Source organism: Microcaecilia unicolor, chromosome 2 (genome assembly GCF_901765095.1).
Source record: "Microcaecilia unicolor chromosome 2, aMicUni1.1, whole genome shotgun sequence".
In the NCBI taxonomy this organism is placed as follows: domain Eukaryota; kingdom Metazoa; phylum Chordata; class Amphibia; order Gymnophiona; family Siphonopidae; genus Microcaecilia; species Microcaecilia unicolor.
Genome location: NC_044032.1, coordinates 601,232,646 through 601,304,734, shown reverse-complemented (window position 1 = coordinate 601,304,734; position 72,089 = coordinate 601,232,646).

The following is a 72,089-nucleotide window of genomic DNA, read 5'->3' as shown; positions in this document are numbered from 1 at the left end:
GTGAAAAGAAACAAAGGCACTGTCAAATATAGTCAAAATTGGTTGTTTTATTAACAGTGTTGAATAAATTAATTTTAAAAGTATAACATCTGCTTAACTAAATTATTTACTTTAGATTTAATTCCCTTCTTGTTTTAGAAACAAGTAAGAGAAGTTAGTGAAAATAATTGCACCTCACCTCTGTCACTTCTACAAGAGTTCACCTGAGGTATTCCCAGGGTATTCGTAGGGTGAGCAATTGTATCAAGAGGTGGGGTCACACTTATAATAGTAGGGATAAATCGACAGAAATCTGTACAACCATATGTATTTCATAAAGAATATGCATACTTAACTCTGCACCCATGCTCTGCTCAAACTCCAGCTCATCTAGATGTATGTGCAGTCTTGTCACTATGAGGTGTATTTTCAAAGTTACTCTGTAACTTAGTGTAAGTGCTTTGAAAATACTCTTCATAGCAATCTATAGAACTTTATAAGTCTAAGTGCTTTGAAAATGAGCCCCCATGTGTACTTGTACACGTATACCCAGTGGGGTAAATTTCCACGCACAGGGCCTAAGAGACAGGCAGAGCTTCGAAGTCTCAATATATAGATGAGACGATGGTGTAGGGAGGAGGGTTTTAGATTTGTTAGGAACTGGGCAACATTGTGGGGAAGGGGGACCTATTCCAAAAGGATGGGTTTCACCTTAACCAGGGTGGGACCAGGCTGCTAGCATCCGCATTTAAAAAGGAGATAGAGCAGCTTTTAAACTAGAAACGGGGGGGGGGGGGGGGGGGGGGGCAACAGATGCTTAAAAGCGCATGGTTCGGGATAAGGTATCTTTCAAAGATATCAACATAACAGGGAAGATAGGGTATCCTGATAGTGAGGTTGCAAAAGAGACCGTAGTAGATCAGGTGTCCTTAAATAAAAATCAGACAAAAGATTGCAAATTAATACTGTCAAGTACTAAGCATCATGTAAATAGGAACAACAAACATAGTTTGAAATGTCTGTATGCGAATGCCAGGAGCCTAAGATATAGGGAGAGTTAGAATATATTGCACTAAATGAAAAATTAGATATAATAGGCATCTCTGAGACCTGGTGGAAGGAGGATAACCAGTGGGACACTGACATACCTGGGTACAAATTATATCATAGTGATAGGGTGGATCGAATTGGTGGAGGGGTAGCATTGTATATTAACGAGAGCCTTGAATCAAATAGATTAAAAATTCTGCAGGAAACAAAACACTTCTTGGAATAACTATGGATTGAAATTCCATGTGTAAAGGGGAAAAGGATAGTGATAGGAGTGTACTACCGTCCGCCTGGCCAGGATGAACAGACGGATGCAGAAATGTTAAAGGAAATTAGGGACGCAAACAAACTGGCCAACACAATAATAATGGGTGATTTCAATTACCCCGATATTGACTGGGTAAATGTAACATTGGGGCACGCTAGGGAGGTAAAATTCCTTGATGAAAATCAAAGACAGCTTTATGGAGCAGCTGGTACAGGAGCCGACGAGAGAAGGAAAAATTCTAGACCTAGTCCTTAGTGGAGCACATGATCTGGTGCGGGAGGTAATGGTGCTGGGGCCACTTGATAACAGTGATCATAATATGATCAGATTTGATATTAGCTTTGAAGTATACATAGGAAATCAAATACATTAGCATTTAACTTTAAAAAAAGGAGACTATGATAAAATGAGAAGAACGGTGGGAAAAAAAAACTTAGAGGAGCGGCTTCGAAGTTCAAAAATTTACATCAGGCGTGGATGCTGTTCAAAAACACAACCCTGGAAGCCCAGGTCAAATATATTCTGCGTATTAAAAAAGGACGGAAGACCAAACAACAGCCGGCGTGGTTAAAAAGTGAGGTGAAGGAAGCTATTAGAGCTAAAAGAAAATCCTTCAGAAAATGGAACAGCAAGTCAAATGCAAAGCGCTGATAAGGAAGGCTAAGAGGGACTTCGAAAAAAGATTGCATTGGAGGCAAAAACACATAGAGGGGCATAATTGAACAAAAATGTCTATCTCCATGGGCGTTTATCTCCGAGAACGGGTCCGTGAAGGGGCGGACCGAACCGTATTTTCGAAAAAAATCGACGTCCATGTTTTATTCGACAATTTGTGAGCTGGGCGTTTTTGTTTTTCAGTGATAATGGAAAATGAAAGCGCCCAGCTCAAAAACGAATAAATCCAAGGCATTTGTTCGTGGGAGGGGCCAGGAGTCGTAGTGCACTGGTCCCCCTTACATGCCAGGACACCAACCGGGCACCCTAGGGGGCACTTTTACAAAAACAAAAAAAAAGGTAAAAGAGCTCCCAGGTGCATAGCACCCTTCCCTTGGGTGTTGAGCCCCCCAAATCCCCCTCAAAACCCACTGCCCACAAGTCTACACCATTACTATAGCCCTAAGGGGTGAAGGGGGGCACCTACATGTGGGTACAGTGGGTTTGGGGGGGGGGGGTTGGAGGGCTCCCATTTACCAGCACAAGTGTAACAGGTGGAGGGGGGATGGGCCTGGGTCCACCTGCCTGAAGTCCACTGCACCCCCTAATAACTGCTCCAGTGACCTGCATACTGGTGCCAGGGAGGTAGGTATGACATTTGAGGGTGAAAATAAAAAGTTGTGAAACGGCATATTTTGTGGTGGGAGGGGGTTTGTGACCACTGGGGGAGTCAGGGGAGGTCATCCCCGATTCCCTCCAGTGGTCATCTGGTCATTTAGGGCACTTTTTGGGGCCTTATTCGTGGAAAAACAGGGTCCAGGAAAAGTGCCCTAAATTCTTGCTAAAAACGCATATTTTTCTTCCATTATCGGCGAAAGGCGCCCATCTCTGATCGCCTGATAACCACGCCCCAGTTCCGCCTTCACCACGCCTTTGACACGCCCCCATCAACTTTGTCCGCATCCGCGACAGAGTGCAGTTGAAAACGTCCAAAATTGGCTTTCGATTATACCGATTTATTCATTTTTGTGAGATAAACGTCTATCTCCCGATTTGGGTCGAAATCTAGGCGTTTTTCTCTTTCGATTATAAGGTGGATAGTGGAATTAGAAAAGGTGCAGAGAAGGGTGACAAAAATGATAAAGGGGATGGGACGACTTCCCTGTGAGGAAAGGCTAAAGCGGCTAGGGCTCTTCAGCTTAGAGAAAAGGCGGCTGAGGGGAGATATGATAGAGGTCTATAAAATAATGAGTGGAGTTGAACGGGTAGATGTGAAGCGTCTGTTTACGCTTTCCAAAATACTAGGACTAGGGGGCATGCGATGAAGCTATAATGTAGTAAATTTAAAACGAATAGGAGAAAGTCTTTCTTCCTCAACATGTAATTAAACTCTGGAATTCATTGCCAGAGAATGTGGTAAAGGTGGTTAGCTTAGCGGAGTTTAAAAAAAGTTTGGATGGCTTCCTAAAGAAAAAGTCCATAGACCATTACTAAATCGACTTGGGGAAAATCCACTATTTCTGGGATAAGCAGTATAAAATGTTTTGCACTTTCTAGGATCTTGCCAGGTATTTGTGACCTGGATTGGCCACTTTTGGAAACAGGATGCTGGGCTTGATGGACCTTTGGTCTTTCCCAGTATAGCAATACTTATGTACCAGTAGTAGAGGAGTAGCCTAATGGTTAGTACAGTGTCCTAACACCCAGGAGAACCAACTTCAATTTCCACTGCAGCTTCTTGTGACTCTGGGTAAGTCACTTAACCCTCTATTGCCCCAGTTACAAAAAAATATGTACCTGTATATAATATGTAAATTGCTTTAATTGCAATCACTGAAAGGTGATATATCAAAAGAATGAGCTTATAAAACTATTCCACCACATAAGAAATGCATAATTAGAAAAGTCCATAAAAGATTTGTATTATTTCCATATCTAATAATACATTTAGAAAAAATTCTTAATAGAAATCTGCACCTCCATGGACAAGCCTAGAGGAAATACTTCCTCCTGTTTAGGGTTCTTCAATGAATATCAGGAAAAATTAGAACCCACTTACCGATAAACACAGCATTCCACTGCCCCAATATGATTGTTTTATAGAGTTCATGTCTTATGCAAAAACAAAAAACACCAACAATAACCCCCTCTTGATAATCTCTTCTCCAGACTTACCCAGTAACTCCATCAGTTCCAAACTGTCACTGGAAAAATTGCCCCCAAAGTCTTCTCGTTTTCTCCCAGTTGGTAAATATTTTATGAAGAGAAGGAAATGCAAAGTCTGGAATGGTCAACAGCTCTCTGTGAAATCTCTAAAACAATTTTCTAGGAGGAGGTGTTAAAACCTCAAATTCTGCTCTATCAATTTGTTCTGGATTAACACTGCTTCCACATCTTTACCTTGAATAGTTATTGATCAGTTCTTCTACATTTTGAACCTGAGAAGCCACCCGGTGCTCAAGAAGTAAACACTTGTGTGTGATCTTAATGGAAAATTTAACAAATGTTGAGCAAACCCAATAAAGGAAGGCAAAGGTTATCCAGAGGGTGACCAAAGTTATTTCAGATGGTCTTAGCATGTGTTGCAACTCTTACAGTGAGACCACACTCTTCATACTGACTCAAGCATCCAACATTCCCACCCCACTGGTACCAACTGTTGCTCACCTCTCCTCATTCTTGAAGCTCCTCTGTGTTCTCCGTTTTCCAAGGAATTTTAGCACTCACAGTGCATCTGGAGCATGTGTCACAGGATTGTCTGAGGAAACCCAGCTTGCCAATATTTCACCACCAAGGCACATCTTCTTTGGAGATGCACAGCAGGAGGAACAGCTGGCCCCAGTGAGCTTAACAATTCATTGATCTGTTAACAGGAACTTTCCCCAGGTCCTGCACAGCAAAAATGAGTGAGGTAAGGGCTGAATAAAGTTGATGATGGACACTTCTCTAGCTGACACAACAGCCTAGATCAGAAGCAATGTACTTCTAATTTCACTTAGGCAACAGATATAAAAAAAAAAAAAAAAAGAAAACTTTACTAAACAAAAAAAGGCAGCACCTAGAGCAGGGGAGGGCAACCTTTATACACAGAAGGCTGCATGAATGTTTGTACTATCCCAAGTGGACTACAACACTATGTAATGTCAGAACCAGAACTGCACAGAACTCCATAGATCAACTGTTTAGTAAACATTTAACTTAAAATGATGGAAACAAACTGCTAGAGTGGCTATTCTGAAAATATCTATGAAATACAGTATTTAAAATAATAAAAAACACTGGTTAATGACATTTTCTGTGCATACGTCCAATGGTCTTGGGGCTGCATAAAATTCGGTGGTGGGCTGCATGTAGCCTACCCCTGACTTAGAGGAACTTTCTTGCAACCAGCCTATGTCAGTATCATCTTGGCTTATTGAATCATGTTTTGCGTGGGTAATTTTATTCACAGAGGGGTGGGGGAAATTTTAGGCTGAATGTTTCCTGCAGGTAAACACAGCTGTTTAATCATCGATAAATCTTTACAAGTAATATTTTTGCAAGACTTCTTTCTACTATTCCAAGGTCTACTGTGGGCCTGCTTCATTGAAATTTTTCTTCTGTGTCTATAGCAAGAAAACATAGTAAGTCTGGTCCTGTGTTTTAAGATCTCTGGTCAATGTTCTCCTACAATATAATTTTCATGCTATAAAATGATATTGGTCTTTTCGGGGGAATGTTGCTTTACTCTTGTGTGTAATTGTTTATATACCTCAGACTTTTATAGCCTAAGGAACCTAACAACTATTCATTTTTACAATAGTTAGTTGCAGTCTTGCAACTGCTTTGAAATAGTGAAACACCGTTACAAATTCTTAAGCATTACTCTATAGTTTCTACTCAGAGTTACAAGGTATAAAACATTTTTTATGATGACAAGAATGATGAAGCAAGAAGATTACAATTAAAAAACATTCTTTTTATTTCTTCCTTTAAATTGACTGTGTATGGACGGGAGCTATAAGGGATTATTTTTCATAAAAGGAAACAATTCCATGAGTTTACTGCTGCGTTGGAAGAAGGTTTCTTGAGCGACCTGGAGTCTATGCTTAAGTTATCTTGTAAAAACAACCCCCCCCCCCCCTCGATATTCCAAAACATTTAACCAGCTAAGATCAGCACCTGGCCAGATAAATGCCCCATAACCAGCTATCTGTGAATTTTCAGCGGGATATGGCCGGCTATGACCCGCTGAAAATTTGTAGTTAGCAGATAGTAGATAGCCGTTTGGCGGCTATATTTGGCCATGTGAATACCAGGCCTATCTTTAGCCAGTTTAAACTTAACTGGCCAGTGCTGAATATTGGCTTGGCCCGTTAAGATTGAACCGGCCAAAAATAAACTGGATATTCAATGTCGGTCACTGGACATGGACCAGCACTGAATATCCAGTCTCAGCTTCGACCGTGGGAGTTAGCCAGGGTAACTCCTGTGGGATGAATATTGGGCCCAAAGTGTCACAATAATTGGAACAAAGCTGGAAAGATCAAAAATTTGACAGCACATCACTGCTTGATTTCTGAGTTCTGCAATTCATTCACCTTAGTTTAGGAACCTAGAGGCCCTTTTACTAAACCACTGCAAAATCTGGATTTAGCGAATGCCAATGTGGGAATTTCTCATGCACTAAGCCAAGATTTACCATGGCAGTGTATTAAGGTTTTTTTGTTTGCAGGTCCCGCACTAACTTTTAAATTAGTGCATAGAACTTGCATAAAACAAATGGCACTTACTCCTAAGGCCCTATTTTGGGGTGTTTTAGTCATTTACACACAGATGTGGCCATACATATGCCTAAATGATTTCTTATCACAGAGCAACTACTGGAAAAGTATGCACCATGATGATATGGCTTGTACACAGGGGTGAAGTACGGGCAGAGTGTGCAAGTACATGCATAGCTTGGAAAAATAAAGGAGTAGTTTAATCGTTAGAGCATCAAGCTGACAACCAGAGATATCCAGATCAAATACCACTGTAGCTCTTTTTGACCTTGAGCAAGTCACTTAACCCTGCATTGCTTCAGTTACAAACTTAGATTGTAAATGTATACATGTAATCTATTCATTTACACATGTATATGGCAACTCTGCCTCTGCTGCAATCATATTGCACCTTTGAGGATCTATGCACAGATCATGTAAACTAAAAGTAGACACAGATGAAGGGCAGTGCTATAACTAGGCATGGAATCCTGTTCAGAAGGAAGGGATCCTCAGAAGCTTAGCCGAGATTGGGTGGCGGAACCGGTGGTGGGAGGCGGGGCTGGTGGTTGGAAGGCGGGGCTAGTGCTGGGCAGACTTCTACGGTCTGTACCCTGAAAATGACAGATACAAATCAAGGTAAGGTATACACAAAAAATAGCACATATGAGTTTATCTTGTTGGGCAGACTGGATGGACCGTGCAGGTCTTTTTCGGCTGTCATCTACTATGTTACTATGTTACATGCCCCTTGTGTGCATAAATTCACAGAATACTACCACTTATGGTTGTATCTGAAAAAGGAATGAGCCAAATAAATTAAGGGCCTGTGAGGGAGTGAGTGACAGAGGCAGAAAACACTCCCTCTCTGGTGCATTTCAGCCCCCTTTCGGCAGATGGCACTAGTCTGCTGAGACAAAGGCTGAGGCTGATACAGTTCAGCCAACTTGCAGCAGGTGGCATTAGGCTGCTGAGGCTGAGCCTGAGTCAGAGGGGCAGGACTCAGGCCAGATGGAAGTTAAAAGGCCTGACGCTGAACAGATTGGGGAGGCCCCAAGACAGGGGCACAGGGAAGAGGTTAAGGAGATCCCCAATAGGAGAGAAGTCGCCTGTGAGTGAGCGTCCCCACAACTTGTAGGAGCTACCCAACCTAATACAAGGTAGGCTAAGCATTTAGCCTTGTAAGACTACTGTTCTTGGGGTCTGGCTGAAAGAAGTCCTGCAAGTGAAGTACTTGGGACTTAGAGCTAGTGCCTCTGAACCTAAGTGAGGTTTTGAGAGTGAAAAGCATGTGAGGGAACAGACCTGTTATTTCCTCATTTTTGTTTTGTACAGAATAAAGTTTTCACCTTTTTTTGATAGTACACTGCCTCTGTCTGTATTTCATGAGGACTCCATGCCTGGCTACAGCCCACATTATTCAGCCGGAAGCAATCAGCATTTTGTTGACCGCCGCTAGCATTAAACCCAGAAATTGAATGCCGGGTCATGTTCAGGGATTGCGAACTGACTTTTATGAGGTCCTATGTAGGCGTTTAATCTGAATATCAGCACTTAACCTGGTCAAATGCTGAATCCGTCCCCCCAGAATCCCCCCAAAATAGTCAGTTTTGAGTTATGCGCTAACCAGTTAAATGACTGGTTAGCACTGAACAAGTGATTTAACCATAACCGGAGGGATATGGGGGATTGTTGGAAAACTGAAACATATATAGAAAATATAATTAAGGCTTCTGGCTAATTAAATCATGTTGAATATGAACCCCTACATAGGATAATTTATGCTTGTGCTTGACAAATTGGTACAGATATTTACACTAGAGATATGGTAAAGGGTAAAGTGTCATGGATTTGATATACCAGCCATAGAACTGGCTCAGCTGCAGTCATGTACATATAGCAAGGATGTGTGTACATTATGGTAGTCTGCAATTAACATGCTTAAGTGTGAGCTCCACCCATTCCCACCCATGTGTACCTCCCTTGCATCTACTTGCTATTTCACTAATGTGCTGTTATAGAATAGTGCTTAGAGCCCTGCTAGCACTTTCTTAGATAAGTGTACACTTACCCACATAAGTGGTAGTATCCTATAAATTTATGCACACAAGGGGCATGTAAATGCAGGTGTCTAGTTATAGCACTGCGCTTTACTTGTGTTCAGGGGCGGACAGACAGTGGTTGTGGCCACCGGGCAATAAAGGTGATTGTGGCTCCCCCTGGCCACTGCCCACTGCCCCCTCCCACACTGCTGCCGCCGCCGCCCTCCACAGTCCTACTTTGAAGGGCCTGGTGGTCTAGTGGCTTCTTTGGGGGTGTGAAAGGACCACACTCTTTACTGCCCACTATTGCTATTGTGCTTGGCTGCCATGTTTTTCAAAATGGCTGCCAGGACTTACTGCAGTAGTCTTATGGGTCTCGGCAGCCATTTTTAAAACACGGTGGTGATGGCACCGCCATGCAGAATAGCAGCAGTAGCGGGGCAGGAAAGAGTGGGATTCTTTCCTGCCCTCGTAGAGGCCACTATACCACCAGGCCCTTCAAGGTAGGACTGAGGAGGGCTGCAATTTGTTGTGGGAATGGCAGGCAACTGGACAGAGCCTCTGGGCTCCCTAGAGCCTATGGGCAGTCAGGCACTGCCCGGTTGCCCGAAAGGCAGTGTCTATGCATAGATCCTCAGTGGTACAGTATGGTTGCAGTAGCAGAGCTGTCAAGTTACCCATTCCAGGAGGGAGACTTTTTGGTCAGTCCTGGCTTTAAACTTACATCCCAAACTAGGGTAGTATTTGTAGTCCATGATTCTATGCTTAGAAATCAGTTATTCAGGTCCCATAATGCACCAGGATGAGGTAAACAGAAATCCAGAACTGGTCAAAATGTCTCCCTCCTGGAATGGGTAACTTGGCAGCTCTGCAGTAGAGGCAGAGTTGCTGTATACATGTGTAAATGAATAGAGTACATATACAAATGTATACCTTCTTTGTAGCAGGTGTACTTTGTTTGGTAGGATTTCTGCGCTAGTTAAGCTGGATCTGCATGCGAATTTTATTAAAAATCCACGTGTAAGCTAGGCCGGTGTGAGGGAGTGTATAAGAGAACTCTTGTCTCCCTTTAAAACATTCCCCACCAGATCACCTTAACAAGGTCAGAGTAGAGAATCCTAGCCATCAGGGTGGTGCCCCAAACCAGGAAGTAAAGGAGCTCCAGGTTGGGTTGATCTTGCCACTGCTAAGGATTGTTGATGAAGGGTTTTGATGCTTTACTGCCTGCAAGGTAGGACCTGCTTCCTTACATGATTACAGGAGACTGATGTGGAGAAGTTGAATGCTTTATAGCCTGCAGTACAGAACAGGCCTTTCTTATGTTTGGACTAAAAGCTTTTTTTGGCTCAATGTGAACTACACGAATAAAGATTTTTGCTGCCTTTAAACTGTAGTCTGGCTGTTTAAAGGCATGGGGCACTGATGCCTGCTCATGCTATCACCATTGCCTTTAGAAAATATTTATTTCTTTATTTGAAACATTTCTAAACCACACTATCTGTAGCTAGAAGAATGGTCTAAGGTTTGGCAATTAAAATTCAATGCGAAGAAATGCAAAGTGATGCATTTAGGGAGTAGAAACCCACGAAAGACTTATGTGTTAGGCGGAGAGAGTCTGATAGGTACTGAGGGGGAGAGGGATCTTGGGGTGATAGTATCCGAGGATCTGAAGGCGACGAAACAGTGTGACAAGGCAGTGGCCGTAGCGAGAAGGTTGCTAGGCTGTATAGAGAGAGGTGTGATCAGCAGAAGAAAGGAAGTGTTGATGCCCCTGTACAAGTCGTTGGTGAAGCCCCAGCTGGAGTATTGTGTTCAGTTTTGGAGGCCGTACCTTGCGAAGGATGTTAAAAAAATGGAAGCGGTGCAAAGAAAAGCTACGAGAATGGTACGGGATTTGCGTTCCAAGACGTATGAAGAGAGACTTGCTGACCTGAACATGTATACCCTGGAGGAAAGGAGGAACAGGGGTGATATGATACAGACGTTCAAATATTTGAAAAGTATTAATCCGCAAACAAATCGTTTCCGGAAATGGGAAGGCGGTAGAACGAGAGGACATGAAATGAGATTGAAGGGGGGCAGACTCAGGAAAGATGTCAGGAAGTATTTTTTCACAGAGAGGGTGGTGGACGCTTGGAATGCCCTCCCGCGGGAGGTGGTGGAGATGAAAACGGTAACGGAATTCAAACATGCGTGGGATATGCATAAAGGAATCCTGTGCAGTAGGATTGGATCCTCAGCAGCTTAGCCGAAATTGGGTGGTGGAGCAGGTGGGGGAAGAGGGGTTGGTGGTTGGGAGGTGAGGATAGAGGAGGGCAGACTTATACGGTCTGTGCCAGAGCCAGTGATGGGAGGCGGGACTGGTGGTTGGGAGGCGGGAAATACTGCTGGGCAGACTTGTACGGTCTATGCCCTGAAAAAGGCAGTTACAAATCAAGGTAAGGATACACATATGAGTTTATCTTGTTGGGCAGACTGGATGGACTGTGCAGGTCTTTTTCTGCCGTCATCTACTATGTTACTATGTCCTAGGCAGTGTACATCAGGAACATACACATTAAAAGACACAAAAAGCATAGCAGAATATACAAAAACTACAACAAAATCACCAGATCTAGAAACTTGTGGCTTTTAGCCTAATACTCAAGCAGAGGTACTTTTGACCCAACAATGTTGATTGAGAAATGTAACTCCCACAATTAGAAACCTACATGTTTTGAAAATTACCCCCCATCTCTTTCTATACTGTACATATATCTATATATCTATATCTATATCTATCTATATATATCTATATATCTATATATATATACAGTGGGGGAAATAAGTATTTGATCCCTTGCTGATTTTGTAAGTTTGCCCACTGACAAAGACATGAGCAGCCCATAATTGAAGGGTAGGTTATTGGTAACAGTGAGAGATAGCACATCACAAATTAAATCCGGAAAATCACATTGTGGAAAGTATATGAATTTATTTGCATTCTGCAGAGGGAAATAAGTATTTAATCCCTCTGGCAAACAAGACCTAATACTTGGTGGCAAAACCCTTGTTGGCAAGCACAGCGGTCAGACGTCTTCTGTAGTTGATGATGAGGTTTGCACACATGTCAGGAGGAATTTTGGTCCACTCCTCTTTGCAGATCATCTCTAAATCATTAAGAGTTCTGGGCTGTCGCTTGGCAACTCGCATCTTCAGCTCCCTCCATAAGTTTTCAATGGGATTAAGGTCTGGTGACTAGCTAGGCCACTCCATGACCCTAATGTGCTTCTTCCTGAGCCACTCCTTTGTTGCCTTGGCTGTATGTTTTGGGTCATTGTCGTGCTGGAAGACCCAGCCACGACCCATTTTTAAGGCCCTGGCGGAGGGAAGGAGGTTGTCACTCAGAATTGTACGGTACATGGCCCCATCCATTCTCCCATTGATGCGGTGAAGTAGTCCTGTGCCCTTAGCAGAGAAACACCCCCAAAACATAACATTTCCACCTCCATGCTTGACAGTGGGGACGGTGTTCTTTGGGTCATAGGCAGCATTTCTCTTCCTCCAAACACGGCGAGTTGAGTTCATGCCAAAGAGCTCAATTTTTGTCTCATCTGACCACAGCACCTTCTCCCAATCACTCTCGGCATCATCCAGGTGTTCACTGGCAAACTTCAGACGGGCCGTCACATGTGCCTTCCGGAGCAGGGGGACCTTGCGGCACTGCAGGATTGCAATCCGTTATGTCGTAATGTGTTACCAATGGTTTTCGTGGTGACAGTGGTCCCAGCTGCCTTGAGATCATTGACAAGTTCCCCCCTTGTAGTTGTAGGCTGATTTCTAACCTTCCTCATGATCAAGGATACCCCACGAGGTGAGATTTTGCGTGGAGCCCCAGATCTTTGTCGATTGACAGTCATTTTGTACTTCTTCCATTTTCTTACTATGGCACCAACAGTTGTCTCCTTCTCGCCCAGCGTCTTACTGATGGTTTTGTAGCCCATTCCAGCCTTGTGCAGGTGTATGATCTTGTCCCTGACATCCTTAGACAGCTCCTTGCTCTTGGCCATTTTGTAGAGGTTAGAGTCTGACTGATTCACTGAGTCTGTGGACAGGTGTCTTTCATACAGGTGACCATTGCCGACAGCTGTCTGTCATGCAGGTAACGAGTTGATTTGGAGCATCTACCTGGTCTGTAGGGGCCAGATCTCTTACTGGTTGGTGGGGGATCAAATACTTATTTCCCTCTGCAGAATGCAAATAAATTCATATACTTTCCACAATGTGATTTTCCGGATTTAATTTGTGATGTGCTATCTCTCACTGTTACCAATAACCTACCCTTCAATTATGGGCTGCTCATGTCTTTGTCAGTGGGCAAACTTACAAAATCAGCAAGGGATCAAATACTTATTTCCCCCACTGTATATCTATCTATATTGTAATCCACGGGACACTGCAAGGTTTGTACTCCCCGGGTTACTGTAATTTCCTGGATCCTTCAGCTTGACAATCCTCTTTACAAGGAGAAACCAGGTTAGTTCCTTAGGCATTCTCTCCCTTCTGGCTCAGGTGCTGGATTCCACTCCAATAGGCACACTCAGCTCAGACCAAGGCGACTGCCTAGGGCAATAGCTAAGATGCTAGATTTTCACTGGGGCTCCTCTATCCGCCTCTTATGTTTCTGTTCACTGCTCGAGTCTCTCAATGTTCTACAAAATCCACCCTAAATTCCGGGGCAATAGCCACTGGAGGGAAAACCCCCTTCAGCCTTCTTGTTTTCCCCTTCCCCTTATGGGGAGTAGGGCGCTTGTATCTCTCCCTCACTCCTCAGGTCCTTTTACCTTTTAAAATTATCAAAGTCCACCCTTGTTCACAAATTCAGGTTAAACAGTTCTTTTTCTTTCCTTTCTATTCCTCAAGCACAGTCCTTGGTATACACAATACAGCTGGTTCAGTTTCAACCGTTTCTTCACGTCCTCCTCTTACAGCCTGGGAAATGAAAGGATTCCACCCATTCCTTGTCAGCTCCAACATCTGACAACCTCCCATTTGACCCAAGATGAAACCTTTATTTATGGTTAGAGTGCTGCTGTAGCCACTTCCTCCCTCCTTTTATCAAGTCAGAGAACCAAGCTGCCATGAGCCCTTTCAACTGCTCACCTTTGAGCCAGAGCAGAAATGTCCATAGGCCCTCCTTCTGGGATCTCTCTCTCTCTCTCTCCATTCTCCTCTCTCTCTCTCTCTCCTCTCTCCATTCTCCATTCTCCACTCGCACCTGCCTGCCAATCTATGGGCTCCTCTACAACACCTTCCCCCAGCTGTTTCGCATGCTCCTGATCAATCTCTCCCAGATCCTCCTCCTTTCCCTTAGAATTCTGGGACTGGTAGTGTGGGTAACTCTTCCTGGCCCTACCCTGTGTCTCCCTCAAGGGCTGCTGGGACTTGTAGTCTTTCCAGTGACCTCACTGGGGAAGGAGACCAGCTGCTCCCTTGGACCAACCTGGATCTTTTGGTCCTGGACCTTCTGGCTCTGTACTCCAGTGGGGTTTTAGGGTACAAAAGGGACTTTCCCCTTCCTGCTCCCCCTGTGTTCACAATCCACGCTCCTTGACTGAGCACTATATATATATTTCTATGATAGATCTATTTGAGTCAATTGGGGAGGAAGAAGAGAAGTTACCAATGTGGGCTACTGTTAAGATGGGTTATTTTACAACTCATGCTATTTTAGCACAAGTCCCATTTTATGTAATGAGACCTAGATTCTAATATCTGGGGTTAGCAGTACCTGTTTTAATGATGGTCCACATTGATAACTTGCCCCTTAGCATCTTCAGCATGGCGTGGGCGATACTAAGAATATGCAGGCAAACAATTTCCTTTTGTTTAGTTTCCTGTGTCTCTTGAAGGCTTTTTCATTTTATGTTTTTTTATAAAATAAATTGTTTTATTTCATTTTGTTTTTATAAATTATTTTTTTGGGGCACCACTGGACAACAACAAAGCTAAAGTCACATGAAGCAAGCTCAGAAGTGGGACACAAATGTTCAAGCCTCTCCTGAGCTGGTTCCTGCTGTGCCAATCAGAAAACAATACATAAGAGTACCAGAAACAGAAGACAAAGCTAGGAATGGACTGTCTATAACAAAGCCTCAAGAGATATAATAGTTCCTTCTGGGGAGTGGCTGTCATTCAAGCTGAAGATCACAGCTCCAAGGCTGATGTGTGCATGAAAGCTGTTAACAGTGGGAAGAAAATACAGGAATTTAATACACTGGAAAGAAACCTCTCATGTTTTCTTGTCTTTTTGAATTAGACTGCAATTTAACCAAGTTGTATCTTTTTTTTTTTTTTTTAAATTTAGATGACTAAGCCCCCTGTTTACTAAAGCTTAGCTTGAGTTATCTGCAGCAGGGCCCATTTTATTCCTATGGGCCCTGCTGCAGATAACTCGAGCTAAGCTTTAGTACACAACCCCCTAAATCAATTTTTCAGTACCTTTACTTTGACTGGGTCATTCTGTCACAGAATCTCTAGGAAGGACTCCTGAGGCTTGGATACTAAACTAGAACAATACAAGAATGAAGATTGCTCAATGTATTCTAGCTCTTGCATTGTTCTAGTCTAGTAGTCAAGCTTCAGAAAAACAACAGAATATAAGCCTAGAGATAGGTAATGCTCAAACCTGCCCTGAGCTGGATCCTGCTAGGTCAATTAGGAGACAAGAACTAAGATGACCAAAAATGCAAGACACAGCTAAGCTTGTGCTGAGCTGCCTTCCACAAGAAGGTCACAAATTCAAGGCTGGCTGGTGCCTAATTGCTATTAACACTGGGGGAAAAATACTGACATTTAATGACACTGGTGTCTATTCCTGTTGTTTTGGGTTAGAAAAGAGTTACATTTCCCATGTCATTTGAAATTAGTTTCACATCCTTAGAAAATGCAAGACAAACCATGAGGGGGTGAGTACTAGGGGAAGTGATATTTATCTGATAAACACCTATTTTAATTTTTTTCTGCATATCAGGATGTTTTATTGGTGCTTATCAATTAAAACCTAAAATCAGAAGCTCTAAATATACACATGTCCCTCAGTTATTGTGAGATGTGTAATATGACATTTGACTACCATTTGAAGTACCAATTTTGCAACATGACTAGTAAAGTGTAAACTCTATATTCATGTATAAAGTTATAGATTAGCAATAGATATTTATATTTAGCCAGTTGTGGAGCATGGGTCCAGAGTTTTAGTCATTCATACCAAGTGATATATTTGAAGTGGAGGTCTCCTTTAATGTCACCTTTGTAGATTTTAACAGTGAAGTTGCAAGTGAAAAGATTCCGCTTTGCATTTGAATGGTACACTGAAGATTCTACAGTTTTCACTTTAGAAGCTGTAAAGCTATAGATATAAAGGACTAATAACCTATAAAGGCAAGATCTCTTGCTTTTGTGACAGAGAAAGGTCAACTATGCAGGAACTGGCCTGGTGAACATGCCAGTGATGTGAACTGCTATTTTCAAAGGAAGAGGAAGAAATGTCTTTGTACATTGCATTGAAGTGGTATTAAGAGGACAGACACTTGCCCCTGGATGGCATGGAATATATTAACACTTATATTCATTTATCACTGACATTTTTAAAGCCACAAGAGAGGCACAGGCCGAACTTCCTTGTTACTTGCCTAGCTAACTTTGGTTCGGTTATGTAGTACTGAATTTAACAGCTTGCAAGAATTACACTACCGTATACTTTATGTAAGCCACTACTTTCTAGAATGGAGTATTCACAGCACACCTGTATTGCCAAAATTAATGTGTATTAACTGCCAAAAATCCAAATTAACTGGGGGGTATTTCCAGCAGTTTGGACATTTGCTGTCTCCTCCTGCTTCTATGTGTTTATCTACACCAGGGGTTCTGAATCCAGTCTTTGGGACGCACCAAGCCAGTTTGGTTGTCAAGATATCTACCATGAATATGCATGAGAGGAATTTGTATGCACTGCCTCTAGTGTGTTCAAATCGATCTCATGCATATTCATTGTGGGTATTCTGAAAACCTGACTGGGTGTGTCCTGAGGACTGGGTTAAGAACCCCTGATCTACATTGATTCACCTTGGAAAGAAGGGGGGGGGGCAGGAAATGACTGAGAATTAGAGACCTATTAGTCTTGTGGATAGGAAGATTTTGCCTTGAATTGTGTTTCATGTATATTTCAGTGCAAGTATTGTCCCCATCCCAATATTGTTCTATTCAGAGGTGTGTTTAATGTAGTATTATATATGTTTGAGAGGCTCTTGAACAGTGTAGGGCTGGCCACTTGGAAAGACATTTTCTTATACCAGCCTGAAGCATTTGAGAGGGTGTATTGTACATATTTGTGGACCCTTTTGGAGAAGTGTAGTGTGCCAATAGGCTTTATTGATTGACTAAGGGTACTTTACAAGGAGACCAGGAGTTGCCCTGTGGTGAATGAGTTGACAGGGGATTGATTGTGGGACCGAGGTGCCCTTTGAACTCTTTTTAATATATTTTCTGGCTATATCCTTTCTTTAGGACTCAGAACCTACCCAATACTCAAACCCTGCCTCCAGCAGTGCAAATTATCTCCACCTCTCCATTCATTTTCACTTCCCTGCATGCTGATTCAGCTTCTCCTGCCCTTATTCAGCTCCCTCCAATACTTACAGTATACACTTCATCTACTCACCCACTCAGTCCCCCCTTGTCATTCATATCCTCCCACCCACTCAGGGCCAGTCAAACCCGGTAAGCAGGGTAAGCACTGCAGGGGGGGAGCATGCCTTCAAGGGCGTCACTTTGCAAGCAATCAAGCTCTGCTGAGTTTCTAATCTCTGCTGCTCATCTCAGTCTGGCTCCAAAGCTGCCAGCTCTCTGTCCCATCCCCTCCCCCTCCAAGCAGAGAAATATCCTCCTTGTGTTTGTCAGAGGACGTTACTGCTCCAACTGAATCTGGCTCGGAAATAACTTGTGGGAGCTCAGCTAACCTCTGTCCTCTGCCCAGAGAGGGCTCAGACAGAGACAGCACAGCAAAGCCTGGACCCTTGTTTTGTCAGATGCTGCTGTTTAGTGCTGTACCTGACCCACCCTTTTCCACCCCCACCTCCAACACAGCAACTCACGGGACAGGAGGGCTAGATGCCTGCTTTCAATTCCTAACCATCACCTATCTCTCATTCCCACTTCAGTAACTCCTGTTAGTCTGTCCAACTCAGATTGTAGAATATGTTAGTTTATGCTGATTAAGTCTGTCCTAGCTAGATCCTAAGCTGTGCTCGATGGGAAGGCTATTGTGCTGCATGCAGAGTCTAACTTCTTAGGATTTCAGGTTAATTTTTGAAGAATTTGAAGAGGGGCTATCTCTGTTCTACATGTGTGACTGCAAGGCCAAGTGTCTGAATAGGGATCTGTTTGTTAGATTCTGAAATTTTGATAACACATTGTTTTTCAGAGTTGGCAAGACTGTCTGTTCTCCTAATTCCTGGTCTGTGTGCTAAGTTATTTTTCTTCTATACTGGTGTAATATTTTCAACGATGCCATGGCTGATAAAAGGGGTGTGTCTACTGTGGGGGTGGAGCCATAGTGATCCCGCCGACTAATAGACTGCAGGAGGGTGCTAGAAACCCTAGGGCTGGCCCTGCACCCACTCACTGACTCCCTCACTGAGCCTCATCTTTTTCTTGTAACCCTTCTATCTATTCAGTCAGCCCAAGTACTCATAGTCCCACTCAGCAGTCATAATCCATGATACACTCACTCACTCAACTAGCCCCAACTTCACTCAGCCCTTCTATCAAGTCACTAGCTTCACTCTCCACTCCTGATTCTCCTTTCACTGACTCAGTCATTTAGGGGCCCTTTTACTAAAGGGTTGTCGTGTGGCAACCTGGAACTACCGCCAGCCCAACGCGGGTGCCGGCAGTAGTTCTGTCTCCAGCACATGTGATTTCTGGCACTACGGAAAACAGGGTCTGATTTTCTAGTGCAGAGGTTACCCGGTAATAATTGGGCAGTGCTGCACGCTGGCCAGTTACAGCCGGGTTAGCGTGGGAGCCCTTACTGCCACCTCAATGGATGACGGTATCTGCTCCCCCTGAAATGGCCACATGGCATGTGCAAACTTGCCACACGATCATTTCTTTTTTTGGCCTTTTTACCCTCTGTGGTAAAAAGGACCTCAGCACATGGCAAAAATGGCCACCACCACTAGCACAGGGCCCCCTTTACCAAAGCTTAGTAGAAAGGCCCCTTAATCTGCCAGCAGTCATAGTTCCACCCTCCACCCCCAACTCAGGCAATCACAACCCCTTGATCCACTCACTGGCTCAGTCAATCAAACCCTGCCTTAACTACTTCTAAGCACTCACTCAGCTTCTCATCAACTTACTAACTGAGCCTCGCTGCCCATTCATGATCCCCCATTCACTGACTCACTCATTTTGCTCACCCAGGAGTCAATAACTCCTGATTCACTCACCGACTATCTCTATCAACTTACCAACTCAGATCCCACTGATCGCCTATAATTCCCCATTCACTCATAAACCCCATTTGCTCACTCAGTCACTCATTCACATACACTCATCCAATGATGCTGTCTTGCAGCAAAATGTGTTTTTGTACAGTGCTGGGAACATGAACTGTTCAGCTTTTTATTTGGTTACACCTTTGTATATTACTGGCGTATTGTGCTCTGCTTTAGGTGACTTCCATCAAGGAACTAGTAAAGAAATCAAATATAGTAAATAGAATTAATTTGGGATCATGGAACAAACAAGAGCACATTTTATAAATGTATCAACCATCCATGATACAACAATGTTTTAATGCAACACCGTGCATTTGTGTTCATGTTTCCAAAAGAACTTTTCTGGCATCTATTGGTTACATGTGGTATTGCACTTGGAGAAACGTGTAAAAGAAAGCTGAAAATCTGTTCATATATATTTTGGAGGGTAATTAATAAAAGGCTCACTAACGTGTGAAGCCAATGTTTGCATATGTTTTATCAGTTTTCTAAAGAAACAAATATTGTTTTCAACAGTGGCCCATACAGGATCTCAAAAACTAGATAGATTTCATATTGCTTACCCACAAGAATAAGTGGTGGATTTCCATAGGTCTACCTAATTAATAATGGTTTATAGACTTTTCCTCCAAGAACTTTTTAAAAACTAGCTATGCTAACAACTTTTACTATATCTTCAGCAAACCACTCAGAAAGTTTGCTAACTGGACAGAATACCAAATTCAGAATAAACTTGGAGATAACAGAGTTTAATTATTCTTTGAATGATAATACTTTTTTTCCCAATTTATTTTAAATGCACTACTTAAAAGGTAGCTATTAAGGTGCATTATACACATTAACATTAGATACCAAATATACAGTAATGAGATGCAATGTGTGGAAATGCATGCAAAACAGCTTATTACCATGTAAATTAAATAACACAGCTTGCGGAAAATACCACTGGTGGTATTTTCCTGTCACAGGAGCACTGAGCCACAACGTTGTGATTGGATGCTCCTGACCGCTTCTTAAAGGAGCCAGGAAAATAAAGAGCTGCCCCTCCCTCTCTCCCTGATTCCCCTCTGAATCACACCTTCTCTCCCAAAGAACCCTCCTCTGCAATAACATCCTGTAGCCCCTGTAGTCTCTTCCTGATTTATACCCCCTCCCCAGAATAAATGCACCTCCTATAGGCCTTCCCCTCTCCAAGTGCCTATATTTAATAATCCCTGGTATCCATGTATAGTTCAACATGGCACCAGCAACCTTTAGCAGAATTCTTGTGTGACCACCTCGATGAAAATCAAGCTGCTGTGTAAGGGAGGAACTGTTTTGGAATGAGCACAGGGCAAAAAATTTCAATTTATGTTGAATTGTTTTTTAGTGGGGGGGTTGGGAACGTTTTAAATGTTGTTCACTCACACTAAAACTTTTCAACATGCGCTATACAAGCTAGCATGTGTTAAGCTGTAGATTAAATCTATTTAAAACATTAAAAGCCCTGTTTTAGAACTGAGACATCCAGGTCAGGATATGTCCAATTCTGGTATTTTTTTTTCCAATAAGGAAATACATGTAGGAATGCACATGTGTGTACTAGCTACATGCAGCCAGAAGCAGCCATTTTACATTTAACAATATCTAAAAGATCAATGGGGCAATTTGTCAACTTACACATTTAAGTGGGTTACTGTATTGAACAGTTTGGGTTTCTGTGACTCTACATATGAAATGAATACGGAAGAACAATAACTTAAGATAAGTGGAATTATAAAGTCTGAGAGATACTTATGCAACAGAAGATATAACATTTTTTTAATATAAACACTGAATAAATTTGGACCGAAGACGATAAGAGGTGTGAAAGAAAGAGAGTCTGGATGCAACTAAGAGTTGGACTCTATTCACCTTCTGATGATTCTTTAAAAATATTATTGTTATGGTGATTCTAAGGGAACTTTTATTTTGGGTGATAATTGTATATAGAGTTCCTTTGATGTTAATGGTTTGAGACCAAATATTTATGGATTGCAAGTTATGCTCATAGTTGGCAATGTGCTTAGGATGCAGCATCTTAATGCCTAAATTTCAGTCACCTTTTCATAATTACCTCCATAGAGGGCAATTTCATAAATTGATACCTCAAGTTCAGTGCCTCAATGCTGCATGCCAATTCTATAAAGGCATCTTGGTGCCAAGATTCTGTTATAGAACACTAGTGTAGGTTGGCATCAACATTTAAGGGGTCCTTCTACTAAGGTGCGCTGAAAAATGGCCTGCGGAAGTGTAGGCATGTGTTTTGAGCAACGCGCCAATCTATTTTTCAGCGCGCCTGCAAAAAAAAATGCCTATTAAGAAATTTGTTTTGCTGAAAATGGACATACGGCAAAATCAAAATTGGCGCGCGTCCATTTTGGGTCTGAGACCTTACTGCCAGCCATTGACCTAGTGGTAAAGTCTCACACAGTAACTGGGCGGTAATGACCTACGTGTGTCAAATGCCACTTGGCGCACGTCTGATACGTGCATCCGAGAATAAAAATGATTCTTCGGATGCGTGTATCGGACGTGCACCAAAAATAGAATTACTGCAAGAGCCATGTGGTAGCCGGGTGCACTCCATTTTGGTGCACATTGGGCACACATAGATGCTTACACCGCTTAGTAAAAGGGCCCCTAGATGCACTGACTTGTGCAAGGTTTCTAGTTGGTGTAAGCTGGTGTGCCCAAGTGCCTCAAGCAGGGTATTCAACTTAGAATATTCTATAAGGTGCACACATAAGTAGAAGAGACACCCTTATCGCACCCTTGCTCCACCCACATGTATGCCCCTTGCAGCTATGTGCTATAGCACTTATGTTTATTCAGACTTGTTATACTGCTATAACTGCAGAGGCAGAGTAAAGCGGTTTACATGAATTCCTAAAATAACATTAATAAATAAAAATTTTGACAGGAATGTCATAAAATCATAGGAAAGATGTCCATTCATACTTAATAGAGTGTAGAAAAAAAGACAGGAAATGACATAAATTAAAACAGAACTCTTCCACTGGCTGATCCCTCACCCTACGTCATCAAAGGCCTGCTGAAACAGAAAAGTTTTCAAGTTTACCTTAAAGATTTTAAAGAGGCTCACGCCATTTCAGGGGCTTACCCAGCAGTAATTGGGCCCACTGACCCGTGCACTGCCTGGTTTCTGCCAGGTTAGTGCAGGAGCCCCTACCGCCTCCTAAATAGTTGATGGTAAGGGCTCCCCTAGGGAAATGGCTGTGTGGCCAGTGGGTCACTTACCGCATGGCCATTTTCTGCTGTGGTAAAAGGGGGCAAATCCACGCACTGATGCTACCGCAAGGCTCCTTTTACTGCAGCTTTATAAAAGGGGCTCTTAGACTTACAAAGTTCCATAGGTTACCATGGGGTCCTTTTACAAAATGGCAGTAAGCCGAATGCAGGCTTACCACTCGCTAACAGGGAAGTACCACCGGGCTACTGCAGCAGCACAGGTCATATCCGGCGCTACAAAAATATTTTAATTTTTTTTAGCACCGGTGTGTACCTGGTAGTAATTGGGTGGGTGGCGGTAAGTGCTCCCTCCCCCCGAAATGGCCGCGCAGCAAGTGCTTCACTTGTCGCACAGCCATTTCCTGAAAAAAAACAGAGACCTTCCTTTTACCTGCTGCAGTAAAAGGGGGCCTCGGCGTGCATCAAAAACATGTGCCGACTCCAGCGCAGGCCCCCTTTTGCCGCACCTTCATAACTTGTTAAGTATAAATGCCTTGAAAATATGCCTTCACAATTCTATGTGCTGTGAAAATAAGCACCATTGTGTATTTGGATTTTCAGAAGGTATTTGCCAAAGTACCTCATGAACAACTCCTGAGGAAATTAGAAAGTCATGGGAAGCAGTGTCATAAGTACATAAGTACATAAGTAATGCCACACTGGGAAAAGACCAAGGGTCCATCGAGCCCAGCATCCTGTCCACGACAGCGGCCAATCCAGGCCAAGGGCACCTGGCAAGCTTCCCAAACGTACAAACATTCCACACATGTTATTCCTGGAATCTTGGATCTTTCCAAGTCCGTTTAGTAGCGGTCTATGGACTTGTCCTTTAGGAAACCGTCCAACCCCCCTTTAAACTCCGCTAAGCCAACCGCCTTCACCACTTTCTCCGGCAACGAATTCCAGAGTTTAATTACACGTTGGGTGAAGAAAAATTTTCTCCGATTTGTTTTAAATTTACTACACTGTAGTTTCATCGCATGCCCCCTAGTCCTAGTATTTTTGGAAAGCGTGAACAGAAGCTTCACATCCACCTGTTCCACTCCACTCATTATTTTATATACCTCTATCATGTCTCCCCTCAGCCGTCTCTTCTCCAAGCTGTATAGCCCTAGCCTCCTTAGTCTTTCTTCATAGGGAAGTCGTCCCATCCCCGCTATCATTTTAGTCGCCCTTCGCTGCACCTTTTCCAATTCTACTATATCTTTCTTGAGATGCGGCGACCAGAATTGAACACAATACTCAAGGTGCGGTCGCACCATGGAGCGATACAACGGCATTATAACATCCTCACACCTGTTTTCCATACCTTTCCTAATAATACCCAACATTCTATTCGCTTTCTTAGCCGCAGCAGCACACTGAGCAGAAGGTTTCAGTGTGTTATCGATGACGACACCCAGATCCCTTTCTTGGTCCGTAACTCCTAAGAACTCCTAAGAACTTGTTAAAAGAAAGAAAACAGATTAGGGTTAAATGGTCAATATTCTCAATGAAGGAGGGTAAATAGTGGGGTTCCCCAGGGGTCTGTGCTGAGTGAGGTGATTAAGGGGTCCTTTTACTAAGCCGCGTAAGAGTCTGTGTGTGCCAAAATGGACTTCTACCCGACTACCACATGGCTCTTGTGGTAATTTCATTTTTGGCGCACGTCCAATACATGCGTCTGAAAAATATTTTTTTATTTTCAAGCGCGCATAACAGACATGCGCCAAGTGGCATTTGGCGCACATAGGTCATTACCGCCTGGTTACCGCATGAGTCTTTACTGTGAGGTCAATGGCTGGTGGTAAGGTCTCAGACCCAAAATGGACACGCGGCAATTTTCATTTTGCCGCACCTCCATTTTTGGCAAAAATTTTAAAAAGGCCTTCTTTACAGGTGCGCAAAAAAAATGGATTGGCACGCGAGCCCAAAACCCACGCCTACCCTACCACAAGCCATTTTTCAGTGCGCCTTTGTAAAAGGACCCCTAAATTTGCTGATGATACAAAATTGTTCAAAGTTGTTAGATCAGAAGAGGATTGTGAAAAATTGCAAGAGGACCTTATGAGACTGGGAGACTGGGGCATCAAAATGGCAGATGATATTTAATGTGGGTGAGTGCATAGTGATGTATGTGGGAAAAGAACCCAAACTACAGATACAAGATTTCACCTTAGTAGTCACCACACAGGAAAAAGATTTAGGCGTCAATACGTTAAAACTCCCTGTTCAGTGTACAGTAGCGGCTAAGAAAGCAAATAGAATGTTAGGATTTATTAGAAAAGGAATGGAAAACAAAACTGAAAATTATAATGATTTTTTATCGCTTCATGGAGTGACTGCACCTCAAATATTATGTGCAATTTTGGTCACATACCTGAAAAAGATATAGCAGAATTAGAGGCAACCCAAATCATAAAGGGGATGGGGCGACTTCTCTATCAGGAAAGGCTAAATATGCTAGGGCTCTTCAGCTTACAAAAGAGACGGCTGGGAAGCAGTATGAGAGAAATCTATACTGATGCCCCGATGGCCAGAACTCCCGCAGTAAGCCAAAGAGTGCAGAAACTTTACATACCACCTGAACAGCGCAGAAAATTAGCTTGCCAATGTTCAAAGGAAATGGTATGCAAATTATATGCACACTGCAAGGAGGAGAGATGTGCTTGGCACATGCACAGCAGAGTTTCATGGTAAGCCACCTCCTGTACGCATGCGCCAGGCAAACCCAAACATGAAACACACATTGTTATCTGTTTTCTTTGCTTTCAAATATGTTTTCAATTATTATTATTATTTTTACTTGGAAGGCTTATATTTAAACTCAGGAAATAGGGCTTGATGTGTTATTTCACTTTTGGATTTGCTTGGACTTGTGCACATTTGTTTCTCACTATTGGCACTTTGAGGCTTGCACGGGCTTCTTTCTGCTTATAAATTACAGAAAAAAACAGCAGAATTTAAGGAAATAACTGTGAGAATTCCTCTTTTTAAGCACCCTAAAATCTGCTCTGAGCTGGCACTATTTTTTCAATGGTATGGGCGGCTTTACTTTGTGTGCTGCTCTCTGAGCATTGGGAGAGAATAGGAAATTAACTTCTTTAATATTCGTTTGACTACATTAACATGCTATTTGTGTTAATCTTTGTTCATGCTCGTTTCTAGCGCTAGAGCCTCTGAGCATTCTGCGCTCACTAATGCGGGCACTAGTCCAGTACTAATGTCATCTAGTGCCTGTGTTTGCCTCTCAGCATTGGGGAATGAGTGGAGTAGAATGAGTAGACATAAATCGTTTGTTTATTGTTTCCAAAAGTACAAGAATTAGTAGGCATGCAATGATACATTTAACACAAATCAGAGAAAATATTTCATCACTCAATGCATAATTAAACTCTGGAATTCATTGCCAGAGAATGTGGTAAAAAGCAGTTAGCTTAGCAGGGTTTTAAAAAGGTTTGGATAATTTCCTAAAGGAAAAGTCCATAAGCCATTATTAAGATGGACTTGGGAGAATTCACTGCTTATGTCTAGGGTAAGAGGCAAAAAAAAATAAAATCTGTTTTACTGTTCTAGGATCTTGCCAGGTACTTGTGACCTGGATTGGCCATGATGGAAACAGGATACAGGACTTGATGAACCTTCAGTCTGTTCTAGTTTGGCGATGCTTAAGTTCTTACAGATCATTCACTATAGAACAATTGGTGGAATGTTAATATTAACTGGTGTTTTAATTATGAGCGCAAAATTTAGTTTCCACTTTCACATTTTCTAGCAACAATGTTAAATAGGTAGAACTTTCATGTTTGAAGCATTATTAAAGTTCTCTTACTAGATCAAAGTGTATTAAATTTCACAAGTTCACTGTACTGCAACAGAGCAACTGTCCAATACACTGACCTCTCTTTATAATAAATACCCTGGAGGTAAAAAAATCTATTTAGTGAAGACTTATAGCAGTTGAGAGTGAAAGACAGAACAAGTACTACAGCAAATTAATTTTCCTCTAAAGGAGGAATTTAGATGAGGTTGAAAATTCATGTATCAAAGCAGAATCTGATCAATCTTAAATTGTGAATTGAAAGGTTTCTTGATCACTGTTCCCTCTAAGCTGAGCGGGAGTCGGTGGGGGGTGGTGCTTCAATATTGTGCTTTGAATTACTAGGGACAGGCAGGTAGGTACTCTGGAGTCCTTCAGAGTTTGTCTGTCCCTCACTATTGAAAATATGGTAGTGAAACAGTACCCCCCCCCCCCCCCCCACACACACACTGGCAGAACTGTAGGTGGAAGACTCCCACTCAGCTTAGAGGAAACAGTGGTCATGATCTAAGATTTTAGTTTTTCCAGGACCAATATAAACTAGATCTCTGCATAATAGAAACATAGAAACATAACAGCAGGTAAAGGCCATATGACCCATCCAGTCTGCCCATCCTCTGTAACCCCTAATTCTTTCTGTTCCTAAGCGATCCCACATGCTTGTCCCATGCCTTTTTAATTCTGGAACAGTCCTCGACACCACCACCTCCACCGGGAGGCCATTCCACGCCTCCACTGCCCTTTCTATGAAATAATACTTGAAATAAATTTGATTGTGTAAAAGCCTGTCAGAAGAGAGAAAAGCATATTACACAGAGTGATATCTAGGGTTCCTGAGTTTTGATTGTTGGTAGCAGCTATGGATCAAGTGGGAGGTCAGTGAATATGTGTGGACCCTGCAGCAACTGATGGAGTAAGCTGCAGTATTTTGTTTGGTATACATGTAGTGCGGGGTAGGTAGTTGATGTCTTGTGGTAGCTATAATGAGTATTAGAATACAATTAATGCAGAGTGTGCTGACAGTCCTGCAGTGTTTCACCTCCTCTTCAAATTGTACTGAGCAGAACAGGACAGAGGTAACAGTGGTGTAGGTATAGGTCCAGCCCATTTTCTTGTGGCTCTGCTGCAGACATGTGTACATAGTGCTACACACCACTTGCATATAACAACCTCATTGGCAAAGATCACTCAAACAAGCTACTACTACTACTACTACTATTTAGCATTTCTATAGCGCTACAAGGTATACGCAGCGCTGCACAAACATAGAAGAAAGACAGTCCCTGCTCAAGGAGCTTACAATCTAATAGACAAAAAATAAAGTAAGCAAATCAAATCAATTAATGTGTACAGGAAGGAGGAGAGGAGGGTAGGTGGAGGCGAGTGGTTACGAGTCAAAAGCAATGTTAAAGAGGTGGGCTTTCAGTCTAGATTTAAAGGTGGCCAAGGATGGGGCAAGACGTAGGGGCTCAGGAAGTTTATTCCAGGCGTAGGGTGCAGCGAGACAGAAGGCGCGAAGTCTGGAGTTGGCAGTAGTGGAGAAGGGAACAGATAAGAAGGATTTATCCATGGAGCGGAGTGCACGGGAAGGGGTGTAGGGAAGGACGAGTGTGGAGAGATACTGGGGAGCAGCAGAGTGAGTACATTTATAGGTTAGTAGAAGAAGTTTGAACAGGATGCGAAAACGGATAGGGAGCCAGTGAAGCGACTTGAGGAGAGGGGTAGTATGAGTAAAGCGACCCTGGCAGAAGACGAGACGGGCAGCAGAGTTTTGAACCGATTGGAGAGGGGAGCTACTACTACTACTACTATTTAACATTTCTAAAGCGCTACCAGGGTTGCGCAGCGCTGTACTGCCAATATGTATAGTAAGATAAGCCTGTTTACAAAAGTGCCCTAGTGGGTTAATATATGTTTAAATACCAAATTTGGAGTTCAACATATGTTAAAAGTGTGTTAACATTCATAATTGGTGGCATGCAATTCCACATTAATGATAATGAAGAAAAAGTCTGGTGCAACATGTGGAAAATATTAATTACCTATTGTGAATGCCAGTATCTGTAAAATGCCTCATTAGTATTAAAATGGTTAACGTGGATTGTGTTGCAATCTGCATTAATCCTTATAAGTATATACCTCAAAAGATGTAGTTAACTTTCTGTCTGAGGAAATTAGCAGGTACTTTGCCAATGTTCTCAGGGGGGTCCCCTGGGGGATCTGTAATGTTCTTAGTAGCCCCTAATTATATTTCTACTCACAAAATATGTACCCAATGAAACAATACCTCTATCCATGACATAACTCCCTATCTCACAACATATCTTCTCATTGTTTCTCAATCAGGCTCATTTTCGAAAGAGAAAGGCTTCCAAAAAGCGACACAAAAGGCACATGGGCGTCCCTGTGAAAGAAGATCATCCAAATCCAATAATTGAAACAGGGCTGTAAAGACATCCTCAGTGTGAGGACGCCCATCTATTGTTCCCCCTCCAGGGGACGTATTAGAGGCGTGTTCTGGGCGGTGTTAGGAGATAGGCGCCTCCAACGTATAACGGATAGCGAAATGGGTTTGCATGGGCGGGAACATGGGTGTCCTTACTTAGACCTGAAATAAAAGTGACCAGGCTAAGGGAGAAGTCGTCTTTAGACCCATTAGCGATTTTGTGGAGTTGGAGAGTGGCGAGATCGTTGTTGGGAGAGAAAGTTGAGAGTTGTTCAGTGCCCTGTTACCATTTTTTTTTAATTTATGAGAAGTCTTTATTAAGTTACCTTTGTCTGTGTCCCTGGTTTGCTGCTCTATCTGCCCTTCAGTATGCTGAGGCTGGTGCCCAGTAAGACCAGCTTCTGTGTCTGACTGGTGTCATCACCTGCATAGCAAAAGGGGCGGAAGTGTGTTGGTTAAAATAACACAGTTTTGTTTTGCAGCATTCATATGCATAGCCCCACATGTGAAGACTCAGGAAACAGATGATGAAGAATGGCATTAGCAGGTAATCACAGATGTCATTGTAGATGGTAGAGAGCTGGAGATGAGGAGTACAGTGCACTTTAGAGACTGGTGTGCAAGAGAGCCACACAGGCAGGTGGGTAGACATAGAACTGTGGAAGGAGTGAAGAGGCCACAGTGAAATTACCTTTGCGGGTGGGTGACTGTTTTGGTGCCATTCTGACAATAGGATGCAAAAATTCGACAATACTGAGAAGGACGTCCCAAGGACGCCCATGTAAGAGCGGGATGAGCGTTCCCAAGATGGTCATCCTAATTTTGATTATGGGCAAAATCCCTAAACGTTGTACGTGCTGCGACGTCAGACTCCGAAGTGTATTCAACAGCTCCTATCAACAGCAGCACGGCCACGGAGGCCGAAGATGAACTTTAAATACCTCGGGGCGGCTGGCGGGGGTTTGGGGTCCCCCGCCGGCTGAAGAAGTAGTTTTTAAGGCAGCGGCAGGTGGAAGCGGACCTCGGCTGGCGGGGGTTGGGGCCCTCCGCCAGCAAAGGTAAGCAACGGCAGCGGGGGAGGGTTGGCGGCGGGAGGGGGGTGGAGAGAGTCATTGGTGGCGGTGGGGGCTCTGACAATGGCGGGGGGGGGGGGGTCGATGGTGGCGGCGGGGGGGGGGGGGGGCTAAAATGTGCCCCCTCCCTCTGGCTCTGGCCCCCCCTACCGCCGGAGTCCAGATACGCCCCTGCATATATGTACCAAAGTTTCTCTGTCACTTTTGACCTGTCATGCAACCCAGCTTGCTGACTCCTCTCACATCAACCCCAGCATTTGATAATACCACATATGTAGTGCACAAAGTACAGACACAGACCCTGGTAGTAGAAAAAGTGTAACATTATAATATATTTAAAACAAAACAAACTACTGACAACAATTTTTAAAGTCCCATCAATGCTGTCCATCCAAGACCCTTCCTTGCAGCTCAATGAGTAGCAGCACTAGCTGTCTGTGTGTGTCCTGCCTTTGCTCGACACAGTGCTGCAGTGCTGCCCCCTCCAGCAGCAACTGGTTGACTACAGTAACCAGTTGCTGCAGGAGTTGCAGTACTGCGGCGCTGTTGTCTATAGGTGCTGCTGGGGCTGGTGGTGTTGCTGGGGCTGGTGGGTGCTGCTCCTCCTCCTCCCCCTCCAGAGGAGGCATATCTGACCATTGGTCCTCCTCCTACTCCTGCTTATCCTCCTCCTCCTGTGCCACTGGTGCTATGGCCGCCGCCTCCTCCTCCTCCTCCTGCTGCTGCTGCTGCTGTCGCCCTGTGTATGTAAACGGATTATCTTTGAGATCAGCACATCCAACATGGCTTGCATAGTGCAGGAGCTGGCAGGCCTGAGGCGGGGGATGGGGAAAGGTGTGGTGAGCCTGGGCTATACCCATGGGGTGTGAGATGCATGAGATGACATGACAGGGATTCCTGGAAGCTGGTCTGGCACAGAGTACACAGGATGTGTTGGCACACCACACTCTTTGGTCAGCAGCATATTTGCATTTTGAGTTGTGACTATGGTTGGATGAACAGTTTTTTTTTTTTTGGGGGGGGGGGAGGGGAAAGCACATTACTTTAACATGAGGCTATGACATCCACTAAGAGTAGGACCTCAGGCAGGAATACCATGAAATAGTATCTACCCCAGAAAGGGGGATACAGAAGTGAGGCATGTCATCTCATTAATCTCAGAGGAGGTTAGTTGGAAGTTGCAGCCACACTCATGGGAGGGTAGCTGCAACCTCAGGCCTTGATCTGGGACAGAGGTCTTATTATTTACTAGTAAAAAAGGCCCGTTTCCGAAACCAATGAAACGGGCGCTAGCATGTGGCTTTTTTTTTGTGTGTGTGTATGTGTCACAGAGTTATTTTGTGTGTGTGTGTGTGTGAGGGTGCGGTGTGTGTGCAGGTTGTTGATGTGTGTCTTTTTTTGTTTTGTTTTGTTTTTTGCTTGGGGGTTGGGGGATGTGCTGTGCTGTCCTTGGTCGCTGTTTGCTGCTGGCTGGGTCACAGGTAATCCTTCCAGCTGGGCCGCAGCTTGTCCTGTTCGCCCACGTCCCAGATGGTGACGGGCATGTTGTTTTCCGGCTCCTCTGACTCCATGTCAAGCGATCCCAAATATAGTCTGTGCTATAGGCCCTCCGGCACTCTTCAGTACTGGCATTAGGCATTTAAAAATTTCTTCCCCCCCCCCCCCCAGTCTATTTTTGCACATACCCACAGCAGGAATATTCTTCTCTAGTTCCAGCGGTGGTTCTGTGCTCTCTGTGCTGCACAGATAATGAGCCATTCTGCTGGGGAATGCTCCTCCCTTATTGTCACATAGTTTCCTCTGATTGGTCCGTCTTACGTTGCCTAGTGTTGCCTGGGAACGGTGTTGTGATGGTCCTTTGTGTTTCAGAATGTTGAGGGTGTTTTTTCTGATTGGTCCGTCATGCGAGGGCGGGGCAGAGAGACATGATCAGTGTTTTGGCTTCACCACCATGAATCCATGAACCCTTCAGTGAGTGACTGAGTGACTTCAGAACGTTGTCTTCAGAACGTTGAGAGTGAGTTTTATTATAGTAGACTAGTTGCCTATTAGCCACATGGAAACTGATGTTGTATTGTATTGTAACATTTATACCCCGTGCTTTCCCACTTATTAGCAGGCTCAATGCGGCTTACATAATATAACAGGTTTACAAGATAACATGAAATGGATAAAACAACTAAATGTAGGATATACAGAGGTGGACAATAAAAAGGATAAGGGAGGAAGGTGGTAGAGGTAGGTACATGACATTTGCATTATTAAATAAATACATTTACAAATGATTACAGGTGCCCCGTTTATAATACTTACATCGAGCACTGAGGCACCATCACACTGTTCTTATTATGTCAGGGCTCTCCCGCTTTATCCTGCGGAACCTGCGCCTCAGGGACTCAAGGTCCCTCCGAATGCCAAATCTTCTGCAAGATACAAGTTTGTACACCAGGAGTCAAGGGATGGCCCTTCTTGCCTTCAGCACACAAATTCATTTGGAAGCAAAACTGGAGAGACACACAACACTGTTTGGGCGGGGGGGGGGGGGGGGGGGATGACATTACATTGTTACAGGTGATGTCATAGAGGTGGACATGAGGAAAGAGAGTTCCGTTTCTGTGCAGTATTGCAGGGATGTGGAAATGCTTTCCCTTTCTAGTACATTGATTCTATTAATGAATGTGCACGTGCACATATGAGTCATTACACTTAAATGCAGACTATAGTTAGTGCTACAGGAGGGGGACCTGATAGCCCATACCCAGTGCTGGGGGGGGGGGGGGCATTCCCAAACAGTTACCTTTCTAGAGTATTCCTAATTAGAGCCCATGCTCTAATTGATATGGTCCTCGGGGGGCAGGTGGTGGTGATGCATAAACAGGCACCTTCTGTGCGTAAGGCATAGGTGCCCTAGGCACATGGTTTCCTCGTCGCTGAAATTTGGCTCACATCTGAGGGCCATGTTTCTCAGTGAATAACCGTTGTAAAATGTGCATCGCCTTTTATATGGACGTCCATGCATGATGGACATTGTTACATGCACAGTTCCATATATGGACGTCCATCCCATAAATGGAAGGGTCAGCACTTGGATGTCCAGGTCAGCACGTGAACATCCTGGCCCATATATATATGGGTCCGCACATGGATGACCATCACGCATGGACGTCCATGACGTGCATGGACAGTCATCACATGTGCAGGGCCTTATATGGATGAGTACGTGTTCATACATGCGGAGTCTTCCGTATATGGATCATTATCAAGTGTGCGAACCTCTTCATATGTACAATAAAATATGAATGTTCCTCATATTTCCCATAGCTGCCTGTTCCGCAAGTACAGTGCGGACATCCAGATACGGGAAATATAAGGAACATTCATAGTGGAAAGTATAGTAACAAGGACGTGTTCCTCACAGAACTGCCAAAGGACGTCCATCTTACAGGTCTTTGATGCGCCTCTGTATGATGGACGTCCTTCGACAGTTCTGTGAGAAACACGTCCTTGTTACTGTACTTTCCACTATGAATGTTCCTTATATTTCCCGTATCTGGATGTCTGCAACTACATGCACTGTACTTGCAGAACAACCAGGTACATCAGAGAAGTCCAAAGTATAGTAATAAAGACGTCTTTCTCGTAGAACCGCTGAAGGACGTTCATATGACAAATGTACAGTGAATGTCATTTGTCTTGGGGATGTCCTTTGGCAGTTCTGGAAGATGGACGTCCTTTTTTATTATACTTCGGGCGTCCCTAATTTGGACGTTTCGCACTGTGATAATGAAATGTCTAAGGACGTCCATACTATTTTTCGATTATACCTACCTGATTTTGAATGACTTCGTGAGGACGTCCTCATTCAGACTTGGACGACCTTTCAGAAATGCCCCTCCACGGAAACCACCTAGTTATAGGTGGTCTATACATTTTTTAAAATAAATAAACATAAATCCCTTTCCCTAATTTCTGAAAATAGAACTCCCAGTAATGCAAACTTTTTCCTGGCACATTGATGCCTACATTCAAAATGTCACTGCTGACTAGGAGTGGGTGAAGGCTATTCTCTGTTAAGAGGAAGGAGAATTTAGGGAGAGATTTATTAATTTACATTTATCTCATGCCTTTCCATTGGTAGGTAAGGATAGTTATATCCAGGTATAGTAGCTATTTCTGGCATGCATATTCATTGGGGCAATCCTGAAAACACAAATGGATTGTGACCCTCAAGGACCCAGGTTGCCCACCCCTGATCTAGAGTATTCACTCCCGAGCTCCAGGTTTAGTCCTGATGCTCTTCTCTCTTCCCACCACTATTATCCCCAAATCTGACAGCCCTTGAGGTTCTAATTCTTTTATTCTAGTTCCCTTTCCAGGCACACACCCCTTTTAACATCCTGGCTCTCACTTCCCATCCCCATAACTTTCCTCATAATTCCCATCCACATGTTCTATTCACATCCATCCTACTTCACAACCTGTATCCCCCAGACCTCTCATTCTCCATCCTATCTTTCTCCCCATGTTTCTTGTATTCTTCTCTCTCTTTTTCTCTTTGCTAGTATCACTACTCGTTACTTTTAAGTAGTACATGACTTTAGGGCATCTTCAAGCATGATGATCTATTAGCTCTTTGTACCCTAAAGTACAATTAAATGGGCTTTCAGAGTTAAAGGTTGGTCATTTATTTTAGCAGGGCTAAATTTCAAATCCCTAGACTGAGGCACACCATAGTATTAGCATTTTTATTAAAAAAAAGAAGACTAGACAGTTAATGACTGGCCCTGTATAGAAACCCAAATTGTTAATATGTTATATAGCTGAAAGCTATCCCAGAGGTGACAGCAGCAGCAGTAGATTATCTGTTCAGTCTTTAATTTTACTCTGTCTCTAGGAGTAGTGGAATGTATTTTAACCCCCTTTTGGTTGTTTGGTCTTTATAATGGCTTATTTTAACAGTTTCCAGTGCCTACAGTCAAGGTTTATTTTGATTTACCTTTCTTATTCTCGTTCTATATGTGACATAGCTAGGTACTGATACTGAAAAGAACAGGGCATTACCATCCATTTCTCTTTCTTTCCCACCCTAAGTGCACCTTCTGTAAGCTGTGCTTGAATGTTTTTGGCCACAAGCAGGAAATCTGTCACAGGTCATGAGCTCCACAGTACTAACCTCACAGTTCTTCCTATATGAAAGCAATTCAAAATTGATGAAGGATATTACAATTTCCCCTTAAAGTTAGAAGCAGACATAATATATAGGGAATGAAGAAATAACAAGTAACTTTTTTTACCTCTGTGGGGGTCCTTTTTATTAAGGTACGCCGAAAGGTGGCCTGCGCTGGTGTAGACCCATGTATTGGACGCATACAGGTTCATTTTTCAGCACACCTGCAAAAAAGGCCTTAAAAATGGATGTGTAGCAAAATGAAAATTGGCATACGTCCATTTTGGCCCTGATACCTTACCGCCACCCATTGATTTAGTGGTAAGGTCTCACGCATTAACCGGGCAATAATTATCAGCATGCATACAATGCCAATTACCGCCTGGTTAGCGCTACACACCAGAAAATTTCTGGCGTGCCTACTGGACGCACATACAAAATGAAGTTATCACCCAGGCCACATGGTAGCCGGGCAGTAGTTCCAAATCGGCACGCATTGGGCACACGTAGGCGCCTATGCAGCTTAGTAAAAGGGCCCCTTTAACAGAAGACAGAGAATATATAAAATAAAACATACCCCTCCCTGATATTCAAAAGCATTTAACCAGCCAGGGTCAGAACCCGGTTAAATGCCCCATAACCAGCTATCCATGAATTTTCAGCAGGACATGGCTGGCCATGATCCCCTGAAAATTCATGGTTAGCGGATAGCTGGTTATATCGCGTGATATAACTGGCTATCCGCCGATTTTAAGCACAAGTTTGGCAGCCATATTTGGCTGCGTCGGTATCAGGCCTATCTGTGGCCGGTTCAAACTTAACCAGCCAGCACTGAAAGTCAACTTGGCCGATTAAGTTTGAATCGGCCCAAAATAAACCGGATATTCAATGCTGGTCACTGGAAGCAGCATGGCATTGAATGTCCGGCTCTGCGCTGAGCACATGAGTTAGCCCAGCTAACTCCCGTAGTCTGAATATCAGGCCCAATAGAACGTGAAAGGGAAAATTAAAATGCTTTGGGTTAGATTTCATGAGTCCAATAGTTGATATGAAACTCAGTAAACATCTTAGATGGTCTTTCCTCCTGAAAGTTACTGATCACCCTACTTTCAAAAAGCGCCTCAAGACCTTTCTATTTGGCAAAGCGTACGCACCACTCCCGCCAGGCATCTCTACCTTCTGATCTGTCTTTACCCCGGTGTCACATTAATCACCGCTGCTCTTTCGCTTTTGCCTTTTTCCCCATTATACTTCTAGGACATTAATTGTTTGACTCCTGACTTGCTGTGTGTTTATGTAGATTGTTGTAAGCCACATTGGGCTTGCCCATGGGTGGGAAATCGTGGGATATAAATGCTGTAAATAAATAAATAAAGTACTTATTTTCAAGGTAATTTAGATATCACAGAACTGTCAAGTTACATGGTACCAAATTTTAAGAGTTAGGGCCTCTTTTATCAAGTTGCACTAGTGGTTCCTGTGTAGCAATGCTGACAGAGCCCATTCAAAGTGAATGGGCTTTGTCGGCATTACCGCACCGGGAGCCGCTAGCGTGGCTTGATAAAAGAGGCCTTTAGATGGATAATAGTTAATCTGGTCATTCCTTCAGTCAGAAAAGCTTCCAGGTCAAAAGATTCCTATTTATTAATATTTTTATCTTTTAAGAGTATTCAGCATCAAAAGATATAATTACTACTACTACTTCTTATCATTTCTGTAGCACTACTAGACGCTACTGAGCCCTGTTTACTAAGGTGCGCTAGCATTTTAGCATGTGCTAAACGCTAGCGATACCCATACATTCCTATGGGCGCCTCTAGGAATATATGGATTTTTTTTTTTTTTTTTATTTTCATTTATGTAATTGTAGTTCAGTATTTTATTGTAAACTGCTCTGGACCCTTTGGGAGGAGAAAACAGTTTTATAGGATTAGATTAGATAATCTATGTTAAGGGAATAACACAGAATTTTGCCATATATTGAATGTACTACAACTGTTGTGATATGGTTTGTTATTTAATAAAGAAATTTATACTAAAAATATCCCTATTGGATTTTGCAACTTGTCCAAGGCACAGATAAGTGTCAGGATATTATTCATTTAATCCAGGGCTTTCTAGGGGTAACTGAAAGGGCAATTGTGCTTAACCCTCTGGTCTTTAATGTGACCCAAGAATGGTAAAAAAAAAAATTGGCTTTTGAACCTTGACTTCTCAATTGGCTGCTGTTATATGTGGTGTTTTCCGAAATTCTGCACTTGTACATGTAACTGCTGGATTGTGCATGTGTAGGCTGCTGAACAAAGGCATGCAAGCTGTCAAATGATGCTGCACTTTTTCAGATGTGTTTTATTCCCCCCCCCCCCTAACAAGTTTGCTTCTGCTGCACACTTAATGAAATACACATGCACTATAGATATTTTACAAAGATTATGTTTAGTGGATCTTTAGGAAAATAGTTTGGAAATCCTAATTGCTCCTACTTAACTAGTGAGGTAATTAAATTTGCTGATGACACGGTTTCTCGGTTTCTGGTGAATCTTAAGCTGTGACCAAAACTGGCTGCTCAGTTTGGGCAGAAACCAAGACTGTAAGCACAACTGCCCCCACTCCTCCCCACATACCAATCAAAAAAGTCCCTTTCCCAAGCCCACCACCCTGAAAGATAGCCCTCCTCTGGTTTCTATGCTGCATCCAAAACTGAAATTTGTTCAGCCTCTAAAAGGGTGCACAACCATTATAGAATAACACTTAGTGAAAATTTCCACACCCTATCATTGGGCGCCAGTATTATGCTTGCTGAAATCTAGTATAAATGCTTGTGCCCAAGTTAAGGCACACTACCCCCCCCCCCCCTCCGGACACTCAAGGCCATGCCTCTTTTGAGATATGCTATAAGGGAGTAAAGCATCCTGCCTTATAGAACAGCACACAGTGAGATATACATGCAAATTCTAATGTGTGTCAATTAACACCAATGATTGGTTGTTACCACCCAGTTATTGATGGTTCAGAGCTCATTTTTGCATTAATTTATGTATGCATCTTGAGAGCATACAGAAATTTAGCTATGCAATCCTAGGTGTCACATATAGAATTTGGGGGTAATATATAATATTTGCAGACTATGGCTTAGGTGGAATTTTGCGAGTTATGTGCATGTGGAGTGAAGGAGTGGCTAGAGCACCAGTCTTGCAATCCATCAGTGGCTGGTTCAAATCCCACTGCTGCTCCTTGTGATCTTGGACAAGTCACCTAACCCTCCATTGCCTCAGGTACAAACTTAGATTGTGAGCCCTCCTGGCACAGAGAAATATCCAGAGTACCTGAATGTAACTTACCTTGAGCTACTACTGAAAAAGGTGTGAGCAAAATGGAAATGTAAAAAAAATGTATGCACATATGTTTAGGATACCTTTCTGTAGCTAGATGTTTAGAGTTTGAGGAAAATTTCAAGTATTTGCAATCTGATTGTGTTCCTTTTCTTTGTTTTTATTTTTGTAGGGTCATCAGCATTCTCCTGCTGTCTTGGAATTTCAGCTCCATCAGAGCTGGGCTCTGTTGAGCTACATGCCATGAACTTTTATTTCCAGCTACAAAGGGTTTTTAGTCTGGATTCCCACTGAGAAACTGCTTTTATAATATCATCATGCTTTTCTGTCTGTGACCTACCTCCCTCTCCCCCAATAACTTGAACCATTCATCCAATTTCACTTACATTTCTGTAATAGATAATTTGGGACATAACCATCGATCTGTGAATTTTGTCAGCTCTTATAGTTTAGTGTGTGAATACAGGAAAATTCTAGAACTGCACCGAGTTCTGTAGAGATTGCATTCAAAGAAAGGACTGGATGGATACGTGGAGGGGAATAATCGAATTGCGCCGGCGAAATAGATTGCCGGCGATCTATTTTGGTGGCGCCGCAAACAGCTGGCCGAACCGTATTATCGAAAAAGATGGCCGGCCATCTTTTCTTTTGATAATACGGTTTGGCCCGGCCAAATGCCAGAGTTCGCCAGGTTTGAGATCACCGGTTTTGTTTTTCAGCGATAATGGAAACTAAAAGTGGCCATCTCAACCCCGGCTAAATCCAAGGCATTTGCTCGTGGAAGGAGCCAGCATTTGTAGTGCACTGGTCCCCATGACATGCCAGGACACCAACCGGGCACCCTAGGGGGGGCACTTCTAAAAATTTTTTAAAATAACACAAATAGCTCCCAGGTGCATAGCTCCCTTACCTTGGGTGCTGAGCCCCCCCAAATCCACTCCACACAACTCTACACCATTACCATAGCCCTTATGAGTGAAGGGGGGCACCTACATGTGGGTACAGTGGGTTTTTCGGGGGGGGGGGGGTTGGAGGGCTCAACACTTAGCACCACAAGTGTAACAGGTAGGGGGGGATGGACTTGGGTCTGCCTGCCTGAAGTGCACTGCACCCATTAAAAACTGCTCCAGGGACTTGCATACTGCTGTCAGGGAGCTGGGTATGACATTTGAGGCTGGCATACAGGCTGTCAAAAAAGGTTTTTATTTTTTTTTAGTGTGGGAGGGGGTTGGTGACCACTGGGGGAGGTCATCCCCCATTTCCTCCGGTGGTCATCTGGTGAGTTGGGGCACCTTTTTGAGGCTTGGTCGTGAAAATAAAAGGACCAAGTAAATCCAGCGAAATACTGGTTAATGCCGCTTTTTTTTCCATTATCCGCGAAAGCTGGCCATCTGGTAGCCACGCCCATGCCTGCCCATGTCCCGCCTTCGCTACGCCGCCGACATACCCCCTTGAACTTTTGCTGGCTCGTCAACAGGAAAGCAGCAATGGTGTCAAAAAAGCAGCTTTTGATTATACGGATTTCGCCGCTTTAGAGAGATCGCCAGCCATCTCCCGATTTATGTCGGAAGATGCCCAGCGATCACTTTCGAAAATAAGCCTGATAGTTACTTAGTAGAGTTAATGCCTCTTTGTTAGCAAAAAGATATGATTCTTTTGGAAATGGAACAAACATGTATGGCATATCTGATTCCACTGTGTTCTATTATTTGTGGCTGAGTTAGTAAAGCATCCAGTCACCTGTCATGTGTCACCCACATAAGGGCTGCATCAGGGGCTATGTGGTGTAAATAAAAAACTCATCACTACCAAAAATGTGCTGTTAGTGAAGAAACCATTGTAAATAACAAAGCTGTGCACAGCTATAGAATGTACTTCATAAAATAGCCCCTGACTCAGCCCTTATGTGGGCGAAACACGGCCAGGCATTATCTTGGTTTGTGTTCCATCGGTAAAGATTTGTTTGCATTTCCAGTTGATCTGCTTGGCTTGTTTCCACATTTGAGTTTGCAGATCGGCTGCCCTGCTTTTTTTTTTTAGATCAGAACTGAGACATCTAGGTTGGGGCCTACTGAATTCCAATGTTATTTAGAAAAGGCTCTGCCAATACAAAGCCTTTTTTTTATATAATACATGCAACACTGCTCATATATGTGCTGGAACATTCACTGAGAGTAATCATTTAAAAAATATTCAAATTGAAAATATGAGTGTCATGAATCCTATGGCTTCCATGTGGAGGTGTTGGCACTTACATGTCAAAGTGACAATTTTGCAACTTCCATGTAAAGAATGACATGGGGTGGGGATCCGCAGTAAATGTGGGGATGGGGACGGGGACAGAGCCCATGGGGATGGAGCGGGGACAGAGCCCACGGGGATGGGGTGGAGATGGGGACAGAGCCCGTGAGGACGGGGACAAACTTTGTCCCCATGTCACTTTCTACTTTGAAGCCTGATAATGAACTGGACTGTTATTTATGTTTGATTGAGGCAGATGACAATATTTGAATTTTTTTGGAAAAACAAGCAAACATGCTAGCAACAGCTAGCTAAATTTGCATGGGGGACCCTGTACATTCTGCTACCAGCACATCTTCTAAGAAGACATCTTCTATTGCAGGTGGGACTGTGGTAGACAGGAGAGCTAGACTGAATCCTGAGATTGTTGATGATTAAATAATCTCCCCTATGGCATACAGAACAGGTTGTATTTTGTAACCCTGGACAATTTAACAGGGTGGATTAGGATTCCTTGGGGTAGTAGAAGTCAGCTGTTGTTGGGATTGGAAGGGTAGAGGGTGGTGGTGGTGGTGGGAGGGTTATTATAGCTGCTAGTTGTTATTATTGTTTTCTATTTGTCATTTATACACAACAGTTGCACAGCATATTGTTCCTTTTATACTTTAATAAAAAGATTTAAATATAAAATCAAAAGTATTTGAGGCTTCTGCAGATGAGAACAGAGCCCACAGAGATGGGGTGGAGATGAAGACAGAACCTGCAAGGATGGGGCGGGGATGGAAACAGGGCCTGTGGGGATGAGAACAGGGATGGAGACAGGGCCTGCAGGAACAGGGTGGGGATGGTAATAGAACCCACAGAGATGGGGCAGGGATGGGAACAAATTTTGTCCCCGCGTCATTCTCTACTTCCATGTGTGTGTAGCACCGTTTCCACATATAGCTTTCCCATTTTAAAACCCATGGGGATCAGTTTTGAAAGAGAACCACATCCAAAAAGTGTCATAAAGCACCACTTGAATGGATTTCTTCTCTAAACATCAAAATCGGTATTTTCAAAACCTGTCTTGCAGACATTTAACTATGCATTTCATCTGCAGTGAATCCAAATCACAAGGGGAAGTGTTGGGGGCAGTTTGAAGGTGGGCTTAGGGTGTGCCTAACACTCGTATGTTTTATAGTCATAATGGAATAAAACGAAAACATCTAGGGTGAAAACTTCAATGTTTTGGTCTAGACCTGTTTTCAGAACAAATAAAGCATCAAAAGGTGCCCTAAATAATGAGATGACCACTGGAGGGAATCAGGTATGACCCCTCTTACTCTCCCAGTGGTCACTGACCCCCCTCCTACCCTCCAAAAAATGTAAATAAAAATTGTACTCACCAGCCTTTATGACAGCCTCAGATGTTACTACTACTACTACTATTTAGCATTTCTATAGCGCTACAAGGCGTACGCAGCGCTGCACAAACATAGAAGAAAGACAGTCCCTTCTCAAAGAGCTTACAATCTAATAGACAAAAAATAAAGTAAGCAAATCAAATCAATTAATGTGTACAGGAAGGAGGAGACGAGGGTAGGTGGAGGCGAGTGGTTACAAGTGGTTACGAGTCAAAAGCAATGTTAAAGAGGTGGGCTTTCAGTCTAGATTTAAAGGTGGCCAAGGATGGGGCAAGACGTAGGGGCTCAGGAAGTTTATTCCAGGCGTAGGGTGCAGCGAGACAGAAGGCGCGAAGTCTGGAGTTGGCAGTAGTGGAGAAGGGAACAGATAAGAAGGATTTATCCATGGAGCGGAGTGCACGGGAAGGGGTGTAGGGAAGGACGAGTGTGGAGAGATACTGGGGAGCAGCAGAGTGAGTATATTTATAGGTTAGTAGAAGAAGTTTGAACAGGATGCGAAAACGGATAGGGAGCCAGTGAAGCGACTTGAGGAGAGGGGTAGTATGAGTAAAGCGACCCTGGCAGAAGACGAGACGGGCAGCAGAGTTTTGAACCGATTGGAGAGGGGAGAGGTGACTAAGTGGGAGGCCAGCAAGAAGCAGAGTGCAGTAGTCTAAACGAGAGGTGACAAGGGTGTGGATGAGGGTTTTGACAGAGTGCTCGAAAAGAAAGGGGTGGATTTTACGGATGTTGTAAAGAAAGAAACGACAGGTCTTGGCAATCTGCTGGATATGAGCAGAGAAGGAGAGAGAAGAGTCAAAGATGACCCCAAGGTTTTGAGCTGAGGAGACAGGGAGAATGAGAGAGCCATCAACAGAAATAGCAAATGGGGGGAGTGGGGAGGTGGGTTTGGGGGGAAAAATGAGAAGCTCGGTTTTGGTCATGTTTAATTTCAGGTGGCGTTGAGACATCCAGACAGCAATGTCAGACAAGCACACTGAAACTTTGGTTTGGATGCAAGGTGAGATATCAGGGGTAGAAAGGTAGATTTGGGAGTCATCAGCATAGAGATGGTAGGAAAAGCCATGGGATGAGATTAATGAACCAAGGGAAGAAGTGTAGATAGAAAAGAGGAGGGGACCAAGAACAGAACCCTGAGGTACGCCGACAGGCAGAGGGATCGAAGTAGAAGAGGATCCACCAGAGTGAACACTGAAGGTGCGGAGGGAGAGGTAGGAAGAGAACCAGGAAAGGACAGAGCCCTGGAATCCAAGTGAGGACAGGATATCGAGGAGTATGCTGTGATCAACAGTTCAAAAGCAGCGGAAAGATCAAGAAGAATGAGGATGGAATAGAGACCTCTGGATATAGCCAGTAATAGGTCATTGGAGACTTTAGTAAGCACAGTTTCGGTTGAGTGGAGAGGGCGAAAACCAGATTGTAGTGGGTCAAGAATAGCATGTGAGGAAAGAAAATCAAGGCAGCGGTGGTGAACAGCACGCTCAAGTAATTTGGAGAGAAAAGGGAGGAGGGAGATGGGTCGGTAATTAGAGGGACAAGTAGGGTCGAGTGAAGGCTTCTTAAGGAGAGGTGTGACCACAGCATGTTTAAAGGCAGTAGGAACAGTTGCAGTGGAAAGTGAGAGGTTGAGAATGTGACAGATAAAAGGAATAAGAGCAGGTGAGATGGCATTAAGAAGGTGGGTGGGAATGGGATCAGAGGAACAGGTGATACATTTTGAGGAAGAAAGGAGAAGTGTAGGAAAGGAGGAAACGGAATGAGGGGAAGGAGACAGAGGGGAACGGACTAGTGGAGGGAGAGGTGGCGAGGTAGAGAATTCAAGGTTTATCTTTTGAACCTTATCGTGAAAGAATTCAGCAATGGTCTGAGAAGATAATGAAGGGGGAGTTGGGGGAAGGGGCACCTTGAGGAGAGAGTTCAATGTGGTGAAGAGAAGTCGAGGGTTAGAGCCAAGAGAGTTGGTTAGTTGGATATAATAATCCTGTTTGGCGCGTAAAAGAGCAGATTGGAAGGAGGTCAGCATGAACTTAAAGTGTAAGAAATCAGCAAGGGCCCGAGATTTCCGCCAGAGGCGTTCGGCGGAGCGGGTACAGGAACATAGGTAGCGGATATTAGAAGTCAGCCAAGGTTGTGGTTTTGTACGCCTTTTAGGGCGGGTCATCAAAGGTGCAAGAGTGTCTAAGGCAGAGAATAAAGTATTGTTGTAAGAAGAAACAGCCTCCTTGACAGACGTGGATGGTGCCACAGTAGAGAGGAGGTTTGAAACATGGGAGGATAGAGATGAAGGATCAATATCGTGAAGATTCCTAGATAAATTAGATAATATAGGACGGGACTGGGAGGGGGGAGATTTAAGTGTGAAAGTTATAAGATGGTGATCAGAGAGGGGAAGATCAGAGGCAAGGAAACTAGAGGGTGAACAGTTGGAGGAGAAGATGAGATCAAGACAGTGACCATTTTGATGAGTGGGGGAGGTGGAGCATAGTTGGAGATGAAAGGAGGATGTTAAAGTGAGTAACTTGGAAATATAAGAGTTGGAAGGATCATTAGCAGGAATATTAAAGTCACCAAGGATGAGAGAGGGGGAGGAAGGATCATGGAAGAAGGCAAGCCAGGCATCAAAGTCACTGAGAAAGGATGAAAGGGACTTATCAGGGGGACGAGAAATGACCGCTATTCGAAGAGGCAGAGGAGAGAAAAGGCGGATAGAGTGGACTTCAAAGGAGGAAAAACAGTAAGATTGAGGTGGAAGAAGGAGTTGAAATCTGGAGGAGGGAGAGAGAAGTAGTCCAACACCAACCCCACGACCAGCAGGGTGAGGAGTATGTGAAAAAAGATAACCGCCATGGCAGAGGGCTGCGACTGAAGCAGAGTCATCAGGGCAGAGCCAGGTTTCTGTTATGGCGAGCAGATGGCGGTGACGCGAGATAAAGAGGTCCTGGATATAGGGGAGTTTGTTACAGATGGAGCGGGCATTCCATAGGGCGCAAGAGAAGGGCAGAGAAGAGGAGGGGAATAGAGGAATAGAGATGAGGTTAGAGAGGTCATGGTGAGATCTGTAGAGTTGGGATAATAGTTGGTGAGGAGGGCCAGGATTGGGATTGATGTCACTGGCTGAGAGTAAGAGAAGGAGTAAAAGAGAGCGAAGGAGAGTAGGAGAGGTGTGGCCACGGAGGCGTCGAAGGTGAGAGGTATTTAGGTGGAATGGGGAAGGCAAAATGGAGGGAAGAAAGAGACGGCGATTAAAAGCCAAGAGGGAGGAAGAGGGTAGGAGAGATGGGGAGGTGATGAAGTCAATGGATGGGCAGTGAGTTCCTCTAGCGGAGAGAGGTAGGGGGTGAGGGAAAATATTAGGAAGGGACAGGGCTAGGAAGAAAATGTGAATAGGGGGCCATAAATGACTGAGGTACTTTAGCAACTGGGAAGAAGATTAGATGTAAAGAGAAAAATGCCCCGGCGCGCAGCACCTGGAGCGGAGGCCCTGAGTGGATCGGTGTGGACCTGGGTGTCACCCCGGAGAAGGCTGTAAGGATATGCAGATGAGCTGCAAGTCCTCCACAGCCGGTGGTAAAGGTGGGCACCTCTCAGCTGAGGAAAGGCTTACCAGGGGTTAGGCGGAAGCCAGCATTCCTTCCCCTGAGGGTCGCCTGATCCTAGCCAAAAAACACCTGAAAACTCTGTGCAGTTGGAGCGAGGGCCCTGGAAAGATCGGGGTGGACCTGGAGTCACCCCGGATACAGCTGTGAGGAAATGCAGAATGGCTGCAAATCCTCCACAGCACCTGGTGGGAGCGCTGGGCACCTAGAGCGGAGGCCCTGAGTGGATCGGAGTGGACCTGGGTGTCACCCCGGAGAAGGTTGTAAGGATATGCAGATGAGCTGCAAGTCCTCCACAGCACCTGAAAGGCAGCCGGTGGTAGAGGTGGGCACCTCTCAGCTGAGGAAAGGCTTACCAGGGGTTAGGCAGAAGCCAGCATTCCTCCCCCTGAGGGTCGCCTGATGTTATATCCAGGTCCATTAGAACACCATGCAGATCCCTGGATTAGTGTGGTGGTAGGTGCAGTGCAATGTAGACAGGTGGACCCAGGCCCATACCTCTCCTAACTCTTAAATGTGGTGGAAACTGTGAGTCTTCCAAAACTCACCAGAAACCCACTGTACCCACATATAGGTGCCCCCTTCATCCATAAAAGCAATTGTAGTGGTGTACAGTTAAGGGTAGTGGGTTTTGGAGGGCTCAGCAGACAAGATAAGGGAGCAATGGTGAGATGTGTACCTGGGAGCATTTATATGAAGTCCACATCAGTGCCCCCTAGGGTGTCCCATTGCTCTGCTGGGATGTCTGTGGGACCAGTCTGTTAAAAATGCTGGCCCCTCCTACATCCCGGTGGCTTGATTGTCTACATTTTGCACTTGTACATTTTTTTTTTTTTCGAATATAGCTTGAATAGATAAACAATACTCCGAGCTAAAGAGGATACTTCAACAAACAATGCTATAAATCTAATAATCTAATAATCCTCTTATTACTTGTAGTGGTTTACCACAGTTAACAACAATCCTTAAACACACAACCAAGGGGGGAAGTTTTGGAGGTTGAAGAAGCCTCAACAGTGCACCCCTTTTTTTAAGCAATCTGCTTGTGGCTTAGCCTACAACTTCTGGGGGTATTCACTATCATTATTGGCTCTGCCCCTCCTCCTCCTTCTGGTTGTTTCAATTTTTTATATTATACTTTTCAAGATTTTTCCTTTTTGTTCTTAACTTATCTAGGTAAGCTTATTCAGTGCAGTCAAGAGAGCCACGGCTGACTATGGCCATATTTTCGGTCCTTCTTCAGGGTCCGATGAACGTCAGTCGCCAGACCGTTAGACACTGCAGGCTTTTAAGCTTTTAAGACACTTTGCAATTTCCACACCTTATGGTCTGACATATATCACACATGCTATGTCTATGATGTGATTTTCTTGGACATGTTTATAACAGCTGCGGTGCTTGCTGTGTGGTTTGTGAGTGGCCGATGATCACATGTGCTTGCAATCTCGCTACCATGGATTTCAACAGGTTAGCGGGATGTTCATGCATTGGCCTTTGGATTGGCGTGCAGCTCATTTGCATGTGATTTCATTTGAGCATTGCTCATTTTTTTTAAATCACTAACTCCTTCCATGGATCTTAACACTCAAGGCATTTTACCAGTACTTTAATGTATCAAGGCCTTAGAATTTATGTGCAGCAATTATCAGTGCTGATTGGCTTATTAACTAATTAAGCTATACGTGTGAATACAGAATATGACTGTATTTGTGCACCCCATGTAAGTCACGCTATATAGAATCCGGGGGAAAAAAAGCAGCCAAAGTCTCTCTTATCTGCACCCTTCTCCTCCACTGCTAACTCCAGACTCCGTTCCTTTTATCTTGCTGCACCATATGCCTGGAATAGACTTCCTGAGCCGGTACGTCAAGCTTCATCTCTGGCAGTCTTCAAATCTAAGCTAAAAGCCCACCTTTTTGATGCTGCTTTTAACTCCTAACCCTTATTCACTTTGTTCAGAACCCTTATTTTATCATCCTCACTTTAATATTCCCTTATCACCCTTATCACTTGTTTGTTCTGTCTGTCTATCCTAATTAGATTGTAAGCTCTGTTGAGCAGGGACTGTCTCTTCATGTTCAAGTGTACAGCGCTGCGTACGTCTAGTAGTGCTTTAGAAATGATAAGTAGTAGTCTTTGGGATTCCGGAATCTTGCTACTCTTTGGGGTTCCACACAGAATCTTGCTACTATGGGATTCCGGAATCTTGCTGTTCTTTGGGATTCTACGTGGAATCTTGCTACTCTTTGTCCTTATCGCTTATTTGTCCTGTTTGTCCTGATTAGATTGTAAGCTCTGTCGAGCAGGGACTGTCTCTTCATGTTCAAGTGTACAGCGCTGCGTACGTCTAGTAGTGCTTTAGAAATGATAAGTAGTACTAAGTAGTAATAGTAGTAGATGTCATATTGAAAATGCCTCTCCACATGTGTAAGTGCCATCAACTACTTTCTGAGGCTGCAATTTTAATGGTTTCATTTTGGAGGAAGACATAAGCTACATAGGTTAAGAGGCACCCCAACATAATAGCCCTGACAAAAATAGACCTGACAAATATGCCCCGTCAAAACAGCCTTGTAACAAATAGCCCTTGGAAAAATGGCCCCTCCCACAAAATAACCCTTGACAAAATAGACCCCTAGAAAAAAATAACTCCACAAAAAAAGATAATAAATTACAAGTGAAATCTTCACCGATAAAGGCTCCTACCAGCACTGCATTCTATAAAGCATATATAAATAAACAAAATTCTACAGCTACCAACTGGTATTCATGATCTGCCCCTGACTGACTGTACATTTGTCCTTTAGATTGTAAGCTCTTTGAGCAGGGACTGTTCTTCTATGTTAAATTGTACAGCGCTGCGTAACCCTAGTAGTGCTTTAGAAATGTTAAGTAATAGTAGTAGTAGTTCTGCTGTTTAAGGAAACTATTCTTCCATTAACATGCTAATTAAAAAAAAACCAAACCAATATTGTCATCATTTTCATAGTCTTACCAACCTTATCCTGTTTGGCAAGGTAAGATTATTAGCAAAAAAATGCAGTCCCATATTCTGGGCAGCCTGATCGGGCCCTTTTGTCGGGGGGATAATTTGTCAAGGGTTATATTTATTTTTTGTTACATTTGTACCCCACGCTTGCTACTCATGGCAGGCTCAATGCGGCAGGCAATGGAGGGTTAAGTGACTTGCCCAGAGTCACAAGGAGCTGCCTGTGCCGGGAATCGAACGCAGTTCTTCAGTTCCCCAGGACCAAAGTCCACCATCCTAACCACTGGGCAGGCCATTTTGACAGTGGCTGTTATGTCAGGGACTTTTATGTCGGGAGCTTTTTTGCTGGGGCTATTTTGTCGGAGGCCATTTTGTCAGGGCTATTTTGACCGGGTACCAGGTTAAGAAGAGTGACCCTCTTATTCCTTTGTATGAAGCCCTGGACAAAATGAGCACTTTTTGTATGTTTATGGAGATTTATCTCTGTATAAAATATACATGTCTGTATTTCCTGTTCAAATGTAACAGATTGTTTAATTTGATTTAAAATGAATAAATAAAAAAAAAACAAAAAAAAAAAAACCTGCACATATCTTTGAGCTGGTGTAAAACCCACTGTGGAAATTTTATTCTCCATATATGTCTATTTCATTTGTAAAATTGTGAAAAAGTCTTGAGGCTCATCCAGGACATTACAAATGTGGAAGGTGTAAGTACTGCCAATATGTGACTGAGGGGAATAAGATTCAGCCCCCGCATAGTACTCATGTGTTCCATATGCATAATAGGACAAATTGTGACTAAGGGTGTGATTTATTGCATTTGGTGTCCTTGCAACATGTTCTATATTGGACATACTACTGTGTTATGAATATAAATTTTTTTGTTACATTTGTACCCCACGCTTTCCCACTCATGGCAGGCTCAATGCGGCTTACATATACAGGTACTTATTTGTACCTGGGGCAATGGAGGGTTAAGTGACTTGCCCAGAGTCACAAGGAGCTGTGCCTGAAGTGGGAATCAAACTCAGTTCCTCAGTTCTCCAGGACCAGAGTCCACCACCCTAACCAGTAGGCCACTCCTCCAGTAGGAGGAGTGGCCTAAAGCTGTGTATATGTGATATATATGACTTAAGTTTATGTGTAGAGCTATTTGATATACTGTCCTACACAAACAGCACCAAAGTGGTTTTTATACAATAGCACTAGGCAGAAAAGAACTCCATCTAAGTGCAAAGTATTTACAGATGTGCCATTCGAAAATCTACTAGAGATTTGATTTGTGAGTGGACTTTATAATATTATAATTAATCAAGGTAAGGAATTATTGTGTTTATTATATTCCTATAGTTATAAAATCTGTGTCCAATAGATATGTACTATGGGCCAGATTCTATAAATGGTGCCATAAAAATCAGTGCTAAAAAAACCCACATGCTTAGCATGATTCTATAAACTATGCCTAGTCACGATTGTGACTGTTTCCTTGTCTGTGCTCACCTCGCCCTCTAGTGGCCAGAACCGGTGGCTGTTATGGACTGTCACCCGTTCCAGATTTTAGCCCAGTCCAGTCCAGATCTTCCAGACTCCCAGACTTGCTTTTCTTGTTTGTGCCTGAACAGCACCCTTAGCTGCCTCGTGATTCCTGCAGCTGAACTTCAGCTGCTGATGGGCTTTATTAACCACCTGGAAACTTCTGTGTTTGCCTTTGCATCGTCTAAGGTCCCTGGTTTATTGGTGCTTTGTTGCACTTCTGCCTAGTCTTGTTTCTTGTTTGAGGTTCTTGTCCGGTTCTAGTTAGTCTGTGTGTAGTTTAGCTTAGGTTATTGCTTTTTCCCTAGTCTTGTTCCTGGTCGAGTTTCTGTTTGTCTGTGTTCTTGCTTAGTGGCTGCTCTGCAGCTTTCAGTCCTGACTCTTGTCTGTCAGTGTTTTTCAGTGGCTGCTTGGCAGCTTTCAGTTCCTGTCCTCAAGCTTGTCCATTCCCTGCCTTGTGTAGTATTGTCTGTCTGTGAGTCCTAGCCCTGTTTCCTGCCTTGCTGCCCGTGTATATTCCCTTCCCCTCTGACCCTCAGTCCCTGTTCAGCCTAGTTGATATCCAGTTCCTGCCCTGTCCGGTAAGTCCTGCCGGCTGCCTGCACCCAAGGGCTCAACTCCTGGGGAAGGGCGCTCAAGTGCAGGTGAAGTCTAGCTGTTTATGTCAGAGTTCTGCCTTGTCTCTGGTGTGGGGTGGTTTTGCCTGCCACTGCCGCTCCTCGGCAATGGTCCAAGGGCTCACGAACCTAGTTTCTGCCTTGAAAACCTAACATGCCTAAAGTTAGGTGTAGCCTATAGAATATGCTCACTTGCCTTTCTTGTGCCTAAAATGTAGGCGCACCCATTTAGGCCACCTAAAACTAGGTCTAAATACCTGCGCCTAAGTTAGGCACAGATCGGCTATATTCCATAATAGTGTGCATAGTTTTTTGAGATGCCCACAACCCGCCCATTCCACGTCCATTTCCACATCCCCTTTTCGGCTGTGTGCGTTAAAATTTACATGCACTGCGTTGTAGAAAGTTGTGCGTTTAAAACTAATTAGTGCTGCTAATTGCTTGTTAAATATCAATTATCGGCATTGACTGGCTCATTAATCAATTAAGTTGTACATGCAATTTGGCCATGAGGCCAAATTAGCGAATACAACTTAAGGCGCCATTTATTGAATTTGGGGGTATGGGGATCTAGGAACAGCCTTTATAGAATACTAGTTTATCATTTCCCACCCAACTTCTAGGTGCAAGCATTTTTGCCTGCCAAAGGCTGGTGTCAATGCTTGCACTCAACTAATGTTAGTTAGGTGTGGAAATGGCTGTATTTTATAACTCTGTGCCTAAAACCTGGGAATGCCTCATGTCTCACCCATGCCCCTCCGATGTCCACACCCCCTTTGGAATTGCGCTCTATGAAAATTAGGCATGCATATTATAGAATAGGACATATGAAAATCTGCATGTAACTTCTATTTACTGCCATTTAACACCAAATATTGATTGTTATCAACAATCAAGCCAATTATTTGCACACAGATCTTTAATCTATTTAAAAAAAAAATGAGCATCTAACTTTGAGTGACCTCTACAGAATTCCCCAGTGTGTGACAAAGAAATGAGACAACATATCCTTTACATGGAATAGAGGTGAGAGTATGGAGCGTACCATATAAGGTGTAATGGATGCATGTAGACGTGATAACCTTGTAAAATTGCACAGGCAGGGGAATGGTGTAATGAAAGATAAGTACATAAGTATTGCCACACTGGGACAGGGCAAAGGTCCATCAAGCCCAGCACCCTGTTTCCAACAGTGGCCAATCCAGGCCACAAATACCTGGCAAGATCCCAAAAAAGCTCAATACATTTTATGCTGCTTATCCCAGAAATAAGCAGTGGATTTTTCCCCAAGTCCATTTTAATAATGGTCTATGGATTTTTCCTTTAGGAAGCTGTCCAAACCTTTTTTTACACCCCACAAGGCTAACCGCCTTTACCACATTCTCTGGCAACGAATTCCAGAGTTGGAGTCAATGTTGAGTAGGTTAACAATTTAGCAAAAGTAGGAGCTGTGTGACTGTGGAATTACTCTTGCACAAATCCATGTACTGGTATTGGCAATGAAGTTTCATGGGTATGCACTTGTGAATATATATTAAAAGAAACAATTGAAAAAGTATTTGTGACACTCAAAAATATAAATTAGTATATGAAAAAAATATATGACCAATAAAATTATCATGGAATACAGCATGTAAATAATAGTGCTTCAAAATTTAGACAGATGCTGCTTTATACAATAGAAATATATATATATTTTATGAAAGAATGCTAGAAACCTGGTCCTCTCTTTCATAAATCTGAGCACTGATCTACATCCCCACAGAAAGAGAAAATTTAACGCATACGTGAAAATGAAATGTAGCCTCAACATTTGGCTGGTTTGGATATATATTGCAATATAGTGCGTGGGATTCAAGTTACAGTTTCACATTGTAATAATTCAGGAAAGCACAGTCTAGAAAATGAATAGAAAATAAACATAGCTCTGTGTTACAGATGATAGAATATGATATGGTGGGAGTACATAAACATTTCCTTTCATATTGCTTTTCTTTAATTGTTCAGCTAGAATGAAACTGCTCATTAGTAAAGAGTTAATAGCCCAAATCGGGTAATATTAGCAAGACTTCACATCTGTACTTAGAGGATAATTAAAGGGGCACTAAGATTTAAGTGCTTAGAGTGCACCTAATTTGATCCTATTCTAAAAAGCAGGGGATCTCAACCAAGTCCTAGGACACATGGAGGGGCATTTTCAATAGAACGTCAAAATCAGAAGTTGGATGTTTTACACAAAACGTCCAAATTCTGAATAGGAAAGAAGGTCATTTTCTAAAAGATAGATGTTTATGTTTTGTTCTTGAAAATACTATGGACGCTTTGTGATTTGGACGTTTTTTTTTTTTTTGGGGGGGGGGGGCATTTTTGAAAAACAAAAAAAACATCCAAGTGCAAAAGGTCCAAAATCAAGCCATTGGGACGTAGGAGGAGCTAGCATTTTTAGTAGACTGGCCCCCCTGACATCCCAGGACAGCAATAGGGCATGCTAGGTGGCACTGCTGTGAACTTCATAAACTTCTCCCAGGTACACATCTGACCATTCCTCTCTTATCTTGTGTGCTGAGCCCCCAAAACCCACCCCAAACCCACTACCCCCAACTGGGGGCACCTATATGTGGGTACAGTGGGTTTCTGGTGAGTTTTGGAGGGCTCACAGTTTCCTCCACAAGAGTAACAGGTAGGGGGAGGTAGGAGTCTGGGCCTATCTGTCTGAAGTGCACTGCACCTACTACTAAACTACTCTAGGGACCTGCGTGCTGCTGTAATGGACCTGAGTATGACATCTGACGCTGGCATAAAGGCTGGCAATTAATTTCGGGGTGGGAGGGGGGTTAGTGACCACTGGGGGAGTAGGGGGAGGTCATCTCTGATTCCCTCCTGTGGTCATCTGGTCATTTGGGGCACCTTTTTGTGCCTTTATCGTAATAAAAACAGGTATAGCACAAAACATCTAAGTTTTTCGTTTTGGACGTTTTTGTTTTGTTCCATTATGGCTGAAAGACATCTAAGTCTTAGGAATGCCCAAGTCCCACCTTGAACATGCCCCTGGCATGCACCCTTGAGATTTAGAAGTCCTTCTGATGGACTTCAGAGAAAAATGTCTAAAAAGAGGTTTCAAAAATACTGATTTGGACGTTTTTGTGAGATAAATGTCGAAATGCAGACATGTCACTTTTTGGACGTTTTTCTCTTTTGAAAATGAGCCCCATAGCCAATCAGGTTTTCTGGATACCCACAATGAATATGTATGAGATAAATTTGCACACAATGGAAGTAGGGCATGCAAATCTAGCGCGTGCATATTCATTGTGGGTATCTTGAAAACCTGATTGGCCAGGTGTGTCCTGAGGACACGGTTAAGAACCCCTACTATATAGGATATTCTCCTGATATGACAGCTCTTCAAAACTATTTCACATTGGCTTGATTCCTATCATTTAGTTTTGAATACACAAAAAATGGTTGCTTGCTGGTTCATATGGGGTCTCCCAGAGCCTAACTTTACTCTCAATCTCTTTGGGACTATTATTCAACCTGTTGACTCCTTTTGTTATTTGGGCATTACTTTGGACTCCAAACTTAGTCTTGCACCACAGATCTCCACAGTATGCAAATCTGGTTTCTACATTCTTAGGCAGTTACACTCAGTTAGACACTGCTTTAATCATGACACCTTCCACTCTCTTATTCTTCCTTTGCTTATTTCTAGGTTAGATCATTGTAATATCATGTATCTTGGCTTCCCCACTTTTGCATAAAAAAACTTCAAACACTTCTATGTCATGCCCATCACTCTGACCACAATCCTCCACTTCTTCAAAGTCATCATTGGCTTCCAGTAGAGCAACATTTCATTTATAAAACACTGCTCCTCACTTTTAAGGCATTTAAGGTAGGTTTATCAGAATACTTATCCTCTTTCATGATCCCCTATTCCCCATCTTGTGTTCTTCTATCCCTAAAAGATCATCACCTGGTCCTCTCAAGCCCAAAACAGGCTACCCTTGAATCCATCAGGCATGGAACTTTCTTCTTCGCTTCGCCATTCCTTTGGAATACAGTGCCTGTACCTAAATTTACACAATAATCACTGAGGCAACTTAAAATTGCTTTCAAGACCTGGCTTTTTACCCTCAATTTTACCCCTGCATAGAGGGGTGGAGTCCATCTGTAAAATTTTGCTCTTTTCCCCCTTGTTTCCCTTCAATTCCTTTCCATTTTCCTTGCGTGATGACCTACCTACTTATCTACCTACCTTTTTCCTCTTAGCTTGACTGAGTATATGAGATTTCTTTCCTATTAATCTCTTTAACACCCTTAGGGATTTAATACAAATTAGACCCAACAAAACAATTATAATTGGGAAGCTGAAGAATATCTCTTAAGTATTATTTTTTTGTTACATTTGTGCCCCATGCTTTCCCACTCATGGCAGGCTCAATGCGGCTTACATGGGGCAATGGAGGGTTAAGTGACTTGCCTAGAGTCACAAGGAGCTGCCTGTGCCTGAAGGGTCAGGAGAAGACTGCAGAAGACAAACACAAATAGGAATGGACCATGGCCTCATCTCTCTGCATCCACCTACATATCCAGCATTCCTTTCTGAAGTTAGGAACCTCCCCCCCATCGAATAAATTTGTGTAGCCCACAGAAAGCACAATACCCACCTCTCTCCTTCCTGCCCTCTACCAATGCAAAAAATGGACAAAATAGGAGAAATTGAAAATGAAACATCTCACACTTACCAATGAAAATGTGAAAACACCACAAAAAAATAAATGAGATGCAAAAGCAACGTGGCACAGCGAACAACTGTATCTGTTTCCAGAGCGATTAAAAAATTGTGCGCGGATCAGGGCCTATAAGGGTCTGCTTACGAGTGACATCTATCTCACATGCCCAGGATGCACGTCTATGGTGTGATCTTTTTAGAAATGCGTACAACAGCTACAACACTTGCCGTGTGCTTAGGGAATGACTATTGTGTGCATGTGTTTGCTACATCGCTACTGGGGATTTCAACAAGTTAGCGAGACTTGCATGCATCTACCTTTGTACTACTGCGCGGCTCACTTGCATACAATTTTTTTGAGCATCCGTAGTTTTTTTCAGAATCGTTATCTTGTAACGTGCACCTTTACGTTTTCAGTTCTTGTACGTTTCTTTCATGCATCTGCCCCTAAGTTAGGTGCAGACTAGGTGTATTCTATATCAGTGGTTATAGATTTTGGAACTGCCCATGATCTGCCCATTCTACACTCCCTTTTCTGTTCTGCATCCAAGAATTTACATGCATCAATTTGCAGAATATGTTTGGAAAGTTGTGTGCATAAATTCTAATTAATATCAATTAGTGTGAATAATTGCTTGTTACATGGCAATTATTGGCGCTGATTGGCTTGTTAACATAATTAACTTGCGCACGCAAATCAGAATGATTTGCACATGCAACTCCGGTCACACTATATAGAATCCAGGGATATATATACATTAATGTGCCAGAGGCATCTGGGTTTAGTATCACTTGCAACATTGCTGTTGCAACATTCATGTATGCCTTACTCTATGTCAGTATTATAACAGTTTTAGCAGTTATTACACACAGAACTGTAATTATTTGGGATTGGATAATCAGATATCCAGGTACATTTTGTAAATAACCCAGAAATAGACCAGGCTCAATTACTATAGCACATCTGGCCCCACACTTTAAGCAAATTAGGAACAGCGCCCTCAGAGATCAGTTTCGCACCTGCAGAATAAAAGATAAAAAAAGAACCATGTCCTAAATTAGTAAAAGTCACTAAATAATCATATGTCTTAATGGTACATCTGTCTCACTAAAGATTCTAAGAACTTTATTATTAGTGAGACAATTAGATAAAAACATATAGTGAAACAAAATCTCTTTTCTCAAGAGGAAAAGGAAATTAAGTTATGTTACATATCTTAAAGTTGCAAAAAGCTTTGAAATCAGATTATTTGCACACCTCAATTGTCTGTAAAACGTCACACCACACCATTTCCTGGAGATTTGTCAGCTCTAGCAAGTGTGAATTCAGTTGGTATAGATTCATATACTATGGTGCTCATTTTTGAAGCAGATGGACATCTGAAAATGCCAAATGGACATCCATGTGCTTTAAATATCCAAATCCCAATTTTGCAAAGGCAGAATAGGGACATCCAACACTGCAGTGTGTCCAAATAGCAAGAGGCATGCTCTGGGTGTGCATTGGGCCTTACTAGGGAATACTTGAAATCTGGATGTCCAACAGCAATTACCAAAGGGGAAGAAATGTCCATGTCTTAAAAAGGACATCCTTATTTAGACCTGTTTCAGGAATGACCAGGTTACAGAAAGGTCCCCTGATTGAACAGTTGTCCACTGAAGGGATTAAAGCATGACACCTCCTTAACCCCCCAGTGGCTGCTGTCCCCCTCCCTTGAAAGTGAAACTGGAAGGGAATACCAGGCTTTATGACAGCTTCAAGTATTATGGACATTCTTAACAAATCTTTTTAACATTGTGAGCCTTCCAGAAAAAGAATGATGCCGACTGTACCTAAATATATAAGATACCTTCAAGCCTGAAGGCTACTGAAGTGGTGGACATTCAGGTATAGTACGTATTCTTCTGTTCCTGAAGGGCTCATAATTACAAAACAAAGAGTTAAAGTGGGATGTGAACCTGGGTCCCTTCATTTACAGTCCATTGCCCTAATCACTAGGCTGCCCCTCTGCTCTGGATGGACATCTGCGTGGCCATTTTATAAAAATGCCTATACAGCTGTCTGTTTCCTGTTTTCCCCCATTCAAAACTTGGATATTTCCGTTTGTAAAATGGATGTTTCCAATGTCATGGACATCCATTTCACATATATTCAAATAGGCTGTAAGCTGTTCAAAAATACATATGAGGTGGATGTCCATTTGGGACATTCCTACTTGGGCATCAATATTCTGACTTTGATATCCTTTCAAAAATGCCCCTTCACACTTAAGTACATAAGTACATAAGTAATGCCACACTGGGAAAAGACCAAGGGTACATCGAGCCCAGCATCCTGTCCACGACAGCGGCCAATCCAGGCCAAGGGCACCTGGCAAGCTGGCCAAATGTACAAACATTCTATACATGTTATTCCCGGAATTGTGGATTTTTCCCAAGTCCATTTAGTAGCGGTTTATGGACTTGTCCTTTAGGAAACCGTCTAACCCCTTTTTAAACTCTGCCAAGCTAACCGCCTTCACCATGTTCTCCGGCAACGAATTCCAGAGTTTAATTACGCGTTGGGTGAAGAAGAATTTTCTCCGATTTGTTTTAAATTTACTACACTGTAGTTTCATCGCATGCTCCCTAGTCCTAGTATTTTTGGAAAGTGTGAACAGACACTTCATATCCACCTGTTCCACTCCACTCATTATTTTATACACCTCTATCATGTCTCCCCTCAGCCGTCTCTTCTCTAAGCTGAAAAGCCCTAGCCTCCTTAGTCTTTCTTCATAGGGAAGTCGTCCCATCCCCGCTATCATTTTAGTCGCCCAAGATTCTTTATCCTTGTATCACCTAATTTAGGCATTGGTAGACATTTCTGTCCAAATGCAGCACAGAAGTTAACTTACTTTTCTCTGTTAGCTAAACTTAAAAATGTCCCTAGTACCGGTGTCTAACCAGCATCCGTTAATCCTTCTCCTACCAAATTACATACCTGATGACTTCCAGTCAAGACTGGAGCAACCCCCATTCCCAGGGTACGCACAAAATTCATTTTTGCCTGAAGCTCATAATTCAGCGGGTCCTTATTACTGAAACAAACATCCTTTATTTGTTGTATGTGATCCCAGCCAAGATATTGTCAGAATAGCTGAGCTGGCTTAACAATCCTGTAACAGAGAACCCCTGATATTCAATACCATTTATTTAACTGGCCAGGAACAGCAGCTGGCCAGTTAAATGGCACTTAACCGGCTATCCTCCACTGAAATTCCTGGTTTTGGCTAGGAGATAACCAGCTATAGCACGTGACATAGCCAGCTATGCCCGAATATTCAGCGCATAGCCAACTATTGTAAGCAGTAACATCGGGCTTCATAAATAGCTGGAATATCTTTGCCTGGTTTAAACTTAACTGGCTATCTACACATATTAACTTAGCCAATTAAGGGGCCCTGTTACTAAGCCGTGGGAGGCTCTAAGTGCATACAGCATGTGCCAAATTGAGACTACTGCCAGGCCAGCGCGCCCTCCTAGTGGTAATTTCAGATTTGGCCATAACATCTGGATGCATCATTTATTTACTTATTTATTTCCTCCTGCGTGTGCCAGTTCCGGCAGTAATCAGCACTTTGAGCGTGCCAACCAGTCACCGCATATGTAGCACGTGAGCCTTTTTACCACTAGATCAATGGGTGGCATTAAGGGCTCAGGCCTGTTTTAGGTGCGTGCTGGTTTCATTTTTACTCCAGGCCCTTTTCCCGTCCCATTAAAAAAAATAATTTTGTAGATGTGGTAAAAGCAGGTCTAGTGCGCGTTCAATACACCCGCCTACAACTACTGCAGGCCACTTTTTACTGCGGCGTAGTAAAAGGACTCCTACGTTTAAATTGGCTAAAGATAAAGTGGATATTCAGTGCTGGTCACTGGAAATGGCCCAGCATTGAATATCCGAGCTGACCACAGGAGCTAATCAAGCTCCCACCCGCAGTCTGAATAATCGGACCCATACTAACATGGATTCCAGTTTTCCCATTATCAGGGCAAGCAGTAGCATCATTAGCATGGAATCTAGTTTAGCATGTTCAGTGGAGGCAGCTGTTCTGGATCCAGTCTATCATCAGTTTTAACCTCCTCTTCTTTAAGATTCTTGTTTGACCTGGTTTTAGCCAATGTTGAGAAATCCAGAGATCTCTGCCTGGGTTTACTGTTTAGGAGCAACACATCTGTCACCTTTGTGTTGGCAGTAGGAACAAAAACATTTCAGGTTAGTTATCTGTAACACAGAATTATTGGTCAGGGAAGGCATTCTTCCATTCCCCCCAGCAGGTAACCGATTTCCACACTTTAATGTCTCTTTGCATAGCATAATGGTCTCAGGAGTTTTCATTATCACTCCAGTATTATCAACCTACTACTACTACTTATCATTTCTAAAGCGCTACTAGACGTATGCAGTGCTGTACAACTGAACGTGAAGAGACAGTCCCTGCTCGACAGAGCTTACAATCTAGTTAGGACAGACAAACAGGCAAACAAGAGATAAGGGAATATTAAAGTGAGGATGATAAAATAAGGGTTATCATTCTGGCTTGCCCTGTCAGGTGGCCATAACTGTGGAAGATCTGCCAGTTTTCTGCTTATACATTTCATTCCTGTCTCAGACTGTATAGTGATTAATTCTGTTCTTAGAGGCTTAAGTTCCTCAAAAGGTGGAATGGCTAGTTTTTGCCACAAATTAGATTGCTCAGCCAATTGTAAACACTGAGCTCTCAAAGCAGAAACTTTTTCCTGATCTTCCCTAGTTTTATCTTGAGAGGTCATAAATTTTTGTTCTCAGCTCAGTACTTATCTGAGACTGGCTGTCTTACGAGTCTCTGCACCTAATTTGTATGTGCATATTGTCTTGGATAAATCTCTTCATAAACGTGGTTAATAAATTCAAATGCACAGACTATTTTATAAGAACTCACTTGATTATGTAAAACACTTTTCTCTGTTCTGAACTCCCTTATAAAATTATCCCAAATCCAAATACTGTTGGTTTGATGAGACTCTCTGTAGTATAGTGTTGTGCTGTGCAAAATACTTTTTCTGTTGTACTGCATTTTTGAGTGCTTTTGAAGATTTTTTTTAACATGTGGGAGGAGTCCTGTCTGTCCTAACCCTTATCCCTTACTTGTCCTGTCTGTCTGTCATAATTAGATTGTAAGCTCTATTGAGCATGGACTGTCTCTCCATGTTCAAATGTGAAGCGCTGCGTACGTCCGGTAGCGCTATAGAAATAAGTAGTAGTAGTAGAGTAGGCCTAGTGATTAGAGCAGTGGACTTTGATCTTGGGGAAATGAGTTCAATTCCCACTGCAGCTCCTTGTGACTCTGCGTAAGTCACTTAACCCTCCATTGCCCCTGGTACAGAATAAGTACCTGAATATATGTAAACCGCTTTGATTGTAGTTTGTAAAAACCTCAGAAAGGCAGTATATCAAGTCCCATTTCCCTTTCCCCCCTATATGCTTTCAGGGGATTTTGGAAAAAATCTTGTCTTTTGTACTTTTAGCAGGTAATCTTGTAATGATTTTTCACATACAAATCTTGTTTTATGGGCATAAAAGGTCTCATGAAATCATCATACAAGTTATGGATTGGATTCTGTAAATGGCACCCAAATTTGAAAAGACCCCTATGTGTGATGCAACAAAACAAGGCAGAAATAAGGATGGTGCACACAACTTCCAACAGTGACAAAGAGAAAACACCAGAAGGTCAAAAGATTTTAAAAAACCCCAAAGAAGTTACAAAAATGAAGGTCAAAAGGACACTAAACAGAAAACAATATATCACCAGGAGATATATAATGGAGTACGGATTGCACATCAGTGGACTTAACACAGAACTGTGTTTCGGCCAGGGGCGTAGCCACGGGTGGGCCCAGGCCCACCCAGTTTTGGTTCAGGCCCACCCAGCAGTGGAGGCAGCGGAGCGGAGGGAGCAGGCTGAGCTCCGATCCCGCATCTGCCTCCCCAGCCCGCCACTGCCCCGCCCCACCTTTAAATATTACAGTTTTGCTGGAGTCGCGGGCAGCTGGCATTGAAGATATCGGCAGGCTTACGCCGGTTCCAGCAGCCTTCCCTCTTCCCTCGTTGCAAGTCGGATGATGGCTCCGCCCTCTTCTGACGTATTTCCTGTATCTACGAGGGCGGAGCCATCATCCGACTTGCAACGAGGGAAGAGGGAAGGCTGCTGGAACCGGCGTAAGCCTGCCAATATCTTCAATGCCGGCTGCCCGCGACTCCAGCAAAACTGTAATATTTAAAGGTACGGCGGGGGGGCGGGGGGGGGGAGGGAGGAAGGAAACAGGGCAGACGGGAGAGGAGGGTTGCTGTACATGGTGGAAGAAGGGGAGAGGAGGGTTGCTGGATATGGTGGAAGAAGGGGAGAGGAGGGTTGCTGGATGGAGGGATGGGGAGAGGAGGGTTGCTGGACATGGTGGAAGAAGGGGAGAGGAGGGTTGCTGGATATGGTGGAAGAAGGGGAGAGGAGGGTTGCTGGATGGAGGGATGGGGAGAGGAGGGTTGCTGGACATGGTGGAAGAAGGGGGGAGGAGGGTTGCTGGATATGGTGGAAGAAGGGGAGAGGAGGGTTGCTGGATGGAGGGAAGGGGAGAGGAGGGTTGCTGGACATGGTGGAAGAAGGGGAGAGGAGGGTTGCTGGATGGAGGGAAGGGGAGAGGAGGGTTGCTGGACATGGTGGAAGAAGGGGAGAGGAGGGTTGCTGGATATGGTGGAAGAAGGGGAGAGGAGGGTTGCTGGATGGAGGGAAGGGGAGAGGAGGGTTGCTGCACATGGTGGAAGAAGGGGGGAGGAGGGTTGCTGGATATGGTGGAAAAAGGGGAGAGGAGGGTTGCTGGATGGAGGGATGGGGAGAGGAGGGTTGCTGGATGGAGGGAAGGGGAGAGGAGGGTTGCTGGACATGGATGGAGGGAAGGACAGGGGAGAGGAGGGTTGCTGGACATGGATGGAAGAGAGGGAGGGGAGAGAGAAGAAATGCTGGACATGGATGGAGGGGATGGAAGAATGAGGAAGGAGATGAGTTGAGGGAAAAGGAAGAGAGGAGAAAAACTGCACATGGATGAAGAAAATAGGCAGAAGCTGGATCCACTAGACAGTCAAGTCTGCAGAGGACCCAGCTTTTACTTATGGATATAGAGCAAGAAAAGAAGAAGAAAGGAGGAAAGTAAAGAAATAAATGGAAAGGAAGCCCTGGAAACGGAGTTAAGAGGACAGATGGCAGCAGAATCGGATACTGGGCCAGCATGATCAGAAAAACAGTCACCAGACAACAAAGATAGAAAAAAATCATTTTATTTTCATTATAGTGTTTGGAATATGTCCACTTTGAGAATCAGGTGCTCAACATTAAAAGTTTATATTTATTTACTTATTTATGGCATTTTATCCCACATTAAACATGAATTAAATTGGAACCTGGGATCATTTAATTTTTTTTTTCCTGGAGACAGTAATGCATTGCCCCCCCCCCCCCCCCAGGCTCTCTCCCCGGCTATAGCCAGCTCTGCAATTTTGAGGGGAGGTGCACAGGTGGATGAGGGGGGTGCAGAGGTGGACCGGGGAGAGAGCCTGTTGTTAAACATTTACCAGCACACCACTGTCTAGTGCCCACCCATCCAACCTGTTGGCCCACCCAAAAATTGACTTCTGGCTACGCCACTGGTTTCGGCAATCCATGGCTGCCTCAGGAGTCACAAAATCTAATATGCTGAAATGCCTAGCTTGTATATATAAAGTAACCTTCGTGGAGAACTGTATATGCTGAATGAATGGACACAAAACCTGGCAAACTGCCTCAAAACTCAGTTCTGTGTCGAGTCCACTGATGTGCAATTCATGCTCCATTATATATCTCCTTGTGATTTAATGATGTCTTTAGTGCTCTTTTGGATTCAACATTCGTAGCTTTTAAATAAACTTTTGATTTTTTGTTTGCCTTTTAACTTTCTAGTGCTTTTTCTTTGTCACTGTTGGAAGTTCTATGTTCCATCTCTACTTTTGCCCAAATTTGGGCATAATAAAAAAATGTGCTAAACATTATTCTATAAACAGTGCCCAAATTTGAGAGATGTCTATAGAATAGCACTTAGCACCAGGATCCGCATTCCACTATTCACCCTCCTCCATTGAGAAAAATGGCCATTTAACCATCCCCTCTGTTTTTGACCAATAACCAATTCTTAATCCTATCCCACGACTCCTTAATTTTCTCAGGAGTTTCTCATGAAGTACTTTGTGAGAAGCTTTCTGAAAATCTTGATACACTAAATCAGCCAACTCATCTTTATCTACATGTTTATTCATGCCTTCAAAGAAATGAAGTAAATTGGTGAGGCAAGATCTCCCTTGGCTGAATCTATGCTGACTCTGTCCCGTTAAACAATGTTTGCCTATGTGTTCTGTAATTTTTTTTTATCTCAATTCCATCTTTAACATATAGCACACCCCTCTCTTATTTGATCCACTCTATTATTGTGATATAATTTGTACCCTGCTAATACAGTGTCCCATTGATTGTCCTCCTTCCACCAGGTCTCTGAAATGCCTGTTTTAGCTATCTCTTCATTTAGTGCTATATTCTCCAATTTTCCTGTCTTATTTTTAAGGTTTCTAGCATTTGTATATAAACACTTCATATTGTCTTTTTCTCCTTGCATCTACAGTCTTCTTTGAAGTTCATGGGGATAAATTGCATCCTTTACTCTGTTTTCCCATTGAACACTCCTGGCTTTCTTTCACCATTATTTAAATCTCTCTATCGGGATTCCCTAAAGATCCTGTTTCAATTGTATCCTTCAAGGATACTCCGCACCAAACCATGCACTCCTGGGCAACTGTCCCCCCCCCCCCCATTTTAATTTAAAAGCTGCTCTATCTCCTTTTTAAATGTTAGCGTCAGCAGCTTGGTTCCATCCCAGTTACTTTGGAGCCCATCCTTCAAACAGACTCCCCCTTCCCTAGAATGTTGCCCAGTTCTTAACAAATTTAAATCTCTGGTTCCTGCACTCGTCCCAACCACACATTGAGACTTCGGAGCTCTACCTGTCTCTTGGGTCCTGCACATGGAATGGGGAGGATTTCTGAAAACACTGCCCTGCAGAATCTGGATTTCTTATTTCTACCTAGAAGCCTAAAATTGGCTTGCAGAACCTCCCTCCCATATTTTCCTATGCCATTGGTACCCACAGATACCAAGACATCTGGCTCCTCCCTTTCACTATCTAAAATCCTATCTAAGTGACACATGAGGTTCGCCGCCTTTGTACCAGGCAGGCAAATGACCAAGTGACCCTCATGTCCACCAGCCACCCAGCTCTTTACCTGCCTAATAATCAAATCACCAACTACAACAGCCATCCAAACCCTTCCCTCCTGGGAAGAAGCTCCTGGAGACACATCTTCAGTGTGAGAGGATATTGCATCCCCTTGTGGGCTGGTCCTGGCTACATGATTACTTCTAACTTCACCAGGGTGATGCTTTCCTTTTAGGAGACCTACTTCCTTCAAGGCAGCACAGGGGCTGCCAGACTGGAGGAGGGACTTCTCTACAATGTCCCTGTAGGCCTCCTCTATGTACCTTTCTGACTCCCTCAGTTCCTCCAAGTTTGCTAATCTAGCATCAAGAGAACAAACTCATTCTCTGAGAACTAAGAGCTCTTTGCATCGAGCACACACATATAATATCTTTATTAGTTGAACAAAGGACAGTCCATAAGTGGCACAAAAGTGGCCAAGCACTATTCTGTAAGGGAGTGTGTAAGTAGCATAGCATTTAAATGCAAGGGGGCATTTCCATGGGTAGTGTAAAGGATGGTCATAATCAGTGCTGCCACTAACACAAGTTACATAATAGTACTGTAAGTTATATGCACCCTTGCCATATTTTGGCACCCACCATAATGTCAGGGCTATGGCTGGTGTAACTGTGGGACCATAAATGTAAGACATGCCGATGCTGGGTTACACTAGAATTCTATGACAGAATCTGGAGAAAAGGCGGCTGAGGGGTGATATGATAGAGGTCTACAAAATAATGAGTGGGGTAGAGTGGACAGATGTGAAGCGTTTGTTTACGCTTTCTAACAATAATAGAACCAGGGGACACAAGATGAAATTAGAATGTGGTAGGTTTAAAACAAATCAGAGAAAGTTTTTCATTACTCAGCGCGTGGTTAGACTCTGGAACTCATTGCCGGAGAAGGTAGTGACGGCAGCTGGCCTTGTTGAGTTTAAAGGGGGTCTGGACAGATTCCTGAAGGAAAAGTCCATTTGTTATTAAATTTTGGGTTTTTGCCAGGTTCTTGGGGCCTGGATTGGCTGCTGTCGGAGACAGAGTGCTGGGCTTGATGGACCTTTGGCCTTTTCCCAGCGTGGCAGTACTTATGTACTTATGGGTGCCCAAGTGCTATTATAGATTAGGCTCTCACCATGCAGCATTTGGATACCTAAAAGGGAAAGGGAAATGGGACTTGATATACCACCTTTCTGAGGTTTTTGCAACTACATTCAAAGCGGTTTACATATATTCAGGTACTTATTTTATACCAGGGGCAATGGAGGGTTAAGTGACTTGCCCAGAGTCACAAGGAGCTGCAGTGGAAATTGAACTCAGTTCCCCAGGATCAAAGTCCACTGCACTAACCACTAGGCCACTCCTCCACTCCCTTATGGAATTGCGCCCTTTGGGCTTTGAAGGAAGGTTTCCTTCCTCCTTGCATACACACCAGGTCCTGTGAAGTAACTGAATATGAGGGATATGTGTTTTTGCTATATGCACATGGACATTGAGACTCCTTAGGGTCACACTGTTCCCTCTAAGCTGAGCAGGAGTCTTCCAGCTGCATTATTGCCAGTACAGGTTGGTGTTCCAACATTGTGATTTCAATCTCTAGGAACAGGCAGGTTCCCTGCAGAGCTTGGCTGACCCTCACTATTGAAACAGCACCCTCCACTAGCAGTACTGTAGATGGAGGACTCCTGCTCAGTTTAGATTAAACAATGTATGTACTTAATATAATGGAAAGTTAACTTTTTCTTTACATTTTCATTTACCCAAGCAACTGAAAAATAGTTGAATAGTTTATAAAATTAGATATGCCACTCTCAAAACGGCAACAGTGGTTTACATTCTTTTGCAAAAGATAGAAAGGAACTCCATTACTTAAAGGAAATGCACACCATACACCTAGACACAGCCATTCAAAACAGTTTCTCGCTCATAAAATGCCATCCCCGCTCAAATCAGATTTCTGACAAATGCCAGCCTCGGATAGGCATCCAAGCCAAATGCTTGATGGAAAAAAATAGGTTTCAAGTTTCATTCTGAATTGACTTGAAGACATTTCCTCTCACAAATGTTGGGGAAGAGGGTTCCATAAATAAGGGGCCTATTAAAAAAGTGCTCTCAACATTGAATCTATTCTGCTTTCATATACAGACACATGTATACTATTCCCATCCCACATTGTATGCACCTTTTTGCTAGAAATCTATACTGTAGGCAATGGTAGGAACACCACATGAATGCATACTGCCTGTATATTAACACAAACCAGTTTATCATGCACAAATGTCTGAATTTTTAGTTATGGCAATTAATGCAGCCTCTCATTTATATGCACATTCCCAATGTTCTGAACAAAATGTACTTAACTATGATTCATAGAATCTGATTAACATCCATCTAAAGTCATGAAATAGAATTAGCATATTCTGTCCTACAAATCTATTGCAATGCTAATTGTGCTTAATTTTGTGCTAACATACTCAAACCACCAGCAGATGTGCTCAGCTTAAGAACTGAGACATCTTTAAAATATACCATTTAACAAATATGATGAAAATTATAATGGCAGTGACATTGCTCATTTTGGCAACAACTATAAAGGTCTGTATCACATATCTATTAATTTTTTTGTTTATTTAAAACAATGGGACACATTTTCTAGATTCTTGAACTCACAAACACATAGATACATAATAACAGATAAGGTCCAAATGGCCCATCAAGTCTGCCTCTCCTCAGTCACCACGTAATCTCAGATCCCCTGTGCCTGTCCCATGCCTTCTTAAATTCAGATAGAGTCCCTGTCTCCACGACCTCCACCATGAGGCTATTCCACTCATCTACCACACTTTCCGTGAAAGAGTATCCACCCCGATCCACCCAGGGCATTCGCTCCAGGTGTCTAGCGCTTGCACCAGCTGCTTTCCAGGTGCTGTGGAGGACTTGCAGCCCATCAGCATATCCTCACAGCCTAGTCTGGGGTGACTCCCAAGTCCACCCTGATCCACCCAGGGTCTTCACTCCAAGTGCTTAGCACTTCCACACTCTTATCACCTCTCGCTTAAACTATTGCAACTTGCATCTCACAGGTCTCCCACTAAGCCATCTCTCTCCCTTTCAATCTGTTCAGAATTCTGCTACACAACTTATATCCTACCAGTGGAGGAGTGGCCTAGTGGTTAGGGTGGTGGACTTTGGTCCTGAGGAACTGAGTTTGATTCCCACTTCAGGCACAGGCAGCTCCTTGTGACTCTGGGCAAGTCACGTAACCCTCCATTGCCCCATGTAAGCCGCATTGAGCCTGCCCTGAGTGGGTAAGTGCGGGGTACAGATGTAACAACAACATTATGCACATATTAGCCCTCTCCTCAATTCACTTCATTGGCTCCCTATCCATTTCCGCATACAGTTCAATCTCCTCTTATTGGCTTACAAGTGCATTCACTCTGCAGCTCCTCAGTAACTCTCCACTCTTACCTCTCCCTACACTCCTCCCTGGGAACTCCGTTCATTGGGTAAATCTCTCTAATCTGTACCCTTCTCCTCCACTGCCAACTCCAGACTCTGTTCCTTTTATCTTGCTGCACCATATGCCTGGAATAGACTTCCTGAGCCAGTACGTCAAGTTCCATCTCTGGCCGCCTTCAAGTCTAGTCTAAAAGTCCACCTTTTTGATGCTACTTTTAACTCCTAACCCCTATTCTCTTGTACAGTACCCTTGTATGCTTTATCATTCCCATCTTAGTAATTCCCTTATCCCATATTTGTCCTGTTTGTCTCTCCTGATTAGATTGTAAGCTCTCTCTGTAGCAGGGTCTGTGTCTTCTTGTTCAATGTACAGCACTGTGTATGTCTAGTAGCACTATAGAAATCATAAATAGAAGTAGTAGTAATACTTCTGAGCCTATTTCATCTTAACTTCATCAAATGTCCTCTCATTCCAAAGTTTTCCTTCATTTGAAAAAGGCTCACCTCCTGTACATTAATGCCACAAAAGTATTTCAATATCTGTATCATATCCCCTCTCCCCTGCCTTTCTTTCAGAATATATACTTTGAGGTCTATAAGCCTATTCTTGTATGCTTTATGACAGAGGCTACTAACCAAGACTCCATCCTGTTTATATCTTTTTGTAAGTGTGGTTTCTAGAATTACAAAGTATTTTAAATGGGGCCTTACCAGAGACTTATACTGTATAAGCACGCAATTTCACCTCTTTTTTCCTGCCTATATGTGACTCCTTTATTGTATCAAGACCATTGGTTACCAGTTGCACTTAGGATAACCTTTAAAATCCTAGTACTTACCCACAAAATCTATCATTCAGAACAACCGTTATATATTTTTCGACTTCTGATATCCTAGACTCCCTCTCTGCCCCTTAGGCCATCTCAACACAATCATTTAGCAATTCCTTCCTTCCAAATTATAAGACCAGATACTATCTGCTCTCGGAATATTTAGGGTCACAGCCCCTACTGTATGAAATTCCATGCCAACATTGTTACGGTCAGAATTTTCTCATCCAACATTCAAAGCAGCTTTAAGGACATTTCTAGTTCAAGATGTATTTCAAACTTTAAGTACAGTTTATGTAAACCTGGATATTTTCTTTTGTTTCTATGCTTTTGCTCCTCCGAGGATCGGGATATCAGCCACCACCTCTCACCATATTTGGCCTGTTTTACTCCTTTTATACCTTAGCTATCCCTTTTCTATCAACAATTGTAGTTTCTTTCTTGTTTTTATCTCAGTATTTTTATTATGTTGTAAACTGCTCAAGTACCTCGCTCATGGGTGGTATATCAAGATGTAAATAAACTTAAAACTTGAAACTTTAAATATTACATGCAGAAGATTTGGGTATGAGTTCACATTTACCTGGAAAATATTATTTTGGGGTGCACCCCTAGGAAACACTCTTCCTTTCGGGTAGTATGACTTGTATAAAGAAGTAGGGGAGAAGCTGGGCTACAATTTAGTTTTAGCAGCAGTAGGGAGGCAGGGAAGGAAAATGTTCTTGACCGAGTTGCCAAGGTTGATTCTAAAAGTTACCCTGAGTCAATTTAATGAGCTAGTAGTAATCTTGCCAGTGTCTGGCCAATATTTCATTTCATTTTTCATTTATTACGATTTATATACCGCCCTTATCCAGAGCAGTGAACAACTCAAACATATTGATTTTCAGTGGCACTATGGGGGCAATTCCATAAGTAGGCTTCTCTTTTTAGATACCCTGATGTCGTGCAGTGAGAGTCTATTCTATAAGAGCATCTGGGTTGCCAGATTCCATTACAGAATACTAGTTTAACCTTGTATTGACATGCCTTACATTTACACACCCACAGTTACATTAGTTATAGACCTGGCATATCTGCAGGTGACAAAGGTGCATGTAACTTACAATATTTTATAAGTTATGTGTGTAAGTGGCAGCACTAAATACCAACTGAATTTCAGTTTTGATCTCAGTTACAGAGTTGAAATCTGCCCCATATCCTTTTTCTGTCAAGTTTCAGCTGAAAGATTATTTTAATTTTTAAGCCATATTTTCTGTTTTGGCCAAACATTACCATGTCTTTTCTGTGGAAGCTGAAAAAAAAATTTTTTTTTTGTTACATTTGTATCCTGTGCTTTCCCACTCATGGCAGGCTCAATGTGGCTTACATGTTATATACAGGTACTTATTTGTACCTGGGGCAATGGATGGTTAAGTGACTTGCCTAGAGTCACAAGGAGCTGCCTGTGCCTGAAGTGGGAATCAAACTCAGCTCCCCAGGACCAGAGTCCACCACCCTAACCACTAGGCCACTCCTCCACTCTGTGTGCTTTTTCCCATTTGTCTCCCACCTAGGCTCCCCAAAATGTCTCACCCCTACCCATAGGCCTCTTGGGTCTATCTTACAGTCTCTGGTGGTCTAAGGGTATAGTTGGGGCAGGAGAGATCCCCATTTACTGCTGCCCATTTCAGCTCTACTCTCAAAATGGCTGCCATGACTGGGGCATTGCTCCGGCCCTGACAACAGCACTAGACTACCAGGGATTATAAAATAGACCGGGGAGGAGGGAGTTAGTGTATCTGGGTTTAAAAAAGGTTTGGACAAATTCCTAGAGGAAAAGTCCATAGTCTGCTATTGAGACAGACATGGGAAGCAACTGCTTGCCCTGAGATTTGTAGCATTGAATGTTGCTGTGATTTGGATTTCTGCCAGGTACTTGTGACCTGGATTGGCCACTGTTGGAAACAGGATACTGGGCTAGATGGACCATTGGTCTGACCCAGTATGGCTACTCTTATGTTCTTATAAGGAGGTGGATGGATAGAATGAGGAGAATGAGGAAGAGAAAGGAGAAGGGTGCAAGTGGGAGGGGAGATGAGAAATGAAACAGTGTATGTAGGAGTGTATGTGGGAGTGGGAGGTTAAGGAAAATCATCTGAGAGTAAGTCTAGAGTCCAGAGTCATGTATTCCTGGTATTAACCACCCACCAATACAGATGCTTTCATACTATCAAGGAATACTTTATAACGACCCTTATTTTAGAAGCTCTATTGGCAAAAAGGGCATGATTTGGGTGGGACTAGGGCAGGGCCAAACACACACATGTATTCCCTATTTCAGAAAGGGAATGTGTGTCTATGATCACCGTGATCGACATTTGGATTTACAGCTGCTCCCAGACATGTACAGGTTTTGTAAAAGTGGTTGTTTTTTGCAGTGCTCTCCAGGAATGATTGGGGATTTTACCCCTTAATCCTCCACTGCTCTCCAACCCCATCAATTGTGTCACATAATTGTAGGCTGTCTACTTGAAAGTATTTAGAAATGTAGGTTTCCAAATGGAATACATGCATGTCTATGTGTTGGCAATTACACAACTAGAGACAGCATTCTCAGATGCCTGGGGAAAGGAAGTCTTGGTTATTGCTTCAGAGTGGCACTTGGTAGTCAGTCTGGACCCAGAATTGCAGAGTTCTTGATTCTTGAAAGAGCCCCAGTGCATGTTCTCTAGGTCAGAACCATCATTGCAACAATCAGATTAAGTATGCTGGGGCAGGAAGGATAGGAAAAGTCCATGTAAAGTTTCAATTAAAGACTCATGTTCCCAGATTCCAGCACTAGTTTGTGTCAATGGAAATACAAAATAGTAGGAAGAAAGTGTTGGGTCAAAAATAAAAAAAAGCTATGCATTCTGATCCTGGGGGGAATCTATTGGATCCCCCAGGTTTTGGTGGATGGGGAGTGATCAGGAGGCAGAATCAGAAA